This window comes from Mercurialis annua, linkage group LG6, assembly GCF_937616625.2.
Source record: "Mercurialis annua linkage group LG6, ddMerAnnu1.2, whole genome shotgun sequence".
Taxonomy (NCBI): Eukaryota; Viridiplantae; Streptophyta; class Magnoliopsida; order Malpighiales; family Euphorbiaceae; genus Mercurialis; species Mercurialis annua.
Window position 1 is genome coordinate 40,512,120 of NC_065575.1, and position 69,133 is coordinate 40,581,252.

General features: G+C 30.6%; 5 protein-coding genes across 5 annotated transcripts; 3 read left to right on the forward strand and 2 right to left on the reverse strand.

Moving 5' to 3' along the window:
- Positions 1–15,172: 15,172 nt before the first annotated feature.
- Positions 15,173–17,025, forward strand: LOC126685886 (cytochrome P450 71A1-like). The gene is made up of 2 exons (XM_050379871.2): positions 15,173–16,247; positions 16,329–17,025. The coding sequence occupies exons 1-2, from the start codon at positions 15,303–15,305 to the stop codon at positions 16,938–16,940; spliced, it is 1,557 nt and encodes a 518-aa protein (XP_050235828.1). The 5' UTR covers positions 15,173–15,302; the 3' UTR covers positions 16,941–17,025.
- Positions 17,026–29,933: 12,908 nt separating this feature from the next.
- Positions 29,934–33,627, reverse strand: LOC126687880 (uncharacterized). Its single transcript, XM_056106249.1, has 10 exons — positions 33,621–33,627; positions 33,423–33,527; positions 33,099–33,306; positions 32,192–32,520; positions 31,987–32,115; positions 31,749–31,882; positions 31,545–31,642; positions 31,367–31,458; positions 30,529–30,659; positions 29,934–30,265 (listed from the first exon to the last, which is right to left on the reverse strand). The coding sequence occupies exons 3-10, from the start codon at positions 33,190–33,192 to the stop codon at positions 30,199–30,201; spliced, it is 1,074 nt and encodes a 357-aa protein (XP_055962224.1). The 5' UTR covers positions 33,193–33,306; positions 33,423–33,527; positions 33,621–33,627; the 3' UTR covers positions 29,934–30,198.
- Positions 33,628–34,412: 785 nt separating this feature from the next.
- On the forward strand, positions 34,413–38,400 carry LOC126688301 (wee1-like protein kinase). Its single transcript, XM_050382952.2, has 10 exons — positions 34,413–34,862; positions 35,282–35,342; positions 35,429–35,495; positions 35,700–35,966; positions 36,109–36,176; positions 36,269–36,378; positions 36,461–36,501; positions 36,589–36,737; positions 37,483–37,836; positions 38,079–38,400. Exons 1-10 carry the CDS (start codon positions 34,582–34,584, stop codon positions 38,187–38,189), a joined length of 1,509 nt encoding a protein of 502 aa, XP_050238909.1. The 5' UTR covers positions 34,413–34,581; the 3' UTR covers positions 38,190–38,400.
- Positions 38,401–51,099: 12,699 nt separating this feature from the next.
- On the forward strand, positions 51,100–56,422 carry LOC126687414 (potassium transporter 5-like). Its single transcript, XM_050381974.2, has 8 exons — positions 51,100–51,353; positions 51,441–51,666; positions 52,528–52,776; positions 53,382–53,432; positions 54,327–54,587; positions 54,715–54,882; positions 54,970–55,224; positions 55,316–56,422. The coding sequence occupies exons 1-8, from the start codon at positions 51,192–51,194 to the stop codon at positions 56,257–56,259; spliced, it is 2,316 nt and encodes a 771-aa protein (XP_050237931.1). The 5' UTR covers positions 51,100–51,191; the 3' UTR covers positions 56,260–56,422.
- An 858-nt stretch (positions 56,423–57,280) lies between these two features.
- Positions 57,281–58,442, reverse strand: LOC126687415 (nuclear transcription factor Y subunit B-4). The gene has a single exon (XM_050381976.1). It carries the CDS (start codon positions 58,397–58,399, stop codon positions 57,893–57,895), a length of 507 nt encoding a protein of 168 aa, XP_050237933.1. The 5' UTR covers positions 58,400–58,442; the 3' UTR covers positions 57,281–57,892.
- Positions 58,443–69,133: the final 10,691 nt, after the last annotated feature.

The window sequence follows — 69,133 nt, forward strand, 5'->3', positions numbered from 1 at the left end:
TGGTGCTGCCACCACTCCTTGTGGCGCCATGGTGGTGCCCTATTCTTGATCCCAGGACTCTCCTAAATTTTCCAATTTAGATTCAATCGTATTTTTGTGTTTCCGGGTACGTTTGCACTCGGAATTGGACCCTATTTGACCTCAATAGACTTGTAATTAGTTTAATGACATATTTATAATCTATAATGGATCAATACCAATATGTATAAGGCCTTGAAGCCCAAATTTGGGATCTCATTCGGGTCTCGAAGCCCAAGTCGACAGAACCAGACTATTCCATACGCGATTCTGAGTTCGTTTTAACTCAGAATCAACCCGATTTAAATCAGTGGGACTGTATCGAAGAGACGAAGGACTTTCATATTTTGACTGAAGCCATTCCGACCACGTCGACTGCTAAATGACAAACGAGTGTCAGGCAATAGGAGTCTACAAGATTTAAAAGTATTTATAGCCTTATATGTATATCTACTGCGTATGGGCATGTTTAAATTGTTTATCTCTTTCCAAAGTATGATCAAATCCAGTATTAACAGGCTTATGAGCCTAACCATGTTAACTTAGTAAATCCAGCAAGTCCAGCAAATCACTTAGAAATCATAGGATTGCGATGAGAATATAATTAGTGGTTGTATAGGTATTCAAGATGAAAAAATAAGATCAACCTCACCTAATCATCCGCTTTTAGACTTTGTGCATGCAAAATGGTAAAGACCCATCACTGTCTGATACGTGATAAAAATCATCAGGGTTAGATGAATGCTTAGTAGTACATGCTACATGTCTCACATGCCAGTTCACATCGAGTTATATGCGCATCATATGTGTTTACCGCTTTCAAACATGTTTATATTTCCATCTATATATTCAGTGAATTGTGTGATTGTTCAGATGAGATAACAAGATATATGTTCTGCAAATAATAATGCGGTCAGTAAACCAAGTACAAGAGTTTTGGTAAAATTTTCACGAGCCCGACCTTTTGATCCGATGCACGATATTCTCAGCCTTAAGCAAGTGAGGTTATCTAGTCGGTAAAAAAGTCATTTCCTAACCGAGTTAGGTGCCGACTCCGCATTTTTCAAACTTTTCCAAATCGTGAAGTCAGCCAGAAACCTGGACGAGCGAGCTCCAAACAGACGCTTCGCCCACAACGAGAAAGACAAGTTTAAGAGAGATATAGAAAGAGATTGAAGAGGCTGACAAGAGAGAGAGAAGTTACTAATGGTATTTGTTTTTAATTTTAAATTCAAATGTCAATTGACATTTTAATAACGTGGCAATTTTAATCATGTCAAATTAATAACTCGTTGCCACGTCAACTGAGTTAAGAGAGATGAGACTGTATTAGGCATTTTATGGACGGGAGGGATTTACTAGCCACGTGCCCAATATTTAGGGGATTTTCTCACCGAAAATAAAAGTTAGGGGATTTTAATATAAGGGGGTCCAAACATTTGGGGCTATGAGTGATTATCAACCAAAATTAAGTGCCAATTATTACCAGGCCTCCTACATATGTCATAATTCACACTCTGATCCCTATTATATAAAATCAAACGATATTGTCTTCAATTTTTTTTTTCGTTTAGTCTTTTCGTCCATATTTAATGTTAGTCAATTGAGTCAAAAAAATTAAAGTAAAAAATGTAATATTCAAACTTATATTTTTAGTATATCTGAATTATAATCATATTATTATGACTATGAGATGCGGTTCAAGTTTGTTTTAATATTCTTAATGTTTTCAATTTTTTGAAAAATCAGTTTATTGGTTTTCAAATATTTTTAGTTTTGAAAACTAAATTGAGTAAGAATTGTTTTAAAAAACTATTATAAAAACAATTAAAAAAATAAGAGAAATAAAAACTAAATATATTAAATTTATTAAATGTTATACCCCAAAATGTTTAATTATCCAATTGGGCCATGTGTCCAGTTTCGAGTCGCCAGAGTGGCAATATCGGAAAGTCTTCCGATAAAAGTAAGATAAATAAGTTTTAGTAGATCGGTTTTGAAAGAGATTATAGCAAAGAATTTAACGTTATATTTCAGTTCTAAAGTTGGAATTGGAATTAGAAAGGAAGAATGCTAAGAAAGTTGCAAGATAAAGTACAGAGACTAAAGTACTAATTTAGCCATATAAATTCCGAAGGGAAATTATTTCGCCAAGGTCCGCAAAATGTTTTATAGAATATATGGTAAAAGTTTCGGGTCAATCGGAGACCTTTTAAAATTTGGACGCGGATGTGTTTTGGGCTAAATTGCAACTTTTGAAAAGTTCAAGGGCCAAAATGTAAATTAGCCAAGTAAGTCTCGAGAATAGCAATTCAAAGATTATTGACGGAAAATAATAATTTCGGGCCAAGTATTATTTAATTGGATATAAATATACGTATAAAAGAATAATTTAACCGTTAGGTTAAATTAGAAAGTTTAAAAGAGAAATGGTTTAAGTTAAAGAAATGAAGGATCAAAGTGGCTAATTAGCCAACATATATATCAAGTAAAGAAGGAATCAGATGATTCCAGAGACGAAGTGAAGAACAGAAGAAGGAAAAATGGCGATCGGTACGTTCCGCCGCCGCTTCGCCGTTTCTCGCCTAAATCGCGAGTTCTTTATATCGATTCGTTCAGAATTAGATTCTCTATCATCGCTAAGCTTCAAATCCAGGTAAGCTTGACGTTTTTATTATGAGAATTGATAAATAAGGGTTATTTCGTTTTAACGAATTAAACGAATCGTAATCGCGTTTCTATTGGCGTTTTTGATGAAATTTGAAGTGGTTATTAATGGAAATCACGTTAGAATCGACTTTGGACGTTTAAGCACGTCGGAAATGGCCCGGGGAATGAACCCCGGGGCTGCACATCGGCAGCCGTTTGCTGCACGAACGTGCAGTACACGTTCGTGTAGCATACTGCACGAACGTGCAGCACACGTTCGTGTAGCACACTGCACGAACGTGCAACACACGAACGTGCAGCGTACTGCACTGCACGAACGTGCAGTACACTGCTGCACGAACGTGCAGTCCTTCGCCGAGTGAGGATTCCTGATTTTGGCTTTCTAGGCCCTGACGCAACGCAGAAACTCGATTTCAAACAATTTCAAGTCGTGTAATCAATCGTGATTCGATTGAATATCAAAACGTAAACTAGGACGTTTAAAAGAGAAGTGTGATTAAGAGATTATCAAAGTTAAGAATCGTATTTGAAATACGATTATGTTAACCTAAGTTTATAACTTAGGATTTTGATACTAAGTCAACGTTTATGAATTAAACGTACAGATTATTCGGATAAGTAACTGACTTATTGACGAGCTACTAGACGAACAAGCTATAATAACTAATGGATCAAACGATGCATGGGGCTCGTGTTCATGGGATCTTTATAATGTTATTATTTGGATAGCGGTCACGGTGAGTGGCAAATTTACTTTCGCGTATTATTAGTATAAAAGTTACTTTCATATATATATATGAATATTGTTTATACACATCGCATTACATATGATTGATTGAGATGTTATATGTTTTATTAAAATTTATATACGAGAACTAGTATGCGATCCGAAGAAACTAGCTACCTATTGGGTGTCAATAGGCTGTGTGATCACCAGTATTGAGTCAGTCTAGTATGTTTGCAATTGAGAAATGTCATGACACAGCTGGGAGCTGATGATGATTATGAAATTTACGATTGAGTTTTTGATACGAGTGAGTACTCGGCTACGGTGTAGTCTAGAGTCCCCGTATCTAGTGGTTGGGCCACCAGCGAGTTGGACTCGCGATTGATATTTACGATTGGGTTGAATGATATATGATTATCCAAGAGATGTGTCGCATGTTAGGATATTAGTTTCGTACGGATCAAATACCTGTTTATATATTTTATAGTATTGTGTTCTTGAAATGCGATGTTATATTTTTATATTGATACCGTTAGTAACTTGCAAGCTCACTCAGTATTTTCCAAAATACTGACCCCCTCACAGTGTTTCCTTTCAGGTGACCAGAGTCGGATCAGACAGACCATCTCCTTTGTGTCGGCAACCTTTTGGCTTACACAAAGTGCGAGTTTTTATAGAGCTGCAGTAGTCAGTAGGTGTCAGTATAAGATTTATGATTTAATTTCAAACGGTATTTGAAAAGTAAACTCTGATATAATTTTATAAATAAGTTGTTTATAAAGATGACGTTTTATCCGTTTGAATTTTGTACCAATTGTCTTGAGAGGAATTGGTTATGATTATGACTAGAAACAGGGCGGTGCTGGATATGAGATATCGCTCGGTAAGACCCTGGTTTCTAAGAATTGTGCTGCAAATATTTTCAGGAAAGGAATGCGATATTTTGATATTTGAATTATATTACTTACGAAAGATTTCTGAAAACGTATTATATATAATGATATGTTTTATTCGCGAAAAATTTATAGTGGTTTTAGGCTTGCTACGGGTTCCGGAGCTACCACTCCCGTTCCCTAGCGCCGGTCGCGGCTCAATAATTTGGGTCGTGACATTAAAACATTGATTTCATAAATTTATAATTTTTATTTACATTTATGTAAATAAATTTAAGGGTTAAAATAAAATTAAATTTTTTGATTCAGTTGACTAATACTAAAAATAGATGAGAGGACTAAACTAATGATAGAAATTATATTGAAGGATTATATTATTTAAATTTCAAATAAAAATGACAAAGAAAATGTGAATTAAACATATATGATAGGCCTTATAATATACTCCCTCCGTCCCAATAGAGTTGTCCACTTTAAAAAATATTTTTGTCCCAAAATTTTTGTCGACTTTCAAAAAGTAACTAAATTTTACACTCAATTTTTCTATACTAGTCCTATTTAAAATCTATTAATGGGTAAATTGAAAGTAAATTGCAAGTTAACCATATATTAAATAGGGGTATGATAAAAAAGTAAGGGAAATTTTACAAAATTTATAAATAATAATTGTATTTCTTAAACTGTGTGATAAAGGTAAAGTGGACAAATTTGTTGGGACGGAGGGAGTAGTAATTTCATGAGTATGAATAAGCAACCAATAATGAAGAGAAGTGTATACCACGAATTCTAAGCCAGCCTAGCAACTAAAAGTTAAAGAACTAAAACCCTACCACTCTAAATTTGCAATCACCCTTCCAACCTAATTCATGGTTTTTCCGACCAGTCTTCTTAATTCTAAGTAATACTAGCAACTAAAAGACTAAATATCTCATTATTTCTTTCATTACACATCTTAAGTATACCATTTTGGTTTATGTGTTTGAGTTATCTTTGAGTTTTTTCCGACCACTCTTCTTATTTCTTCCTGTGCTTTCTTCCTGAACATTAGATCTGTCATCAGAAAGAAAGCACGGGAACAAATAAGAAGAGTGGTCGGAAAAAACTCGAAGATAACTTAAACAGACATAAACAAAATGGTACATTTGAGGCATGTAATGAAAGAAATAGTCAAATTTCATGCCTCAGCAATGATGCCAAAACAAACATCAGCAACTGTTAAGCTTCAAGGCTAAGACATACCAGCAAAAACAAGAGTTTCGATTAATACGTGGAAAATCCAAAGAGATCCGTTTGTCGCCGCTGATGGATTCTTCAAAAGAGATATTACAAAACAAAGATCTTGTTCGCGGGATGGTGATGGTCCGATGAACTTTTTAATGTATAAGCCTGTCTTTTTATTTTAAAAAGCTTTTAGAATTGTGTGTATGAATAATTTGAATTTATGACTACAAATTATTATGTAAGGTCTCTTATACAGTATTGTTCAGTAGCTACCTTTTAGGATTAGCATAATCTTTTGATTGATTGTTCTTATTCATACAAAAGAGTCCTAATACTATGTTTCATTATTGTCTAATGATGGTTGTCCGAATCCTAAAGTCATTGGGACTCTGTCTGTCGTTAGCCCCACTCAGAGATGCAAATCCTTAGGGATATTGATGTCCGAATTCTAGAATCGGTTTGGTTTTGTTTACCTTGTTTGATTGCTTACTGTTCATGGAATTAATGGAATTCCAACTTTATTGCACTAGCTTCTGTTACAGCTTCCTTTAAGGCCTCATAATACATTGATGGTAAAGTAACCACAGCTTCGGTTACCATCGGTACAACAACAGATGGGAATTCAATGGGATATTTTGCTATAGTTGGAGCAATTCCATGATAATTAAGGAGTTCTATTATTAGCGAAAGAGGTATTTTCCGAGCCGTGCGTTGCATAAGTTCCTTCTCGGATTCCAAACAGATGGTAAAAAATTCAAGGCTTAATTACTTAAAAATCCCCTACCTTTAATTTTTTTTGTTTATACCATTATTTAGAAGAAAAAAAATCATTTATACCCTGAACTATGTGTTTATATTTCACCTACCTTCGAGGTATTAAATTGATCCCTTTTTATGGGAAAAGGGTCATTTACGCCCTTAACGTTTGACTCGAAGATCAAGTAAGCCCTCAACGTTCGGAAAGGTTCATATATGCCCCTAACGTTTTAAAAATTGAACAACCAGCCCCTCCGATTTTGACAACCATGCCCCCAACGTTTCACTTATAAGTTAAAATCAGGGCCTGGTTGTTCATTTTTTAAGAAGTTAGGGGCATATTTGAACCTTTCCGGACGTTAGGGGCTCATTTGATCCTGTAGACAAACCTTAAGGGCATAAATGACCCTTTTCCCCTTTTTTATTTGTAACAAAATTTTAAAATAATTCTTCTTTTTTAGCATATATTCTAATTAGACGTTGATGTTATTAATTATATAAAAACATCTTCTTCTTTAAAAAAATCAACTATAATAATTATTTAATTTATATTATTATCAAAATATTTTTTATAAATCAAAAACCGTAAAAAAATAAAATTTTCATAAAACAGATATAATATTTCCGTCGGACCAATTATTTCCGACCTACCACCATACTTCGATTTAAAAATCCTTTATCAAATTTATAAACCGTAAAAAGAACACTCTTTAAACAAAAGAAAATTATTATTATTTTTTTAAAAAAGACCCACCGCCGCCGTCCTCCTTCCGTGAAAGGAGGAGTCGTCGTTCTCCTTCCATGGAGGAACACAACGGAGGAGGAGGAGCTCCTCCATGGACGGCGGAGCTGCCGTTCCTCCTTTCCCGGAGCGGCGGCTCCGGCGAGTTCGGTTGTGGGAAGCGTTTTTTTTATTATTTTATTTTATTAAAATTAAAAAAATTAATCAATTTTAGAATTTATTTGAACGTTTTCAAAATTGAAGTACTTGTTTGTAATTTTTTAATAGAAAAAAATATGAAATAATCCTTATATTTAGTTATTTTATAACAAATCATCTTTTTTTTGAAATTTGGAGTAGAGGTGAAACATAAACACTTACGTCAAGGTATAAATGACTTTTTTCCTAGGTCAGGATATAAACGAAAAAAAAAGTTAAAGGTGGAATTTTTTAACTAATTAAGCCAAAATTCAAATCCAAAACCGACATGTTTATTTAACGAATTAAAAGGACACTAATTGTTTAACCAATTTCTAATATGTTTCATGTCTGATTATCGAGTTTAGTTTTTGATTTTTTTTAATTTTTTAAAAATATAATTGTATCCGATTTAATTTAATAAATTTGATGAATTTTTTAAAAAGTTAATCATTTTATAACTGGATCATTTGTAAACTCAATATAGATCTGCTTAACTTGGTATCGTGTCAAAAATGATCCCCTAAAAGGCTAAAACGGATACCCACTATTGAATAGACCTAGAAAAAAATGGCTTAAAAAAAGTCGTCTCTATTATTTAACTTAGATGGTTATATAGCTCCTTTTTATGCACAAGTTGGCCAACATAGAGAATCATTTTTATTTAATGAAACCTTAAATAATAATTTTCGCAAAATCTTACTAATAATTATATTTGGATCTAATACAGTCGACCCTCTAATAGTTAATATTCTATAAATTAATAATTCTAATAATTAATAGAAAATTGAGAGAACCAACTTCGTTCCACGTCGGATAATTAATAATTCTATTATTTAATAATTAATAAATTTAAAATATATTCTACATGAATATTAATTATTAGAGATTTTTTTTAAAGAAATATATAACAATTGATGATTTATTTGAGGCAATACTAACCTTAATTCATAAAGTGAAAGTTAAAATACCATCAAATTATGACTTTCTTATTCTTTTGAGAAATTTTAAAAAAAGTTATTAGATAAACAAATTAAAATAAGTAAGGTATCTCTAGTATAAAAAATATTAAAAATTATTTTACTTTATGAATACAATTTCTTAATAATTATTTTTTAGTTTGATATCAATTGATATTTCTTAAATTGAATATACAAATATTTCTTTTAAATTGAGTGATTGTAAAGTGTATTTAGTTAGTTTTTTTATAATATAATATTAATATTAAGTCTATTAATGTAGATGCTTTAAAATACCTTTTATATTTTTTTTATATAAATTCAATAAATTAATAATTTTAATAATTAATAAATTTTTGATCCACCATGTGTATTAATTATCAGAGGGTCGACTGAACATTTTCTCACCGTTCAACTTGTACGGTGTACCTATTCAATAATCTAACATCTTATCTTTCGGTTAAATTCCCAAAATAAGGATTTTGTCTACTTAATCTTTAAATTATCATTTTATAATTATTTTATTTTATTTTTATCTTTTATCTGATCGAAATAAGTGTTTGGTTACCAATTAAAAATAGCGCGTTAATGTTTTATTTAAGCTAACGTGTAATATTCTTGATCTCTAAATTTGTACACTTTCACTCATCCGACATCTCATTTTTCAGTTTAATCTATTTAATCCCAATTATTTAATTTTTATATAATTTATTTTATAAAAAATAATCAACTCTCTACTTTATATCAAATTAGTGAATTTTAATTTTATTTTATTTTTAAAATTTCAAAAAAATAATTCTATTTAACTTTTATATAAAAAGAGAAAGCAATATATTAAAATAAAAAAGAATGAAAATTAAATGATATGTTTAAACATTAAAATAGAAATTAAAAATTTAAAATCAAAAAATTTACACACTTAAATTTCATTTTTTAGTTTTTATATATGAAAAATAAAATAAAACACTTAATTTTTAATCTTTTGTGCCCTTTCACTCATATGACCCTCTATTTTCCAATTTAACCAATTTGACTATGTATTTTTCAATTTTAACTCATTTACAAAATTAATTAACTTAGTAAGCGCGTTTTTACAGATTAGAACCGTTTTAACGTGTTTTTTCTGGATTCTAAACAAACCAATTTCCTCTAAATACCAACTGTATAAGTAGGTCCGAAGCAAACTTTGAGCAGCTTCCTCTCTGTTGTCTCTATAAAAAAATTCTAACCGTCAATAATTAATTTTAATTATTCTTCAATTGTCGTTAATAGTTTATTTTTTTACTAATGATAACCATCTCTTTTTCAGTTTTTTTAATTTCATAAAATATAATAAATAGCCAACTTTTTTTTATTGGATTAAAATTTATTGACAAAGCATATATTGAATTCACTTTATTGTAAACTAAAAATTAGATATAGATTGAAGACCTTTTAACAATAAAGATGAATTTGTTTATGAATTATATTAGTTTATTTTTTATAATATTTTATTTTATTATTGTCTTTTTTTTAAAGATTATTTTGTCTATTTTTTTATAAAAAAATTGTTGTTCCTTTTTTATAAAATCTTTGTCACGTGACATTGAATCATACGTAATGATTGTACTTTCTGATATATTAAAAATCAGTTTCCTGGTTATGGATGAGTTTGATCGAGGTTTGCATTTTTGTTAGCCAAATAATTTGATAATTAATTTTTAGTTTTGTAAATAGATTTGTGATCAGACAACACATGGTCGCATAGAATGTCTACTCCATGTCTGGTTATCGAGTTTATCTAAATATTTTACAAATATAATTGTATCCGATTCGATTTAATGAAATTTGATGGATTTTTTAAAAATGTTAATCAGTTTATAATTACATCTTCTATAAACTTAATCCAAACCCACTTAATTTGGTATTATGTCGAAAATTATCCTCTGGACACAGATACTCACTATTGAATAGATCTAGAAAAAAATAGCTTAATAATATATTTTGTAATTTTAAGTGCTGATCTAAGTATAATACATTCATTGTAATATTAAAAAAAATAAAAAAAATATATGTGAGATAAAATATTTTTATTTGTGAGTGATAATCGGAAATAATAAGAATATAAAGTTTATTCAATGATAATATTAATATTTAATTTTTTCAGTAAAAAAATAAGTCAAAATTTTTGATTCATTATTTGAAGTGGTTTTTAACTTAACTGAATAACTTAAATTGAATTTTTTAAATTATCAAACTAACTTAAAAGTCAAAATAATAATATATTAATTTAAATAATAAATTGAGATATTTAAACACCCCTTACATGTATATGTATCTCTTTATTATGCACAAGTTGGCCAACAAAGAGAATCATTTTTATTTAATGAAACCTTAAATAATGACTTTCATTTAGATGCACGCAAAATCTTAATAATTATATTTGGATTTAATACATTTTCTCACCGTTTAACTTGTACCTATTCACTAATCAAGCATCTTATCTTCCAGTTAAATTTATTTAATATCCAAACACACAAATTTTGTCTACTTAATTTTTAAATAATCATTTTATAATTATTTGATCCCTTCTTTCTTTTTTATCCAGCCGGTAGTGTTTGGTTACAAATTAAAAATGGTACAGTCGACCCTCTAATAGTTAATATTCTATAAATTAATAATTCTAATAATTAATAAAAAATTGAAAGAACCAACTTCGTTCCACGTCGGATAATTAATAATTCTATTATTTAATAATTAATAAAATTTAAAATATATTCTACATGAATATTAATTATTAGAGAGATTTTTTTAAAAAAATATATAACAATTGATGATTTATTTGAAGCAATACTAACCTTAATTCATAAAGTGGAAGTTAAAATACCATCAAATTATGATTTTTTTATTCTTTTGAATTTTTTTAAAAGAAGTTATTAGATAAACAAATTAAAGTAAGTAAAATATCTTTAGTATAAAAAATATTAAAATTATTTTATTTTATGAATACAACTTCTTAATAATTATTTTTTGGTTTGATATCAATTGATTTTTTTAAATTGAATATAAAATTATTTCTTTTAAATTGAGAGATTGTAATGTGTATTTAGTTAGTTTTTTTATAGGCTTAATCACCAAAAAATGCCAAACCTATACGTTTTGTGTCAATTATAGCCAAACCTTAAAAAATCACCAGATTTAGCCAAACCTTATATGTTCTGTTTCTTTTTTAGCCATTTTTGAATCGAACCGGTTTTTCTGACACCGTGTCGTCCACATCACCACCAACTAAGCAATTGGCTGGCATGGCAGCTGAAATATTTAAATAAGGTTTGGCTATAAATGACAAAAAAATAAAATAGGTTTGGTATTTTTTGGGTGAATAAACCTAATTTTAAATTCAACAATTTTTAAATTTAATAATTAGTAAATTAATTATATTATTTATGAAATTTATATATATTTAAAAATAATTAATATTTCCTATTTAATACTAATTAAAATTAATTTTAATTTTTTTATTAAACCTATTTAAATCTAATAAATTTATATTTTAATATATTTTAATGAATATGTAATTAAAAAAATGAATTGATGTATTACTTAGTAATTAATATTGAATTAAATTTGGTGAAAGGGTTTAGTGTTCATGATGATTTTGAACTTGATTTATTATTTTTAATGTTTTTGAGATCTTGCTATGACTGGGTTTAGGTAATAAATAAAATAGTTATGTGTAAATTAAGGTAAGTTTTTGGCTATGCCGAGTAAAATGACATATGCGTTTATGCTTATAAACATCATGATATATATTGATTACACCACAATGAGCTTCACTTTTTGAAGAAACAAAATGAAAAAATAATTACACTCGTCATTTAAATAAGCAGTCTATTCAGTGATTATTTTTATGTTTATGTGTGTATAGTTGAATTATGAACACTGTCGTATGTTTGTTGTGTATATTACCCTCAGATTGTTCGTCGGAAGACGAACAATTGGATCTCAAATAGCGGCGGTGTCAAAGAACCGACGACTGGAATTTAAAAAAAAAATTATGATAAACATGACATTTTTTGTTTTTAATAGAATTTAAATTAATAATATATCCATCAAATATGTAAAAACAATTATTTAAATTATTTAAATTTAGTAAAACAATAAATTAATTTTAATTAGCGTTAAATAAAAATATTATTTTTTAAATATATATAAATTTTTATTATAATATAATTAATCATTTAATTATTTAATTTTAAAAATAGTTTTATTCACCAAAAAATACCAAACCTATGCATTTTGTGTCAGTTATAGACAAACCTTATTTAAATGTTTCAGTTGCCATGTCAGCCAATTGCTTAGTTGGCGGTGACATGGACGACACGGTGTCAGAAAAACCGGCTTGACTCAAAAATGGCTAAAAAAGAAACAGAACATATAAGATTTGGCTTAATCTGGTGATTTTTTAAAAGTTTGGCTATAATTGACACAAGACGTATAGGTTTGACATTTTTTGGTGATTAAGCCTTTTTTATAATATAATATTAATATTAGGTCTATTAATATAGATGTTTTAAAATATTTTTTATAATTTTTTTATATAAATTCAATAAATTAATAATGCTAATAATTAATAAATTTTTAATCCATCATGTGTATTAATTATCAGAAGGTAGACTGTAGGTTCATATATTTTCAAACTGACGTGTAATATGATTAAAGCATATCCTGAGTTTGTATAGTTTCACTTATTCAACCTCTCATCTTTCATTTTTAACATCCCAATTATTAAACTTTTATGTAATTTATTTTTTGTTATAAAAATAATTAACTCTCTATTTTATATCTAATTAGTGAATTTTTTATTTTATTTTATTTTTTATATTTCAAGGAAATAATTCCTTTTAACTTATTCATAAAAAGAGAAAGAAAAAAATCAAAATAAAAAAAATGAAAATTAATTGATATATTTAAACATTAAAATAGAAAATATAAATCAAAAATCAAAACATATAATTATTTTTAATCTTTTGTGCCCTTTCACTCATATGACCCTATAATATGCAATTTACAAATTTGACCCTCCATTTTTGATTTTGATGAAGCATCGAGTTAGGTGGAAGTTCAATTAATATTTTTTCACCACATTAGCGTTATAAGCACTGCAATTTTGATGTAGATTTTTACGGATGCGGTGATACCAAATGATGATAGATAGAGAGAAATTTTCCAATTTAGAATGAATAATAATTCGATTTGAACTTAATTGAATGTTTTAAAAGTTTATAAATTAATTTTACAAGTTGATTTTAGTCTTTTAGAAAGTTTAGGGGTTAAATTGCAATTTTATGCATAAAATGCAATCTTTCTCTAATTGGAGTCAAATTGTAATTTATGGACAAAATTGCAAAAATAAAACATTTGTGGGTCAATTTTAAATTATCAAAAATATCAAAAGACATTTTTATTTATTTATTCATTCATTTATTTTTAAATTAATTAATTAATTAATATTTTAAAAAATATTTTTAAAATTAACAACGGATTAAAGGATTTTCTTTATCCTATCTATTTTTAATTGGTTATCTTTTTAAAGATAAAATAGATTGAAGATTTGAATAATATATTTTTTGATAACAAAAATATCTTAAATCATTCAAACATTTGTCTGATATGTCTCCTCTGCAAATGGAAATAGATAGCTCAAACTTGTAAGCATATTCAATTTTCAAGTTGACATATATCAGAATCGATGTTTGCTTACACCTCTAAGTGCGATGTTGTTATATTATTTAAAAAAAAATTATTGGTATAGAATATTTATTTTAATAATTTAACTAAAAAATATTTAAATTAGTTTTATTTTTCTTAGTTAATGTTTATTTTTTAAAATAAAAATTAAATTCACTTTTATTTTTTAGCATAATAAAAAAATTAATAAATTATATATTTTTATTAAAGAAAAATAATAATAATCTAAACATTTAGTAAGAACAATTTTAATATTCAATAAAAGATTAAAAAATATTAATTTTAATATGTTATTATATAATATGCTAAATTCATACTCTTTAAAATATAAGTTTTAATATTTTATACTTAATTTTAATATGATTAAACAAAAATTAATACGTATTTATACACAATCATTACATTTAAAAGTGCAGGATCTAAAATTAAAAAATTAAAAATGCAGGAATCTCAATTAAAAAAATGCATTAACAACGTCAACACTCGCCTTAATAGAGGGATCTCGGAATGATGGAAGTGAAAATTCAGAGATTTAATGATAGGGTTTTTTAGTACAGAAATTTTATGTGAAAAATTAGTAAAGTGCGTAAACAAGCAGATGGATTAAGCGGTTCAGCCAAATTAACAAAAAAGGCCAAACTTTTCTCTAAATTTTTTAATTTTAACTAAGCCATTATTATATGAACAAATTACTATGATACCCCTTACATATAACATAATTCATAGTTTATTCTCTCATGTTTGAAAATTGAACTATATAGCTACTTACTTTTATTTTATTTTTTGGTAAGCCATCCGGTTTTCAAGGTTTCGCCCTGACTAATCCGGATCCGACCCGCGTCACGCACCTGGCATGGTGGGTGAGTCTGCAGTGAGAATTTTCTACATTCACAAGCGATACCAAACCGCTTACCATTTGAACCAACCCCATTTGGTACCATTTACTTTTATTTTTGTCAACGTTTTAGTCCTTTCGTCCATTTTGGTGTTAGTCAACGAAGTCAACAAAACTATATGGTCCTCTATTTTTAGTTTCTCAACGATTTAACCCCACTTTTGTTTTTGTCAACAATTTCGTCCCTCAGATGTGATAATTAATCTACCCATAAGTCCTTTGACTTCGTTAACTAATACTAAAAAAATGGATGGAGGGACTAAAATGTAGACGGAAGCAAAAGTAAGGGGCTATATAATTTAATTTTCAAACAAAAAGGACTAAAGTATAAATTATAGCAAATGTGAGAGGCTTTCATAGTCATTTGCTCTAATTATATTTGCATCGGTGGAATGTATAATGTAGATTCCTCTTTACATTCAGCACCTTTTCTCATCGGTACCGACAAAAATAAAACAGCAGATGCAGTTGTATAAACACCCGGTGACCTAAACTCAGTTTGTCATAAGGCAAAATGAATCTCCAAACTTCACTCCAAGAATTCAGGCAAGAGCTAACAAAAATAGCTCTGGTCAATCCCTTCCTCGTATCTTCTTTAATCCTATTCTCGCTCCTGCTTCTCTTCTATAAATCGAAAAGAAGCAGCAGCGAACTCAATCTACCTCCATCCCCACCAAAACTACCCGTAATCGGAAACCTTCACCAGCTAGGTAAACTGCCTCACCGGCGTTTAAAAACTCTTTCAGAGAAGTATGGCCCCGTAATGCTTTTGCACATGGGTCACGCGCAAACTCTTGTGCTTTCAACCATAGAAATGGTTAAAGAAATCACAAAAAACCATGATCTCGCTTTTGCAGACCGGCCTTCTTCTACCGCTGTTGATTTAATATTTAACGGGCGGCTTGACATGGCATTAGGCCGGCAATCTGACCAGCAGAAAGAAGCAAAAAAGCAGTGTGTTGTTCAACTGTTGAGTCATAAGAAGGTGCAGGAATTTCACTTCATAAGGGAAGAAGAAGTTGCAAAGATTCTTGATAAGCTACGCCTTTCAAGCGTGAACAGAGAGCCGATCAAGGTCAATGATTTGTACATAAGTATTGCGCACAACATAATTTCAAGGTCAGCTTTCGGTTGTTTATATGAAAACGACGACGGTTTGCATCAGAGCTTTGGGCAACTAGGAAGGAGAATTACTAAACTTCTATCAGCTTTCTGCTTCAATGATCTATTTCCATTCTTGGGATGGATGGATCACCTGACTGGCTTGATTGGAGAGCTGAAAATGACTTCTAAAGAATTGAGTCAGTTTTTTGATCGAGTGATCAAAGAACGTCAAGCTTTGATGAAAGATGATGATAAAGTTGACGATATGAAGTGTTTGGTCGATGTTCTTCTATATCTACGGAAGAAAGGGCTTCAATCTGATCTTTCTCTCGATAATATCAAAGGGATTTTGATGGTATATTGCTTCTCTTTTTCAACAAATCTCCTTGATCGTATATTTACTTGTTTCAAAACTAACTTTGTTGCTTATTTACAGGACATGTTCATCGGCGGAACAGATAGTTTAGCAGTAACAATGGAATGGATGATGGCAGAGCTGATGAAGAATCCAAGAATAATGAGGAAAGCTCAAGAAGAGATAAGAAGAGTGGTCGGTAATAAACCGAAAATAACTCAGGCAGATCTGGATCAAATGGAATACTTTAAATGCGTCGTAAAAGAAAACATAAGGTACCATGGTGCAGCACTGATGCCTCGACAAACATCAGGGGGTGTGAACTTTCAAGGCTATGACATTCCAGCAAACACCAGGGTACTGATCAATGCATGGGCAATTCAAAGGGACCCCAATTTGTGGGATAGGCCACAGGAATTTCTTCCAGAAAGATTTCTCAACTGTTCAGATGATTCTGAAAATGCAGAACACAGACATTTAATGTTTTCTTTCGGTTTCGGAAGGAGGGCTTGCCCCGGAATGTCATTTGCATATGCAGAAATTGAATATGTAATGGCTAACCTGCTCTACTGGTTTGACTGGGAGTTGCCTGATGGACAAAAAGGAGAGGACCTGGACATGAGCGAGAAATGGATCTTTGTCATTTATAAAAAACTACCTCTTCAAGTTGTGCCACAGCCTTACTCTCCTTGATTGTATGGAATGTATAGAAGTATGTATTGAAATAAATCATGTCCACCAATTCAATAAATTCTAGAAAATCGTGTCACCTTTAAAACATTGTCATAAAGCATGCAGAAGAGTGATAACTACATTTAGATTAGATGGAAATGATTTGATGCTAAAAATGGATGCAAAGATATAAATTTGTATAATGGTTGAAGAATTTTGAGCACAACCTCTACATTCTCACCAAAGGAGCAACGGCAAACTATCAGCTTCGCATACAAGTATCTTGAAAGGATCTTTACAGCAATAGAACGTTATTAATTGTAAAAATTTAGGCGACTCGGAAAAACGAGGAGCTCATTATCCTCTTTTCTGCCTGAAAACCGGGAATTTTTTTTTTGTTGCAAAAACTCCATCATGTCGGTAGCAGGTTCGTAAATCGGAGGAGTGCGGTGGTGAGTCGGAAGTGTGTTTTAATTTATTTAATTTGTAATAAAAAATTTAAAGATAATTAATTATTAGGACTTATTTGAATATATTTAAAACTAAAGGACTTGTTTGTATTTCTTCAAATAGAGAAAAAAAAAGATCAATCCCTTCTATTTAGTTGTTTTTAATGTTTTTATCCTTAAATTAATTAAATTGTCAATTGTACCTTTATTCGTCGTAGAAGTAAAATCTAACATCCAAAAAAGGGTACAAGCGGTTTTTTTCCTACATCGGAATGTAAACGAAAACAAATTCAACGTGGGTGGTTTTTAAATAATTAGACCTTTTAAAAATGAGTAGGCTCTTATTAAATAATCAAATTTTGTATTAATTTCAACAAACTTTTCTAATTCAATTTTCAAAAGTTTGTAAGCTAAATTGCAATTAAAATATTTATGATCGAAGCATAGGTGTTTTTTTTAGGTTAAACTCATTTTGAGATCTCTAAACTATACAATTTGGTTTATCAGGTCCCTCAATTTCTATTTGACTTACTCAGGTTCCTAAACTTTCATTTTTTAGTTCATCGGGTCCCTCAACTTTTATTTGGCTTCCTCAGATCCCTAAACTTTTGTTTTTTGGTTCATTAGATCCTTTAAATGAGATCCATTTAAGGACTTAATGAAGTAAAAAAAACAAAAATTTAAGGATCTAAGGAATCAAAAAACGAAAGTTTAGAGATCTAAGGAAGCTAAATAAAAGTTGAGGGACCTGATGAACCAAAAAATAAAAGTTTAGAGACTTGAAGAAGCCAAATAAAAGTTGAGGGATCTAATGAACAAAAAACGTATAGTTCAGTAATCTTAAAATAGGTTTAGCCTTTTCTGTTATTAGATCAATAGATTTAGGCTCAATTTTACTGTAGTTGCTTTTATTTTTCAGTTAACGCAAAAGTCACCGTGTTAATTTCAAAAAAGAAAACACGCATCACATATTTTAGGCTAGCCATGACAACTCACATTAGGGCCTTTTATCACAAAACCTCCTAATTCATAAAATGATCACTAAATCCCCTAACTTTTCATAACTTGGCCAGTAAACTCTTTTGCCCCAAAATGACTAAAATATCCATAAAATTTATTAATTATTTAAAAAATATAAATCATATCCAACCAAACCTAAAATCACATCAAACCACCAATCAAATCAAATTTAAACCGCCAATCAAATTAAATATAAACCATTCACCCAATCAAATTAAATATAAACCACCAATCCACCTACCAATCAATCGGAAACCACCACCTACCGCCGCCGCCTTTTTATGCCCACCGCAATCCATGCATCGCCGCTCCATTACTGAAATATATTTTTCCGACTAAAAATTAAAAAGTAATTAAAATAAATAATTTTGTAATTTTTTTTCAACTGAGGTTCGTTTTCAGGTAAACCCATACGGGTTCGCTTAAAAACTGATGAACAAACCCGAAGGGGTCTATTCATCATCGATGAACATATGATATGTTCATCGACGAACAGACCTATGGTCTGTTCATCCATGATGAGACCACGGGGATGTGTTCATAGTTGATGAATAGTGACCTTACTTGATAAGACGAACCAAATGATTTCGTTCCTCTTCTCAAAACAAAAGAATAATAATTTAATTTTTTTGTCAAATTGTTTTGCAATAGAGGCGGCGATGGATGGGTGGCGGTGACCAGAAAAAGATGACGGCGGTGGGTGGTGATAGGACTAGAATTACTCCTATATTACGGTTATTTTTCGAGTTATTTACGTGTGTTCAGTTATATTATTTTTATGCATATTGGGTCTTATTTCGTGTTTGAGTGTTTCAGGTACTGCCACGTAGATTTCACAGAATTTTACACCAAATCATAATAAATCAGTGAAGTTTGGGAAAGACCGGAGTTCGAAGAGGCATTTCGAGCTACTTTTGGAGCTGTTTTTGAGTGTAAGGCGTGATGGAAGGCTCCAACGCGCCTCGCATCGAGCTTCAAATAAAGATTGCACATTAAATTTCAAAAGCAAGGCGCGACGGGATCACCGCGCCTTACAACGCACCCATGAGTATCTCTCCCTTAGAAGCGATGGAATGGTAGAGGCACGATTGAGGCTCACAACACGTCTCGCGTCACGCCTCAATGAAGATTGCACATTAAATTTCAAAATCAATGCGCGATGGGATCAACGCGCCTAGCTACTAGACAGGCAAAGTTAACTTTTTGACCCTGTAATTGCTTTCCGATGCAAAATTTATGAAGGGGCAACTTTGGGACTTCACTAAAGACGAAGTTTAGATTGGTAACGGGTATATATATATATATATATATATATATATATAGCAATTTTTACAACCAAATTAGGGTTTGCTGAACTTTGTATTAGATAAAACATTAAATTGTCATAGTTTGAGTTCTTATTCATCGTTTTACTATTATTTTTTGGATTATTCAACGAGATTGTATTGGGAAACGAGAGACAAAGGTACTGTGATTTTACAGAGATCATTGATTATTGTAACCTTCAGAACTATGAATTCTTTATTATTGATTGTTAAATTTTCTATGAGTATACGTAGCTAAATCCGTTTTTGGGGATTATTAATTTGATTTATGCATAGTTAATTGATTGGAAGTTTGGGTTGTTGTTCGAATCATGTATTGATTATTGCTCTTCAATGTTGGAATTAATTTGGCCAATTTATCCATTGCTTATGTTTTAGTTTCGACTTGAGAGAGTTAAATTGAAATAAATCGATATAATCAATAATGTAGGAGTTAATAACACGAGAATGAGTTAACGAATATGTGGTCTTTGGGTTTGCTTATAAACAACGATTAATTAGGTTAATTATATACGAAAGTGAGTGGTTGCATGTTAATTGATTTTTAGTTGCTTTTGCCTATACCAGCTTGAGAGAGAGCTATAGATGCACTCAATTAGCCTGGATCATAATTTGACAACGAAATCCATAAACCATGAGATTAACGCCATAATGATACTAAATAATCTCTAATCCTTTTTATTATTGTTTAAATCCATTTTAATTAGAATTTTAGTTGTTTAATCATACTTGATTTACGCAGTTTATTTAGCTTAGTCACAACATTAAAATCCTCTTCTGGCTCTTCAAATCAAGTATCTTAATTGGTTGCATTTAGTATCTTTTCCTGTGAGTATAATATCCGGACTTCATAATCTGTATTACGAATTGACATCCATACACTTGCAGATTTTACCAACAAATGGCGGTTTCCGGTTGAGTGGTTTGATTTAGTTGGGTGGACTGGTGGTTTAGGTTTAATTGGTTAGATGGATGGATGGATGTTTGATTTGGTGGGTGAGTGATTTAAAATTTGGTAAATGGATGGATGAGTTATGTTTGATTTGGTTGGGTGAGTAACTTTAAATTTGATTAGATTGGATTGATTTGATATATATAGAAAAAAAAAGGTTTACTAGCTGAGTTACGAAAAAGTCAGGGGGTTAGTAATCATTTTTATAACCTAAAGGGTTTTGTAATAGAAGGCTCTAAAGGGATGTTAAGCCCATACTTTATGAAATGCAAAAGAATATCTAAACTTCGTCTATAAATTACAAAATAATTAAATAACACGCTAAAGTAGAGAAAATACAGTTTCAAATAAATTATAAAATTTTCAAAACAGTCTATAAATCATGTAATATCAATTTCATAGAGTTACTATTTTATGAATGGAATAGCATGAAATAGAATAACTATTCCATCTTTATTTTTTGAGATAAGTAGTTATTTTAAAAAATCATGTAATATCAATTTCATAGAGTTACTATTTTATGAATCAAAATGAAAAATAACTATTCAATATCGAATAGCTATTTTATGCCGAACCTATTTTATGAATTAAACATGATCTAAGTGATCAGATTAAGTAATCGAAGCATTTTGTACCAATTATGTTTCATCAATTTGGGATTCCAGGAGGCACAACACACAATTACAGCTCAGTTTATTGTCCTAGGTGAAACTTATCAAGCATAATTTAATATGATCTATAATTTATTCCATTAGTTAACTTAATATAACATGCTCTCTATTTCCGCCCCTGTTGAAACAAAAAATAAATGAGAAAACTAAAGTTTTACAAAGGACAAAATAATAATAGAGGAATCTTTGTATGGGATAAGCCTAAGCCTAACCGGACAACATGAATTAGAGACAAAATAAATAGTAATTTATTTGCAAAGAACAATAAGGTTTTGAAAAATATTCCCCCAAAACAATATAAACAAATACAAGATGGAGCAAGGACAACCTGTCTTCAATCAATATGCATTTAAAAGAAATATCATTTTGTAAGAACAGATTTGTCAACATTTTTAGTAAATAATCATATGCCAATAACCCCTTGGCATAGAGGCAAGGGTCACGTCCCAAAATAAAGACGTACTGAATTTCATTTTTGATAATGTAGCTAGTAATTTAAAGGCAATAAAATAGCCTTGACAAGGTAAAATCCAATTAAGTCAGACATAAAACTAAGATGTAAAACTCAAAATTGAATTATATATTTAATGTATATATGTTATTGGAATTGTATACTTCACGTCATCATTGTAAATTGAAATCAGTTGTATATACACTGCCAAATATAATGCTACTTAAGAATTAAATAGAGATGGATGTATTACAATATATTATGATAAAAAATCGTCTATAAGACTTAAACATACACAATTACACAACTCCTAGCCTTCTTATTATGCACAAGTTAGCCAACATTAAGAATCTTTTCTAATGCGTTAATAAGACTGAAAATTAAGTGCTGAAAATTAAGTTTTAAATTTTAAGTGCTGAAAGTAATAATTGCTAATTTTTTTAAGTACTAAATTTAATAAATCTGTTTGATAACTGCAAGTCTGCAGTTACTGAATACTATTAAAATTATTATATTTACATATGATACCTTTAAAGATTAACTACTTTAAAATAAATTACAAAATATAAATAATTTTTAAAATATAAATAAAAAATATTTAAAAAATATTATGAATATTACACATATTATAAATAAAAATCATAAATTTTGGTTCCATGTGATAATAATTAGTCCATAAAGATATAATGATGCACCCCTTTAACTTACAAATTAGTTCGTAAATAAGAATTCTAGTTTTTAAAACCTCTGGAAAACCGTTTAAATCTGATAAGCAATGTTATGTGTTACAAACGGAAGTCCAAAAAATATTCAAGAGCATATATATTAAATAAATTACATATAAACTATAAAAATAAGGCTAATAGGCTGAAAAAAAACCCTGACTTTTGTTTTAGTTTTCAATTCCATCCCGACATAGCAAATTTTCAATTATACCCTATTTTGCATTTTTAGTTTACAATTGCACCCTAAATTAAAAACATTAAATGAATTTATTATTATAATGACTAAAATATATAAAACAAATACATTTAAGGATTATTTCATACTTTTTTCATTTGGCTAAATTCAAATAAATCCTTAAATTTAAATAAAATTTAAATACTTCGTAAAAATAAAAATAAATTAATTTTTTTTAGTTGCCGGAGGAAGAGTAGACGCAGATCTGCTCAAACGGAGGAGCAACTCTGCTTTTCCGTTGAGGGGCAGATGCTTCTCGCCTGAGGAGCAGCTCCTCAAGCGAGGAGCTGCTGCTCCTCGTTGAGGAGCAGCTCCTCAAGCGAGGAGCTGCTGCTCCTCGTTGAGGAGTATCTGCTCCGTTGCTTGCTCCTCAATGGAGGAGCAGAAGGTCCTCAACGGAAGAGCAGATTTGCTCCTCTGTTGAGGAGCAGAAGGTCCTCAACGGAAGAGCAGATTTGCTCCTCCGTTGAGGAGCAGAAGGTCCTCAACGGAGGAGCAGTTCTGCTCCTCCGTTGAGGGCTGGCGGAGGAAAAGCAGCCTCCTCCGGAAATTTGATTTTTTTTTTATTTTATAGAGAAGATAGTTTTTTGGTATAATTTATAACATTAATAAACTTTTATATTTTTTAATAAAAATGAAGGACCTATTTTTAATATTAATCAAATGATAAGAGTTCAATTTGATGCACCAGGGTGCAATTGAACACCAAAAATTTGAAATAGGATATAATTGAAAAAATTGCTACGTCGGGGTGAAATTGAAAACTACAACAAAGGCCGAGGTTTTTTCAGCCCATTAGCCTAAAAACAAAGGTAGAGATAGAAAATAAAATATTCATAATAAAAAATATAGTAATTTGTAATTTTAAGTGCTGATTTAAGTATAATACGCTCATTGTGATATGAAAAGTGAAAAATAAAATAAAATATATGAGATAAAATATTTTTACACGTGAATAATAATTGAAAATAATAAGGATATATAGTTTATTGAATGATGAAATTAATATTTAATAATTTAATATTTTTAGTAAAAAAATAAATCAAAATTTTTGACTTATTATTTTAAGTGGTTTTTGACTTAATTGAATAAGTTAAGTTGAACTTTTTTGAGTTATCAAACCAACTTAATACAATTAAATGCTTAATAAATTAATTTAAGTAATAAGTTGGGCTATCAAACACCCCTTTAAATACAAAATTTATTTTATACAATAGTTATGCCACATCATTTTTCCAATAAATCAATGAGTATTTATAATATCGAAATATTTAACTACTATTTATTTTTTATTATTAAATATTCTAACATTGCAAACGTCTCAAAAGTTTTTTTGCACGAATGATGTGTCACAATTATTGTATGTTATAGTTATTCCTTTTATACAGATATTCTTCATGTCTTAATAATTAAATTTACATCACTTAATACGGGCTAATAATCACCCATGATCCCTGACTTTACAACAAACCCCCTAATAAAAAAAACGATCAGCAAACCCCCTGATTTTTGTGGCGGCGCCACCTAAACTCCCTAAATCCCAAATATGACAAAAATACCCCTGCCATAGTCTTTTTCAGTCAACTGTCATTTAAAAAATAAAAATTCTGACGGCGCCACGTCCGCTGCCACGTCAACAAAAATATCTTAAAAATTTCAAACACCCAAAATACCCCTAATTTAATTTAAAAAAGACAAAATAAAAAACAAATCAACCCAATAACTATTTGATTAACCAAAATAATTAACCCAACCACCAACACCACCCAACAACCGCCGCCATCCCAACCACTGCTGAAAAATTTTCCGGTCATCTTCTTCGAGATGATCGGAAAATTTTTCGGCCATCCTCAAAAACAGATTCATTGGATCTGTTCTTTTACACAACTTTTACACACACTCTTTAAAGCACACGTCACACACTTCCACTAATTGATTTCTTTCACTCTTTCTCTCATACATGTAAAATGATATGGGCACTTCCTATTTATATAATGCATATGTCGGTTAGAGTATTTTCTAGAATTTCAATTCACAGAGATAGCAAACTCTAGAAATAGAAACTACTAGAAACTTAGAGAAAATGGAGAGAAGTCGGTGATATTTAACACTCCCACTCAACGACTACTATCTCGAGGTGTTTCATTACTTACCATACCAAGGCACTTTTTAAGGTCTTCGAACTTTGCACATTTTAATCCCTTAGTGAATATGTCGCCAATTTGATTTTGTAATTTTTCACTGGAGACCGCCTCTTTAAATATTGCAGACTCCTTCTCATTATCATTTTCAACAAGGGCCACATTAGCATATTTAGGACCCGACTTCCTTTGCCTTTCACTTTTTCTAAATTATATCTCACGTTCTACTGGAATCTCTTCTTCAAAGTCATCTTCAAGCCAACTTGATCTTTTTTCTTCAGGTGTCCGTCAATATACTCCTGTGCGCCACAGAGACTTAATCCTTTTAAAAGATTGACTTCTCGCATTTTCTTTACTTGACTACGCCTCTCGAGTACTCTACTCGATCACTTTATCTTCTTGAAACTTTTCTTGTAACCTCTTTTCTATCTCTTTGGAGTCAGGAAGGACGACTCCTTGAGGAGACCACGATGAGGAAGTTTCATCGAATACTACATTTCTCGAAGTATAACATTTTCCGGTCGTTGGATCACAACACCTCCACCCTTTTCTTTCATTATCGTAACCCACAAATATGCACTTCAACGTCTTCTTATCAAATTTTCTCCGCAAAATGATCGGGCACGAAAACGTAACATACGCATCCAAAAACTCAAAAGTGACTTACAATGGGCTTTATATTCTTCAACTTCTCATAGGGTGAAACAGATTCAATCGATACATGTGGTAGTCTGTTGATCACGTGAGCAACTATCTTCATACACTCTGCCCAAAATCATTGTGGAACATTCTTTGCGTGTAACATTGATAGAAGTAAAATAATCTTATGTATTCTAGGTGTTTTCCGTATGCTTTTACTTATTTCACCATGCTTTTTGGTTACTTTGTATACCTTATTACGTGTGTGTGTTGTAGGGATAACTAAGCAAAACGGAGTTCTTTTGGGCCAAAAAAGCAAGAATCAGCGAATCAGATTGAAAGCGAAGTCTCGGAGAGTTTTCAACGAAGTTTTCCCCTTCTCAGGTGGAGGGCTCGATTGAGCTTCTCCTTTAATGAAGGGCTCGATCGAGCCCTTGCTTGAGAGCTCACTTGTGGAGCTATCGGAAAGTGGGCCCGATCGAGGCCCGTTGGTTTTGGCTTATTGTTGCTCTAATTGATATTCCTGATACCTAAAGCATGATTCTGGGTTGGTTAACACTTTAAGAGAAGTTTAATTAATTAGATATATTAATTAGGATCTTAATTGATGACACCATGATAGTGGGTAAGAGATTAGGAAACCTTAGAGTTGATTATTAATCAGTAATTGGATTGTTAATCTCGCTTAGTGCCACGAGAGTTGATTAGGCTTGGTTAGTTGGTTTGTTGTGGATTTGTAACTCTTTGAGGCTCGATAGTGCGAGAGTTATGCTTTAGGAACGCTCGGTTCACGTTTTATAGCCTTAGACCCGAATCCCAAGATTGCATGACCTAGGTGGATTCTTGACCTCGAAATCCCTTTATCATTTGAATTCCCGTTAATAATTAATCGCTTAGTCTTTTGTAGTTGTTAATTAGTTGTTAATTGCAAGTTAGTGTTTAGTTGAATTGTTAGTCGTTTAATTAATACTTGAAACAAATCTCTTTTTCGTTGCTTTCCGAATTAAATTTCACAATCGATTTTACTCACTTTACTTTAAACCTCTAATCCTTGTGGGTGCGGCCTCGACTTGTCGAGCACTACTAGTTGGCATTAGCGCGTTAGCGTTTTTACCAAAAAACATGCTTCTACATGTTTCCGCCAGATGTCTATTCTTTCTTTCCAAAACTCCATTTTGTTGTGGAGTGTTTGAACAGGCCAGCTGACGTTTTATCTTACAATCTTGCAAATATTTTGATAACTCATGTGAGGTATATTCCCCCTATTATCGGTACGTAGACACCGAATTTTTCTTCCAATTTCTTTTTCTATCATCTCCTTAAACTCAATAAAGTTACGTAGTGCTTCCGATTTCTCTTTCATAAAATAGACTCCAACGTACCTCGATAAATCATCAATGCAAGTAATCATGAACCGAAAAACCACTAATTGATGGATGATTCACCGGTCCAAATACATCTGAATGGACTAGCTCAAGCGGCTCCTTCGCTCTATCCTCAAAATCCTCATATGGTAACTGGTGCGCTTTCCCAAACTGGCAGCCAGCACATATAGTGTCTTCTCGAACATTTAGTTGAGGAAGCCCCCTTAGTATAGACTTTTGCATCATCACCTTTAACTTGTGATAATTCATGTGTCCTAGACGTGCATGCCACAAGTCGGCCGTCTCATTTTTCCTCGTCTTGTCTGCGCATGACGTTTGAACAGACATCACGTGGACAGAATTTAGCCTTCGTCCCTCCATCAATGGCTTATTTGGTAATCTCAAATTTCAATACACTTTCACATCTTTGGGTACGAACACCACATAGTTTCCCGAAGATGTGAGTTGCGACACTGATATTAGATTCTTCTTCATCCCGGATACATGAAGTACATTTTCCATTGAGACTTCTTTGGAGTTGTATTGTGGCGTTACCATTGACTTGCCTACGTGAATGATAGGCAACTTCGAGTCATTTGCAGTAACTACGACTCGTTCTCCTTTATACTCCGACATGTTTAGAAATTTTTCTTTGTCTCCACTCATATGATTGGAGCATCTGGAGTCTAAAGTCCAATCATTATCATAATTAATAATATTATCACTCACCGTGGCAGATGCTTGAAAATTCAACTCCTCAGTTTCCACCTGTGGGTCTGTGGGTGCCACATTTCCTTCGACTTTCTTATACTTATAATCACAAGCATAATGACCTCGTTTGCCACAAATGAAGCATTGATAATTTGCACGTGGTCTCGTCTCCTCACGTTGATCATTGTTGGTTTGCCGGGGGTGTCGTTTCACTTCCTATGACGATCTCCCAAATATCTTGACCGAGCAAATAAAATTGTATACGAGTACTCCAAGTGCTATAATTACTAGCATTAAGTTTTTCAAGGATACTCATCGAGGTTGAAAAATCCACGGCTTAATACATCATTTGACCCCTAAACTATACCATTTTATTCTCTATGACCTCAAAACTAATTTCGTATTCTTTTGGACCTTTTAACTATTTTTTTTGTTCTATTTAACCCCTCATTCGGAATGTGCACACCACGCGCGATGACTTGGATAAAATTGCTGACATGGAGTTAAATAGAATAAAAAAAATAGTTAAGAGGTCCAATGGAACACTAAAATAGTTTAGAGGTCATAGGGAATAAAAAAGTATGGTTTAGGGGTCAAAAAATATATTAAGCCTAATTTTTTTTAATTTAAAATAAAAAGTGATGTACTTTACATATTATTTGAAAAAATCATTTAAGACTTTAAAAATCATGAAATTTAGCGTGTTTTTCAATTTTAACACAAATTTAAAAAATTCAGAATTTATTTGAAAAGTTTGAAATTGCAAAAAATTAAAAGTTGGTGTATTAAAATTGGAAATTCGTGAAACACACTAAAATGTATAATTTTTTAAAAAAATTTAATCTTTTTTTAATATAATCACAGTATAGTAAATTTATATATTTTATAATATCGTTAAAAACAGACAAACTTCATTTATCATTATTGAAATTTAAACAAATATTTACATGTACAAAAAGTTATATTATGTAATTATTTGACTAAATTTCAATATTTTTTTATTTTTTAGAAGATTAAATGAATAAAAATTAAATAATTGTATTTTCGAGAAGGTTAAATGGGTAAAAATTAAAAGTTTGAAGGTGCAATAGGAAAATAAAATAAGTTCAGGGGTCAAATAGAACAAAATAGTATAGTTCGGGGGTTCAATAGAACAATTTATGCATTTTAATTATCCTTCACGCACTTCAAAGCGTTTGAAAACACGCGCTTTTGCCACGTTGGGGGAAAGAGGTCAGATCGGCAAAAAAGCTGCCGTTGACGGGTTAAATAGAACAAAAAATAAAGTTAAGAGGTCCAATAGAATATCAAATTAGTTTAAGAGTCTCAGAGAATAAAAGTGTATAATTTAAGGGTCAAATAATATATTAAGCCAAAAATCCACCATTTATTTAGTTATTTTCTCTAATTAACCAAATCACTTGGTCCCAGACCAATACTCCGAACAGCAACGTAACACAATTCCGGATCGTTTGCTCGACCTTTACTTGAACTCTCGCTCTAATACCACTTGTTAGAAATTTGAAGGACTTAACTGAACAAAATATTTTTATTATACTAAAGAGTAATTTGTACAACACACTTCCTACACAACTTTTACACACTCTTTAAAGCACACGTCACACACCTCCACTAATTGATTTCTTTCACTCTTTCTCTCATACATGTAAAATGATACGGGCACTTCCTATTTATACAATGCATAGTTCGGTTAGAGTATTTTCTAGAATTTCAATTCACAAAGATAGCAAACTCTAGATATAGAAACTACTAGAAACTTAGAGAAAATGGAGAGAAGTCGATGATATTTAACAGGACAAAAGGAAGAGGACCTGGACATGAGCGAGAAATGGATCTTTCTTATTTATAAAAAGTTGTGGCACGACCTTACTCTGGGTAATTGATCCTGACCATCATTGAACTTTCGAGTTTTTTCATTTCAGTTACTAAACTATTTTTCTTTTCATTTTGGTCACTGAACTTTCATTTTTTTTCATTTTGGTATTTCAAACCAAAAATGTTTAGGTGGCAGCCGGAAATTGACATGTGACAACCGGATTTTATAAGTTTTACTTTGAAAATTTATCATACATACATAATTTTACTTTGAAAATAAATTTTTTGATCAAATAATGCATATATGGCAAGTTTTCAGGTTAAAAAAAATTAATTACGGCTGCCACTTAAGCTTTTTTGGCCTGAAAATACCAAAATGAAAAAAAATGAAAGTTCAGTGATCAAAATGAAAAAAAAAATAGTTTAGTGACTGAAATGAAAAAACTCGAAAGTTCAGTGATCTTCAGGATCAATTACCCACCTTACTCTACTTGATTTCATTGGAGTATCAAGATTGTATATACTGTAATCAATATACAGATATGTAATGAAATAAATCATGTCGAGTAATTCGCGAATTCTCGCAAACTCATGTCATCTTGGCAATATTGTTACAAAGCATGCAGAAGTGTAATAACATATAGTCATGTCATGTATGCCATCATCAATTAGATGAAAGAAGAAAGAAATTTGAAGCTAAATATGAACGCAAGGATATATATATATATCTCTCTTGGAAAATCAACCTGAGCTGGCCACATCAAATATGGGAGAAATATGTGGATAAGATAATGGTCTCATCATTACCCAGCACTTGAATCTCTTTCCTGTTGACAGAAAAAAAAAACATCAAACTCCAACCGCTAATTGAGCCATAAAAAAAAAGATTGATCAGTTAAAAAAAATTAACTTCTACACTGAAAAATTCAGCACTGCAACTTAGCAAAAGAAATTTTAGAACATTTACCCATAATTCGAAATCATACACCATTTTCAGGAAAGAAAAGGCAGAAAAACTCCATAAGTAATAGTTATGTTCTAATTTAAGTTGGCAGAACAGTATGATGACATTTACATATATTGTACATACCATGTAGGGTGTATACAAATGAAGTTCCCGACTTCAAGATCCACATTGCTGCAAACTTTTGGACTAAATATGACCGTTCCTTCCTTTCCTCGATCGGATAATGTTTGCGCGTTATCTGGCAAGTGGAATCCCTGTAGACACAAACCTCAGTAACTCGCAGAACATACAAAGAAAACCACATATTTTGCTCAATCAAGGTTCTTTAGCAACAAGCAAAATATTTGTTAGATTCTATCTTAAAACCAATTGGTGTTAAGTGAAGATGTCCAACTAATATTTAAACACATGTTCACACACACAGCCAATATGGGATTTCCCACTTCAACACTCCCCCTCACGTGTAGCGTGTTCGGGCCGAGCAACAAATCCCCCCACGCTTCGCGTGGACTGGATCAATTTCAAATTGTGTGAATGGATAAGGCATGTTAGATTCCATCTTAAAACCAATTGGTTTTAAGATGGAATCTAACAATATTAAAAATCATCCAGGATGGTCAACAATGACCAGCAGTAGTCTTTAATGATAAGCAGAAAGAGAGCCCCAACAACTCTCAGTTAAATTGCTAGGCTCCAATTTTACAAATTCACTTAATATCATACTTATGTGAACAAAATCTCGCATGAAATGATACTAACCAAAATCTAACTTTCCCATTAACTGCCCGAGAGAGACTGAGATCTTCATTTAACCATCATTTAACCAACTCGTTCAAATAAAATGATTTAATAACTTAAGTAGTAAGAACCTAGTTTGGTCTATTAGATTTGGGGATACAATTAGGAAAGTGGCTGAAGTATAAGGTTTTACAAAAAAACTAGTTTGAATTTTAAGCACAACCTCTACATTCTCGCCAAAGGAGCAGTGACAAACTATCAAATTCGCATCCAAGTATCTTGAAAGGATCTTTACAACAATAGAACATGATTCATCTGTACGCATATACCAAACATGATTAGCAAAACAGTTTGAAGAAATGTTGGATGGCCAGAAGCAATGAATAACCTAAAAGCTATACCATCAGGTCTACGTCCCATCTGTATCCTACTTAAAAAATCAGCATCCTTTTCCTTTTCACTTTGCATGACCTGCTGCAACTTCCCAAACAATCCGATACTGCAGAATTGGATAGCAATACAAATATTTCACCATAAAGTAATTTCACTTAAAATATTATCCCATGCATGCTTAAAAATGGGAAAAGTACACTTCTATTACTTACCCTGACAATTTAGCAGTAGTAACATGGACCTCTTCATTGCTGAAAGAAGTTGCAGCTAAAGCTTCTTGAAATTGGTCGGCCATAGTCTGCTTCTTCATCACCAGGTTTGCAAGACTTAGGCCGTGATGATCAGCCTGATGAATAAACACACATTAAAGCATTAAACAATTCTTAACAGAATAAACAGTTATAAAGCAATTGCAGCCAACTTTTAACAATCTATAAAGCCAAGAAGTACCTCGTCATCACCAGATGATCCAGAATATACTGGTTCTGGCTGTTCTTCATTGTCGATGATTCTCTCCCCTAATGATGATATACTTTTCTTAACAATGAGCTGTGCCTTCTTACCTCTGGTTCTTCTAGGCTGCATCAATTACTGTATCAAACAAGTTTTGTAGAGCCTTTTAGAAAAGAGGTATTGCTAATGGATGAAAGCAGACCATTTTAGAATTTTCTTTTAGCACAACATTTCCATCTTGAAGGCCAAATAAGAGCTCAGCCATTGAATGTTTAATGAGTCCATTCCCAAAAGCTTCCACTTCAGCAGGCAAAATTGCCAACTTTTCATTATTTTCTTCATCAACACCTTCAAGGAACTCAAAATTCATATCTTCTAAAGTTCCATCCTCATTTGGTTCCAATTGTTCAGGCATGTCACAAGGACTAGGCAACATGACATTTTCATCCATATAAGTATAAGGTTGAACCAGTCCATTTTTATGCGACTTAAAATGCAGAGAAAATTTGGGCTTCAATTTGCCTCTGATTCCTGTGAACCGTAAATGGTACTTATAGTAAGAGAAAACAAGCACTTTGACCCGACAGATTAAACTTCTACCCTGTTTACACTATCACAGAAAGTCTGCAAACAAGCAAGGTCATGACAACCAACCTCAGGGACCAAATATCACAGAACCTAGAATAGTTGGAAGTAGGGAAAAAAAAAAGGTTGGAACTAGGGTTTATTTCCCATAAAAATCATTCATTAAGTTTCCAAGTATGAGAAAACAGACAAGGTTTATAAAGATGTTTGTGCTACTTAGATTTTGAATTTCCCGTGGAACTATCACTCCTGCTTTGGTCTTGTCTTGCCTTATTAACCCCGTTATAGTATTTTTCCAATCTATGTCTACCAAGGATCATTATTTATCTCATATCACAAGTCAAAAATGGGAAAAACTTAATGAACAAGAAAAGCGTCCCGACTTCCCTTTTTTCAACAAGAAAAACTATCAAGGTCAAACTATTAAAGCAATCTCAGACTAGATGTACCTCAGAAAGATACTTGACAGGAGCATATAAATGTAGCTAAATAAGCTTCTGTTAAGTTATCAAATCAGAAACTACCTTTACAAGTATTCTCGGCGTTTGAGAAAGCAGAAGCTGCAGGAATCACATCTTCATTCAAATGTATCAATGCCTCAGCTTCTTTACTTATCATGGACCATGTCCGTGCTCCATCTAGCTTTTGATTTCTAAAACAACCAACATCATTATCTTTTAGTAGCTTTTTAGCACTAGGGTTAATGGTATGTGTTGAGAGTGCATAGACATCCTGTTAAGACATACATCATAAAGCACATCCATGGAATGACGTTAAATATCTTTGATAAAGAAATTAAATCAGTATGCAGTACTAGTTAACAAATATAATGTCCGTAAGACATATACCTCAGCATCCAAACTAACTTCGTCATTGTGATGATGAGTAGATTCCTTGCCTTGGGAAAAATCAGGAATTTCAACCTCATCCTCAGCAAAGAAACTCGACTTGTCCTGATCAGAGCAACATATATACGAAGAGAAATCAGAAAATAGCCACTTGAATTGAACTGCAAATCTCTAGCTTTCCTCTAATATAGAAATTACATCATCTGAGCCTGAAACAAAAAAAAGAACATATGTTACAAATCTTACCGATAACTACAGAATCACATACGAAATAATAGATTAAAATTAGATACCTCTAAGCAACTCCAACCGCGATTGAAGCAACAATCCTTTCTACAATTATACAGAAACAATAGTAAGAACAAGGATCGCATACAAATTAACGTAAAAAAGCAGTGGCACTAAGTACTGACCTCTTTCTCTGTATTTATATTCAAAGATAAGCAATTCTCTCTCAAATCTCCGGTCAATTCTTCCTCGTCTATCAATAAATAACCAAAATAAAACTCAATAAAACCCTAAGCAGAAGAAAATCACCCGATAAACTAAAGAGAATTACCAGAGATACTCTGATCAGAATCGCAATTTCCCTTAAGAAAATCACACAATCCAAAAAAAACAAAACAATGAGCATGCATTAAGCTTAAAGATCAAAAAAATGAGACGTTAGTTTCAAGAAATTTCACCGGGAAAGGATTTTGCCGCCACATTTTGGTCTCCTTGTCCTTGCACCAGCTGTACACACCCGATCCGCTTTTATGACAAAGCGGATTCCTATATTGGGCCTAAAACCTTAAAGATCTGGCCCAATGTTGGGCATTTTTGTAATTAAAAAATACGTAAACACCAAATCGAAAAGGCGCTTCTAAAAAGTCGCGCCTTTTCTGTCCGATGAGTAAAGCTTACATAGTACGCAGCATACATGAACCTATAGAACTAGCCTATCAAGCCGTTGATATAGCCAAGTACGATCAGTATTAGATCCCAATATAAGGTGTACTGTAGGCCTTTCTTCAGCTGATTGTTGTCCCATAATATAGGCACAACGCGCGTAAGTTTAAATTGTTAAAAATAGACTATTTGAAAACAAATGGTTAATTTTTGTAATTATTCAGCGGAGAGAAGACAGAGAGTGACTCACTGAGTGAGTGTAAATCTGATGAAGAAAAAAACCCTAAAAAGAAGCTATAGAAAAAGAAAAGAGAGTAAAATGAAGGGTACTTTAGCAAGGCATTTACAGGTTCAATTAGGTCAAGTTTCTGCTATCCCATTTCATCAGTATCAGCAGAAGCAGTCTTCATTTTTCACTTCAGCTTCGAGTAAATCCACTGTTTTCCAGGAATCTGAAGCTACAGATGATGATCCGCAGCTCCGCTTCGAGAACCCCAGCGTTGGCGACGGTGATGAGAAAGATTTCATTCTCAGTCAGGATTTTTTCTGGTTTGTAATTTTGGAGCTTTGTAATTTCTTTTGCAAGATTTAATCGTATTTTGGTATTAAATATTTGTGCATTATGGTGATTTTGGTAATGGGTATTGCCGTATTGGTTTTCTATTGGAGGTTTAGTTGCTAATTGTGGATTTGCAATGATATTTCATATTCCTTAAAATCCAAATTTAGAAATAAATTGGGAAATGTGGATTAGGTTCGAGTTAAGTAATTGGTATTATAACTAAATGGCATATCGAAAAATGTGGATTAGGTTTCTTCGATGTGCTATTATGCTCGAGAATGAAAAACTTACCATGCTACTCTTTTCCTGTGAGTGATTCACGTATTATTTAAATCGAATGCTAGATCAATGCGGTGAAATTGAGGATGTGGAAGTCTGATTTTCCGCTCTCTGTTTTTTTATGTAGCACTCCGGATTATATTACACCTGTAGATCAAAATTTACTAAACAGCTTTGATTGCAGCAAGGTAATGCTAATCAAGAATTGAACTTTGTGCACATTTTGTTAAGGGCTAGCTATCTAATTTCGATGTCTTCTGTTTGAATGTTGCAGGAAAACATATCATGCCCTCAATCACCAGAAAAATTAACCACTATTAAATCCAAAAAACTTTGGCGAGGTAAGGATAGTTGCTGCCTTGAGCTTGAGCTTTTTCCTGGTTAGATAGGAGGTCAATGCTTTTAGGTTAGAAAATTTGAAGCACGTTATTTTCATCTGTCTGTCATCATAAACCTTTTTTATTCCTTGCCGTGTTTGTGATCAGGCAGAGAGGCACTAATTATCTCTCCCCTTGTTTCGTATTCTTTATTTATATTTCTCTCAGATGGTACCCCGATGAATCCTCTAAACCCAACCCTGGGTGACCAGCAACAAAATATGGAGATTGTGAATGATGCTTTTTATATGGATGAAATGAAAATTGAGAAAACAACAGCACCTGCAAATCATAAAGGTCCAAGTTATGTATCACAATCTGCTGTTGCTTTGCGTTGTCGGGTTATGCCCCCTCCTTGCATGAAGAATCCATATTTAGTGGATGCTTCGGAAATGGAAGTAGATCCTTTTGGAAATCAAAGATCAAAATGTGCTGGTATGATATTGTTAAATTGTCAAAGCAAAGTATTGTTTGATAGTATTGGAATATCTTTTTACTTTGTTCTGAGCAGTAATTTTGTGGAGATGATGAAAGATTCCATAGATCTCTTTAAAATAAATTGTTCTCCAATCTGCAGGTCTTTTCTCTACAATTGTTGGTGGAGATGGCCTTTCACGCTATCACACAGATTTTCATGAGATCCAGGTAAGTATCCAGAGATTTAAACATGTTAAACTCTTAGAATCATCAGATTGTTGGTAGTTGTCTAAATTGCTGTGTTTTGCTTTCTTCTTTAGCAAATTGGCACTGGAAACTTCAGCCGTGTCTTTAAAGTTTTGAAGAGAATTGATGGTTGCCTGTATGCTTTAAAACTTAGCACAAGAAAGTTACATCAAGATGCAGAGAGGTAGTTTCTTTATGCGTTGTATTTGCAAGATACTTTGTTTGTTCAATAAACTACCTCAGCCAATATTGTTTGCACTTTTCAGGAGGAAAGCATTGATGGAGGTTCAAGCTTTGGCAGCATTAGGTTTGTAACTTTTATATAACTTTTTCAAATTCATGCATTTGGTTCTGAAGGCGTAATTTTTAAATTTCTTTGCAACCTTTTCTGTAGGATGTCATGAAAACGTTGTTGGATATTATTCTTCATGGTTTGAAAATGAGCAGCTCTACATTCAGATGGAGCTCTGTGATTCCAGCTTATCCATCAGTAGAGCTTCCCAGCCATTCACTGAGGGAAAAGTATTGAAAGTTTTATATCAGGTTAGCTTCTCTAGAGCGTTATTTCATGTAATTCAAATGTTTGTTTATGAGTTGTTTAGGTTTCATTTATAAACAAAGGAAGGAGTAGAAATGGATCCTTATGAAAATATGTTTAAAGTTAAGGGAGCTTATCAATATATGATTGGTAATATTTTCTATACGTCAGTATCTTCTTCTCTTTCTGATGCAAAGATATGAATAGATGACCCCAAAAATTCGGTATCCTTCAAAACGGCCATGTGTGTGGAATTCACGTGCCATCTCCAAAGGTTTAGTCCTATTTGAAATCATTGAGCTTCATTAGTGTGAGAAATCAGATTTTTTATCTCAATTTTAAAGTGCGTTATCATCAGTATATAACTTTTGTATCTCTAAAGAGAAGGTTTGTACTGGTCACGAACATGATGCGTTGTAGAACTTTACCAAGAACAAGGAGAAACAGGAGCACAGAAATGCATGATGCTATTTTTGTTCTTATATTATTGTCTATACTATTAATCTTCTGCTTGCTTGATTCCGTTTCAACTTGCTGAATTATGAAGTATGCCAAATTCTAAACATTGTCGATGTGGATTATATGTAATTATGTCTCCCTGCTGAAATGCATAATGTTTCTATACACAGGATATGAAAATCAACTTTGTTTCTGCCAACTTCTATACTAAGCAAAATAATTTAGTAGTAGTTTTTACAAAGTTCACGTGTACTGATATAGGAATAACTTTTGAAATTGGACTATTTGCAGATTGCAAAGGCATTGCAGTTTATCCATGAACGAGGAATTGCTCACTTAGATGTAAAACCTGATAATATTTATGTCAAGAATGGAGTTTATAAGCTTGGTGACTTTGGATGTGCAACTCTTCTTAATCAGAGCTTGCCAGTTGAAGAGGGTGATGCGCGTTATATGCCACAAGAGATCTTAAATGAAAATTTTAATTATTTGGACAAAGTTGATATCTTTTCCTTAGGAGCTGCTATTTATGAGCTTGTAAGAGGCTCACCTTTGCCCCAATCAGGATCTCAATTCTTTAACCTGAGGGAGGGAAAGTTGCCACTTCTGCCTGGCCATTCGTTGCAATTTCAGAACTTACTCAAGGTACCATTGCTGTTTATCTTTTCGCTATGTAATTTATCAAGAAAATTTTACTCAAATTTTTTTAATTTCTGCTCTTGTTCATTATATTTTCGTGTTCTGTTTGCACATATCAATATAGGAAGACCATTAAACTCGAAGCTATAAATTTCCTGTATTTGCTTAAACAGGCTGCAGTATTATTTTGATTATTATTTTGAGATCTTTGTGGTTTCTATAACCTGATGTTTTGGCAATTAATTCAGATCATGGTAGATCAAGATCCGGTCCTTCGTCCTTCCGCTAAACAACTCGTGGAAAATCCAATATTTGACAAGATGGTTGGAAGAAATCTGAGAGTCTTGGCAAAATCGTAGTTAGATATTTATGACCATAATTTTTTGTATATGCGGCCGCTAATGGTGATGATCTGCCGTTGATATGTGGTAAAAGAGCACCGGCTAGATGTGATTGGCCAATTTTGTAACAATATTTATATCAGTACACTTTCTGCAGCAGTGTGCAGGTTTTGTAAAGTTTAAGAGGAAATCTATATTTAAAGCATGACGGCAAGTAATTGCAATGAAATTTCCTGCTTTACAATCAATTAATGCAGGTGCACAATTTTAATTAATTAAGACTTGAGCTAATATACTATCCACAAATATTAATGTAATAGCTAATTAGTTAAGACTTGAGCTCATTGTAAACTAAAATTATGCATGTTTGATAATTTTTAAAAGGCTTAGTTAGTTAAAAAAATCTCACCTTGAACTTTTTTTTCGTTTATACCATGACTTTGTAAAAAAAGTCATTTGTACCTAATTTTGAGTTTTTAGGTTTCATCTCTACCCAGTACATAAATATAATTGACAATTTAATGAATTCAAGGATGAAAAAAATAAAAACAATTAAATAAAAGGTTATATTATACGTCTAATTAGTATATAAACATAAATTAAAGGATTATTTTAAACTTTTTTTCAAGTGAAAAGAGGCAATTTTAGTACTTTTGGGAAGAGATGAAACATAAAAACCCAAAATTGGGTACAAATGACTTTTTTACAAGGTGAGGGTATAAACAAAAAAAATGTTTAAGGTGGGGTTTTTTAAGTAATTAAGTCTTTTTAAGATAAAATTAGCAAAATCTAGCTGCAATATGTAAAATTTTGGCGGTCACATAGGCATTTTTAGTCGGAAAAACCAAAATAAAAAAAATTAGTAACAAAAATGAAAAAAAATTAGTGACTAAAATGAGAAAAAATGAAAGTTCAGTAACTGTTAGAATCAATTATCCCACAAAAATACAAATGAAAGTTTTTGTTTTTTTTTTCCTATCGCTTAAAGAATTAAAAAAAAAATCACACTTTATTTATTAGACTATTTATGTTCCAATAGAATTGTCCATTTTTTTTATTTCAAATTTTTCATTTATTTTTTATAAATAGCAATTCTTAAAATTAATTTTTTATATCATTTTTATATAAATTTCACTAATAAGCCAATATTTAGAATTATCTACTTAAAATATGTGATATAATAAAAATTAGTGATTAAATTAAACAAAAATATAGTAGAAAAAATAAAAAAAATTATAAAATTTGTAATACTGATTACTATGCTTTTGTTAACTGTATACCAACAAGAAAATCAACAACCATGTTGATATGGACAGACTATTGTTTTGAATAGTGCGATTTAATCCATCTTTTTTAACCTAATTTATTGTATATATGACGTGTCAACAAACGAGTGAATATATTATCTTTTTTTTAGCTATACACTTTTGAAAATGATTTGAGATAATGAAAATATAACACGATAAGAAGAAAAACAAAAGATGGCACAAATTGGTGAGTTATATACTAGGGAGAACCACCCTATGGCTAGGGTGAGATCCAGCCCCGGCTGGAACCGTTTATCTTTTTTCCAAATATACGTAAAAGTGTAAAAAGATATAGATAAATTTATTTAAAATTTGAGTTCATCTGGAGATTAAACTCGAGTTGGCGAAAAAATAAAAATGAATTAAATATTTAAGTATGGACTAAAACTCTAAAAGTAAGTTCTTATTTTGCCACCAGTCATATATGAGGCAGTTTCCTAGTACTTTAACCTCTTGTTTTGGTTTTTGTTGTGGTAGCATGGTTTGGAAGTAATGTGATGTAAGCATTGTAGCAAAATCATGCGTGCTAATTAATTTTTAACATCAAAATCAAAGTAGTTTTCATCATACCAGATTTTGATGACTTTAATGCTGCGTGGTTTGATTTAGATCCACGCCTTCTTTTAACTCTTACTATATGGAATTTTGATCATTTTATAACTAAATCCAAAATATTCATTGATCTGCTGTCGTATTGATCTTCAACTGCCAAAGTTAACAATTTTCCTTGTAACGTATGAAATGAGAGAAAATAGTTAATATACAATTTGTATTATGTTTTTGTGGGTTTAACTGCAGAATATTCTCTCCTTAATCTTGAATATCCACTTTTATATTGTTTTTACATGCATCATTGATATGAGACTGTTTTTTGTTTAAGTTGCACTTGATTTGTATTCGGCAGAAGGTATAAATTTTGTTTTAAGTTAACATTAGTTTTCTAAAAAAAATTACCAAATAATTTTAAACGGTGTAAATCAACTTTCAACTTTGAAAAAAAAACACAAAAATAATTGAAATATGAAGAGTTAATGTCAACAAAACTAAAAGAGATGAATACTTTTAAGAAAAATTATAAAACGCTTTTGTATTATTAAAAAATATTAAAAGCTCAAACGGCCAAGAAAAAACTAAAAACATTTATATTATAATTTGATTTTTTTTTGGCATATAAAAGTTTAATATGCCCCATGAACTTGAGACAAGATCACCACGCTGTTTTGAAAGAAAAAAACATCCCGAATTTGGTATTTTTATTCATTTTACCCTTTATATAAGTTGTCAAAAACAAATGATTGGTGCATTATATACAAATTGGAGCTAATGTGTTACAATATTTTTAGACAATTTGAAGTCAAAGGGGTAAAACCAAGCAAAATATTGAATTATGGGTGTTTTTTTTTTTTTCTGAAACCACAAATTTGACCTTAATCGGTTTTGTGTGTCAAGTTTGGAAGTCAAAACGAACTTCTATTGTTTCTTTAATGCCTTAAATCTTTGTATACTCTTATTTGATTTTAGGTATGTCATAAAACTTCATCAATTTTACACGTTTTTTCAATTTAATCACGTTTTTTAAAATTTATCATAATTTTTAATTTTTTTTCTAATCTATATACAGTGTTGACGTGACACTCATTCATTGGTGCAATTTGTTAAATTGTAAATCATTATTAACCAATGAATGAATGACATGTCAGCACCGTGTATGAATTTGGAAAAAATGAAAGTTGGTATATTTTTATGACAAATTAAAAAAAACGTGATTAAATTGAGACAACGTGTAAAGTTGGTGAGTTTTTATGATATTAACCCTTTAATTTTTCTATCATATATTTGTGCAACATTTTTATTTTATTCTGCAATTTTTTTGTACCTATGTGTTTTTCTCCCAATTGATCTCATGCATGGTTTTTTATTTGAAAAATTTATAAAAAAAAGGCTCTCTTTTAAATTTTATTTATAAAATATATCTTTAAAAAAAATCATACTTTTTTTTACTTGAAAAATTTATAAAAAAACATTTTAACTTTATTTGTAAACATATTCTCATTTAGAACTTTAATTTATACTCTAATTTTTTATACTTCCATCCGTTCTCTTTTTATGTTTAAAATTTTAGGTTTACTTGCTTTTAATATCATGAACTTTAGCGTATTTTGTAATTTTAATAGAACTTTTTATTTTTGATATATGAACTATTATTTTCTTTTTGCAATTTTAGACACTAAATGATGATGTGGACACTGGGATCTGTTTCGGTGTTCTCATCAGCATTTTTCACATAAATTCGCTCAGTGTTTTTAATTATAAATTCAAAAGTTAGTGTTCATTATTGTCCAAATTAAAAGTCCGCGTTAAAGTTGCAAAGGTTTAATGTCATACGAAATTTACGAATTCATCAATTTTACAAGTTTTATTTTTAATTTAATCGCACCTTTTAAAAAGTATCATATTTTGATATCTATTTTTTTTTTCTAAATCCATACATGGTGCTGAGTTGGTACTTATTTTTTGGTGTAATTTATTGAGGTGGAAAGTCAGTTTTGGCTGACACCTTAGCAAATCACACAAAAGCTCGTAAAAAAATCAATAAAAATTATTTTGGTTCTTCAACTTGAAATAAAATATCAAATCTCGTGATTTTGAATAAAAACATCTAAAATTAGACGTTTTAACTCGTTTAACCCCTTTAACTCCAAATGAATAAATAGTTTGTTGCTATATCAGTCTTAATACCCCAAATTATTTTTGCACCTCAACAAAGGGGGTATGAGTCAAATTAACCGATTTGTGGATAGTTTTGTCGAAAATCATGAGATTGCCCTTAAATGATATTTTTGTCAAATTGAAGGGGTAAACTAAAAAGAATCCACTGCCGGTCAGGCAGTCACATCATTTTTCCTTTCTTAGCGTGTCAATGGCAAAAGAGTTGATTAAAATTAAACCCTACCCCAATAATAATTCACATTTTTTTTATTAAACTCTACGAGTCATGAGTTGTCTTCTCCTTTGTTTAACCGAGAAAATAAAATCTTTAAAAGAAAATGATAATATGTGTTTAATCGAGAATTTTATCATATACGTTTAGTATTAGTGGTGCTTACTGATTACTTTATTTTTTCTTAGACAGAATTGTTTATCTAGCCTATTTTTTTTTATATTTTCTATCATTTGCCACTAATGTTTTTGATTTTTATAATTATATTTTCATTTTAAAAGTTTATTAAAGCTATGTCAAAAACTTTATATTATATTTTTTAAATCACAAACTTGATTTAATATTTGTAAATATATATTAAACTATAAAATCTGTTAAAGGCATATTGCATTTTAATACAATTGACGAAATTAAAAATTTAAATCTGTAAAAAGTAAAGGTCTAAATACAATTGTAATAATTTTTTTTGAATTTTAGACTTAATAATAGAAATTTTAAAAATTTAGTTGTAGTTGATAAACGTCGTAAAAAAATAATTTTATTTTTACAAATAAATATTATATTAATAATTTATCATTGTTGGATGAGCCATTATTACATAGGGAGTGACTCTTCTTAAATTTAAAATTTTCTTCAGTCTATTTAGATGAATGACATTTCAATAAAATAATAAAAATCTATTTCATTTATGTAAAAGTTATTTAGGTGTCATTTATAAATGCACTTGAAAAAAAAGAAATTTTTGAATTTAAGGAGCCATGTCATTTCAGAAACTATAATTCTTCTCCATATTGTCGGGGATTTGTGATTAGGTAAGCTTGAAGAGAAATGTTGCAGCTGATTAGACAATTACCTGGCTTAACTAGATTAATTAAAAATTAGTTAAAGTAATCTCAAGTGGTGTTTGGTTTTTCCTAAGCAACATTAGAACATAAAATATACTTTCGCAGATTCAAACCTACGGTTATGAAGAATATTCGATCCATGAAATGAGGTGACAATTATAAATTAAAAAAATAGATGTATGACTATATGCTCAATCATTCACTTTATTTTATTATTAACATTTGTCTCTTTCTATTTCTTTTAATTCGCTAGCAAACTATTCATCCCAAGATTTGGTAAAATTTAAAATTATAGTATTATATATAATAGTGACGTCTTCTTTATATCTTCAGTCTTACATTGAAAATATAGATTATAGATAGTAATTATATATAACAGTATATAGAACTTTTTAAATTCATAATTTTTTGTTGTAATAACCGCGATTTAAATTTGGATAAACAAAAAGTAAAATAAGATAATAATTTAAAAATATAATAATGTTAATTCAACACATGTTTTAGGTAAAGATGATATTTCAGAAAATTCAAATTCTACTAATGTTATGATCACTTGTGTATAAATTTATCGGCACTTTATGTAACCTTTTCAATTTTCCACTCTGCCGTAGCCATCGATGATAAACTTGAATTAACTTGGTCATCCTACAGTGATTTCTTAACGCAAGTAAAAAATAACAATTTTCCGAGAACTTAATAGAAATTAATTTATAATTTGCAATTCAATTACGATTCATGACTCAAATAAACTTCTGGAAAATCATTAATTCAAGAAAAATTTCTATAAAATAATAATTAATATTATTTTTCTAAACTTTGAGAGATGTTGGAAATTGACTTTATTCATCGATAATTTTACTAATTTTTACATTAGAATATCAAATGTTATATATGCTATATTTTGCATTGTGAACATATATAATAGTTAGGCATAAGGTTCCAATTTGCAGGATGCAAAAAAGTCCAAAAAAAAAAAAAAGAGTTTGCAAGAAAGTGAAGCAGTAGGAAGTTGAAAATCCTAGTTGCAATTTTAAGTTGAACAAAGGTCCAAGAGCCGTCTAATTTGATTATTTTAAAGATATCTCACTCCCAATTCTTGGGAGAACATCAAAAACAAAAACAAATCTATTACTTCTGTTACTTGGTTTCATAGAAAGCTGTAAAGAGGTCCCAATGTGAACTACGAAATTCAATAATTTAGTGTATACAAAATCTAAAATATTCAAACCATTTTAGTATACAAAGATGTAAATTGAATTCAACTATAGGATAATGTTCATCTCCCTCTTGCCCATTTGTCGATTGTCATTGCCAAAAAATGTCATAAAACTGCAAATGAATCAAAAATTCTACATCTTGTCAATAACATCAAGCATATTGGACTTTCCGGCAATAAGCAACGTCATTTTGGTCAAACTTTCAATAATATTTCAATTTTACTCTCAAATCAGCACGTCTAATTTCAAAACTTTTATAATATAATCCATCCAGTAACGTACCTAGAAATAATTAGTAGAAAATAATTACAAAAGGAAAAACTTTGATTGATGATTTTTTTCATATGATTAAGATGAAATTTAAACTAATTTTTTTAAAAGTTAATTTATATTTTCAGCTAATTCCGACCAAAACGGGCTTACTCAAGCTCGTCTGTGAAGGGCTCCGCCACTGCGCATATTATTGCTGATACGCACGCAATTATTGTTAATTTTATAATTATATGGTATGGAATTGATCTTATTTAACTGATCCAATTATTAAATAAAATTTGGTAGAATGTTGAAGTCCAGAAAAAACCTGCCTACATAAACACTCAAGAGTCCAGCGCCTCTTTTTCGTCCTTTGCAAAAAATAGTAAAGATGATTCATGGAATCACAGGGAATAATAGCTGCGTGGCATCTGCTGATTGGATAATAAGTGGATTCTGTTGTTTATGCTGACAATTCGTTGTAGGAAAGTTCAATAATAGTAATTTGGGTGACACCGCCTTCCTTCCCGTGAAGCCTAGCCAAGTAGAAAAAGTCACGCCCCACGTAACACGTGACGATTCTCGTACCCGCACGTGATACTTTTTCCTTTTAAATCTACTTTGTGGACTTCTCCTAGGGTGTGTTTGGTTAGAAAAATATGCTCTATCACAATTCTAGCAGCACACCTATTTATATAATGTAGGCAAAACCCATACTAAAACCCCTGTACTATATCAATTTTATTCGAGAGACCCCTACTCCAAAGTTGTTCACGTCCGAGTCCCTGTACTTACCAAATCCTGATTATAGCACCCTTACGTGGATGGAAAATGGGGAGTGTATTTCACTCTCCGTTAATTAACAGAAAAAAATGATGTGGCGTTCCTTTTCAACAATTGAGGTCCACATGGCATCAATATTTAGGACTGATATCACATAAAATCACAATTTACTTACAAACTGTAAAACAAAATAAATTTGGTGGCAAAATAATAATTTAGCCATCATCTTCTACCTTTGACATGTTTCTTCATCGTAATACCTGATTTCCTTGAACCCATCTTCAAACTAAAACATAGAACACTAAATATTTAAAAGTCCTCTTTACTTTTCCAATTCAAAATCTTAAGACTTCAAGAACTTCAATCCATGCCTTTTCAAATTCAAGTCTCTAAATTTTCAGATTATAATCAAAACCTAAATCAGAAAAATCAAAATATATCAAAAATGGAAGCTCTTCAGTTACAGCGGCACCACCAATCATATGGGGGTTTTGTAAAACGGAAACTGAGATCAAACCCAAATTCTCAAACAAAGTTAGCTTCACATAGAATCACCTCCTCTATAGAAAATGAAGAATTTTTACACTTATTTTTAGATCTTATTCCAACTCCAGCAACAAAAAAAGCTACTCCATCAACACCCTCGATTTATCTCTCAAATCCTGCACTAACTCACTTCCTCTCCGTGAACTTCTCCTTCTTTCACCCTCTCCTTCAAGAAAATTAAGAACCCATCTCCCCGATCGCCTTGACATAGCCGACGAGGCTACTATGCATCCATCCGGGTCTCGTAGCAGATGCAAAATATTAGCAGCTCAATTGTGTTTGCCACGAAATAGTAGAAGGTCGAGAAGATAGGAAATTGAGATTAGAGAAGAGAAATAAAAATTTGGTATCTCCGCTTGCTATTATCCCCACCGCCCACCTGCTACGAACCGACCTCAGTTCTTGATCTCCGGCGAAGAATCAGACTTTGGTGAAGATGAAGTGAAGAGAAAAAATACACCTAGAGTCCTTAAATTTTATATATATTTATGGGGATTAAATGTAAAAATATCAAAGAATATTTTTCTTTTCACACTCTCAATAACGGAGAGTGAGATACACTCCCCATTTTCCATCCATGTAAGGATGTTATAATCGGGATTTGACAAGTACAGGGAGTCGAACGTGAATAACTTTGGAGTAGGGGTTTCTCGAACAAAACTGATATAGTACAGGGACTTTAGTATGGGTTTTGCCTATAATGTATAGAAATACGGATGGTGAAGTACGGACAAATTTATTAAATAATATTTTTAAATTTATTACCAATTAATTATTTAATAAAAAAATTCATGATTATTTAAAGTAATAGTATAGTTTAATTTAATAAATAATTAATATAGTTAATTTGATTAGAATTAGAAATTGATAAATTTAATTCAAACAAAGAAGTAAAGGATCTACTAAACTTTAGGTAAACATCCAATTCTACAAACGAAACAAAAAGACTGACTATATATATATATATAAATTACTAATCAATATTTTATGCTTAATTATCTTTTTTTCAAATTTTGCCGCAACATTCAAAGTTAATTATTGATATTTAGTATTTGAGTACAAATAGAAGATTTATGCATAAATATGATTTTTTCTGTTTTTCCTTTTTTACTCTCCATATTTTCTATTTGTACAAATAAAAGTCTCATGCATATATATAATTTTTTTATATTTTTATTTTATGGCTAATTAAAGAATTAGATAAAAATTAGAATTTAATTTTATATTTTCTTATTTTATACACTTCTCTTGAAAATTCAATATCAATTAATTAATTTAATTATGAATTCGATTTCAATAGAAAAATTATTGATTTAATTTTTCTTCATACTTAATACAACAACTTAATTTAAACACGAAAGAGTAAGGATTTATCAGTTGATAATTAACTTAAATTTTTTTATCATTTAAGTATTGTGGTAATCTTCTAGAATATATGTTTCGATAACTTATTTACACTTTTACATGTCAGTTTTTGATTTTTCTTTTTTGATTTTTTTTATTTACAAAAAATGTCTTTTTTTAATTTCACAAATACCTTTTTTCGATTTTGGGTTTTCATCCAATTTTAGTTTTCAGTTTTTTCGGTTCGGTCGACCGATCCAACCGATTGCACAACTCTTCAGTTTTTAATAATTTATTATTTTTTATAGTCTTTTCCTGAAATTTTTTATTATTTTTTTATCGTATTTTTATAGTGCAACAATAGTGCATATGTCAGTGTTTAAAAAACCAAACCGTTGGCCAAAACGGTAGGCCACCGATTTCCGGTTCAACCCCTTGAACCGGTTCAACCGGTTTAATAAATTTAAAAAAAATGAAAAAAATTCTAGTTCACCGGCTTTTTACCAGTTCAATCCGGTTCAATGCTCAATTTTTTACCGGTTCAATCTGGTCCAATCCGGTTCAACCCGGTCCAAACAAAAGATCCAGTTTTTGCAGTTTCAGACCAGACCACTAACCGGTTCACGGTTCAACCAGTCCGACCAGATGGTCCGGTTTTTAAAACACGGGTATATATAGTGCTTTTATGGTGTTTTATAGTGTCTATATAGTGTATATATAGTGTATTTATGACATTTTTATAGTGTTTTATGGTCTATATCATAAAAACACTGCAAATGATACATCTTAAACACGGCCAATACACCATAAACACTGTAAATGCACCATATATATACTAAAAAAACGGCAGAAATACACCAAAAACATAGATTTCCCGAAAAACATTATAAATACACCAAAAATACACTATAACGTAAATATATTATAAAATCACCACATATACACCATAACTAATTTGTTCTTTATAAAATTAGTAGCAATAAACAAATCTATGTATAAGAGAAAACAATAATTATATGAATAATAGAACAATTTTATAAATAAAAAAATTATATAGATCTACAATAATTTATTTACAAAATGTTTAAATCATCATAAAAAACATAAAAAATTACACAAATATAAAAGCGATGTCGAGAAACCAATAGCGCGAACGGAAGAGACGAACAGACTAGCGCGAACGGAAAAACGACCGAAAACGACGAGAAATCCATCAGAAATGGATGAACGGAAACGCGAACGGAAAAGCGAACGAAAAAGACGAACGAAAAAGCAACCGGAAGAGACAAACTGAAAATCAAAAGAAAAAAAAGAAGATAAGAAGAGAGAACTTTGAGAGAGAAAAGAGAAAAAAAACAGAAAAAATGGCTACTTAAAAGTTTAACCTAAAATGAGATAAGGTTACTATTTATAGTGGGTACTTTTGTAAATAAGTTATAAAAATAGATAGCGTAGAGAATAAGGGAAAAATGGCCAAAAATGGTATAAATATTTTGAAAAAGACGGATATTTCGCAAATACCCCTTAACTATTATCTGTAAAATTAAAATAAATACGTAAAAAAGCGTGATAAACTCATTTCATGACTCTAAATGTAGCTTAGTAATTTTATTTCATTACTACTTAAGTGTTTGAATTTACGGCAATTTACAAGTATGTTAATATTCACATATCATATAAAACCATCAATGCTACTGTTACTTTGTTTAAAGGATTAATGTCATAAAAAATTTGCTAACTTTACACGTTTTCTCATTTTAATCACTCAGTTTAAATTTTCTCATTTTCATGCACGAACTACCACTTTTTCTCAAAATCATGCACAGTGCTGAGGTGTCACGGCTCCATTAGTGTAATTTGCTGAGGTGGAGGTCATTTTACACCAATGAATGAGTGTCATCTCAGCACCACGCATGAATTTGAGAAAATGTAGTAGTTCGTGCGTGAAAATGAGAAATTTAAACTGCGTGCTTAAAATGAGAAAGCGTGTAAAGTTCATGATTTTTTAAATTATAACGATTTAATTTCGTATTTATTATTCAAAATATTATAAAACAATTCATAACTTTTTTTGTTTTTTCATTTATAATCCAAATTTATTTTCCGGCAATTTTATCTTATTATTTTAGGTTATATAGTGTAAATCGCAAAATTATAATATTTTATTATAAATTTATTAAACATTGGAATTTAGTATGATGTATCTAATATGGCTGCTATAAATGAACAAAATTGCAGAAAAACGGTTTGGGATATAAGTTGTTAAAAAATAAAAAGTTAGAATTTGTTTTGTAATGTTTTGAACAATAGAATCAAATTGCTACAAAATTAAAACGATAGTATTTATTTTACCGATATCTTTTATTAAAATTAGGGGTAAACCAAAATTTGTCTAAACCAAATTAATTAAGTTAATATTTGAACAATAAATTAGTGTATATTAATATATGTTAATATTTTTATATTATTTTAGGACGAAGGAGTATTATGGTTTTTCTCTTTCCAACTTATAATGTTACATCCTCCGAGAAAAAAGAATGTAATTTTTTTTGTTTTTTTTTTCTCAAAGATAGCCTACTCTAATTATTAGCGGGTTAGCGGGAGTTAATGTTAGACATTTTTTAAATAGGCACACTGCTTGTGAGTGTTGAGGGTCAAACCCTCAACTTCATACACATATCATTAGAGTTTAGCTAACTGGGTCAAGCTTTCAAGTGTAAAAGAGTGTAATTTGATCATGGCATACTTTCAAGGTGATGGAAGTAAGATAAAATAAAAAAAATATACTTGTTCCATTTCAAATTAAGAATTATTTTATAATGATATAAATCAATCATGTGATGCTATTTTCGGAGTAAAAACTGATAAGAATAGAGCAAATATTTTTTATTTTAATAAAATTATATTTTAGCTCGTCAAGTTTCCTTTTTTATTTTTAACAAAAGAAATATGATATTATCAAAATAATTTGTTTTTGTTTAGTCTATACTCTATATCAATTTTTACTCAGTAAATAGAGCCAATTCAACCAAATAATTTTTGAAAAGAGATGGAGTAGTAATATTCTTATATTTATAATTTTAACTAAATGTAAAAAATATTTATAATATTAATCAGAAATCAATGTAGAATATAAATAACTTAATTTGTTTTTATAAAAGTAATCAAATGCTAGTACTTCAAAACATATAAAAATAAAATGGTAGTACATGAATATAAAATCCAATAATAAATAAAAGAAATAATGTTATAAAAATTCACTAACTTTACATGTTTTTTCAATTTAATTATATTTTTTAAAATTTTTTATAAAAATAGACTAATTTTTTGTTTTTCAAATTCATACACGGTGCTAATGTGTCACTCATTCATTGGTTAAAAATGACTTACGTCTCAGCAAACTGTACCAATGAATGAGTATAATGTCAGCGTCGTGTATGAATTTAGGAAAAAAATAAAAATTTATGTACTTTTATGAAAAAATTTAAAAAATATGACTAAATTGAAAAAAATGCGTAAAGTTGGTGAATTTTTATGAGAATGACTTCAAATAAAACGCATGAAATGAAGGAAAAGACTAGGAAATACACATCAAAGAGATTATGAAGAGAGGGGCCACACCACACCACAATCATCATCTTTCGGGCTATGTGGACTCGTTGTTGTGAGTAATATTCATTCACATTCAATTTTAGTCCCTTTGTTTCATTTTCTCTATAAATAATAAAATCTCATTCTCTCTTCCTCAGTTCTTCTAGCACTCACAAATATTTTAGGTGACAAAAATGGCAGAAAATATCACACAGAACACTTACAATGAAGAAAATATAGATGATCATTTCTCTAAGCCTCTCGCCGGAAAAATACTTTCAAAACAAAAGTTAGGTAGAAATGATTCGTTAGAAATCGAATCCCGCAGCTTTCATAATCAAGCTCATGGCTCTAAGGTTTAGATTTTTTTCTTCTTCATTTTCATTTTTAGCGGTTCTTTTATAAAATATATTACTAAAAATGAACTATTTTGTCTTTGAAAGGGTGTAAGTTGGTCAGTGATCTTGCAACTAGCGTTTCAAAGCATTGGAATTGTGTACGGTGATATCGGAACGTCGCCGTTGTATGTGTTTTCGAGTACTTTTACCGACGGAATCAAACACAACGATGATATATTAGGCGTGCTTTCTTTGATTTTTTACACTATCACTCTCATCCCTCTCATCAAATATGTTCTGATCGTCTTGCGTGCCACCGATAATGGTGACGGTGAGTCGGTTATTCTTTTTATTAGTAAATATTAGTACTATTTGTTAAGAAAGTTGCTCCAGTTGATTTCTCTAGTTTTATGTGCGTACAGCTAAGTTCTTTCTTATTTCACAGATTTCAAGTGAATCGTATACTAAATGATCAGTGTTTCAAGAACTTAACTGGACCGGTTGGTTTGACTATATACCAAAAGTTGGTGCAGTTCAGTTTTTTTTTTAAATCATATTTCTGGATGAACCGAAAAAAAAAATCAAAATTATTGAGCTTGTTAACCTGTAAAAAGATTATATTTTTTTATTTACCAGTTTATTTGTGGATCGTGATCCAGTTTTTAAAAATAAAAAATCATTGAATCAGACCAGTCAATTCAATTGGTTTGGTGCATGGGCGGAACCAGCCTTATGGCTGAGGTAGCGACTGCCCCTACAAATTTGTTTTTTATTACTCCTTCAAGTTTTTTTTTTAAATATAGTTAGTGTTTAATTTTAAATTTTATACAATTAGCCTCTTTAAATTTTAGCCAACCCATAGTAGAATTCCTAATTCCGCCTCTGGTTTGGTGTGAATCGGAGTTGGTCAGTCCCATCCTGTTCTCTAAAAATTGAAGTTCTGGTCCAATCTTCTTGAACCAATAAAACCATAATCATGAAAAGAATCATTGAGCCGGTTTAACTGTAAAAATCTTTCGAATCATTATTTACTAGTTAAAACGTGATATATATGAATATATATTGATTCAGTTGATTTTTATACTAGTGTTTATTATGATTTGATTTGTATCTCTATACATAGATTCTATAATGTAAAATATAATCCAAGAATTGAGTATGATTTACTAACAATAAATTTTTTATTTGAAAGGTGGGACATTTGCTTTGTATTCACTTGTGTGCCGATATGCCAAAGTGGGTTTAATTCCAAGTCAACAAAATGAGGATCGAAACGTTTCAAATTTTGAGCTTGAATTGCCTAGCAAGCGTTTGAGAAGAGCAACAAAGCTCAAAATTAAGTTGGAAAATAGCAATTTTGCCAAATTCTTTATGTTGTTTGCCACCATGCTTGGTACTTCCATGGTCATCGGAGATGGTGTTCTTACTCCTTGCATTTCAGGTCCATTCTCCAACTTCTTGATTTAATCTTAGTATTAAATTACGAAAAAATGTCGTAAATATTCGTTACTCTTATTTAAAACGACATTCTATATATGCTAATGTATCCCATAAATTTACATGCATGTTATCAATTTGCAAACTAATTAATACACGTCCGAGATTGGTTTATATGCTAATGTATCCCATAAATTTATATGCATGTTATCAATTTGCAAACTAATCAATACACGTCCGAGATTGGTGGCGTTCGTGCAGAATTACGATTTTTTTTAACAATAGATGAATTTCTTTAATTTTATATTAATCGATCAATATACGTAATTTGATCAAAAATATGAGAATTGAAATTTTTTTCTACCCTTTTGATATAGATAGATGCTGATGTAAAAAGATTCATATATGGCTGCCTGGCTCTATTAGTAGCTACTAATTATGTGTCTCTCTTAATTCGTCGTCTATTGTTGAATTTGAATATATAAACCTATTTATAGAAATTCACAGCACTCACTGAAAACGAACCGTTTTAAAGTTTTGTTCTATTACGCACCAACAGAACATGTGCCACTGTTGACTAACACATGTTTATCTCTTCTTCATTCGCAGTTTTATCAGCTGTGGGAGGAGTCAAGCAAGCCACAACAAAAATGACAGACGGTAAGTGAAAATAACCCAACAATTGGTCCCGTAAATTTAATGCTTAAATTGGTTAAAAATGATGTAATTCATATTACTTTTCGTTAGTAAAAAACAAAAAAGATTCCAACATTTTAAGTTCAAGTATAACATTTCCTTGGTCAAGTTATTAAAATTAGATCCCTCCATTTTTATTTGTTATTATTAAATTTTTATATTTTTAATTTTATGAATATTAGTTTCTTCTGTTACAAAAATAAAGTTGGTGTACTCTATGCGGCATTAGTGCGATTGAGATAAAATAATTATTAATTTTTGAATTTATCTTTTAATTAGGTCTTTATTTTGTTTTTGTTAAAATTAAGTCACTCATTCGGTTTTTCTTTCAATATGACTTGACACTGTTGATATTTTTTATGACAGAGGGATCTAATGTCTATAGAATCAAAAGTGTAAGGACTCAACATTATATAAATTATAAAGGAAAGATACAATTCAGAAAAGTGTGATAATATAAGGATCTAAATATGTATTTTGCAAAAAAAACTAATTATAAATGTTTTATTTTCTTTTAGTGCAGTTCTGTAATATTTGTCCAACTTTTTGGTCATGACCGTGTGTCAATGGAAGGTTCAACATAAATAACTATATGTTAATATATAAATTAATTGATTATTCCCAATAATTGATAAAGATTTCGTATCATTTTTCTTTTGATGAATGATTTCATATCATTTTATGTCAACTTTGGAATTGAACTTGAATTTACTATTCTTGAATTTTTCTGAATCTTTATTAAATTTTATGTCTTCCAATAAATACATTGAAAAGAATGAAGTTGAGAATAAAGTTATAATTTGAATTTGGTTATTAAAATTAAAGATCATCGATTGTTAAATGTTTTTTTTGATACAGATATGATAGTGTGGATATCAGTAGCAATCTTGATTTTGCTATTCATGGTTCAAAGATTTGGAACTGATAAAGTAGGCTACAGTTTTGCTCCAATAATCTGTGTCTGGTTCGCAATGATCGGCGGCATCGGCCTATTCAATTTATTTAAGTATGATCCTGCTGTAATCAAAGCCGTAAATCCAAAGTACATCGTTGATTATTTCCGACGGAACAAAGATAAAGCTTGGATTTCCCTCGGAGGCGTTGTTCTTGCCATAACAGGTTTGCTCATACATTTTTCTCTTTTCATTGATATTGATTAATGTATATTTTATTAAATACTAATACAAGAGATAAATAAATAAATTATATGATAAAGTTCTGAATTAGGACTTGTAAACTTCTGCAGGAACTGAAGCACTATTTGCAGATGTTGGGCATTTTGCAGTTCGATCCATACAAATAAGCATGTGTGCAGTTACCTATCCGGCTCTGATCTGCGCATACAGCGGACAGGCGGCTTATCTTCGAAAGCATAATGATGTTGTTTCCGAAACATTTTACGAATCCATTCCAAGTTTGTATCCTGTCATTTCTTTTTCTAGTTTCATCAATTATTAATCAAGTAATTCAACTAAGTCGCCTATGTTTTTACCTCTTGCAGAACCTTTGTATTGGCCAATGTTTGTAGTTGCGGTGATGGCATCAATCATTGCGAGTCAAGCCATGATATCGGGAACATTTTCAATTATCCAGCAATCTCTTTCTCTCGGATGCTTCCCTCGAGTCAAAATCGTGCATACTTCAAGTAAATTCGAAGGACAAGTTTACATTCCTGAAGTCAATTACCTTCTTATGCTAGCTTGCATTGGAGTAACTCTTGGTTTTAGAAGTACAACGAATATTGGCAATGCTTACGGTAATTCAATCAATTCTTTCAACTCGAATTTATAACTGCATATTTTTACATAAGCTAATGAGAAACTAATGAATTAATTTTATGATTTCAGGTATCGCAGTGGTGTTTGTAATGACACTAACATCAGCATTTTTAGTGTTGATAATGCTAATGATATGGAAGACCAACATTTTCTACGTAATTGCCTATGTGCTAACCATCGGAGTCGTGGAGCTTGTCTACTTAAGTTCCGTGCTTTACAAATTCGATCAAGGAGGCTATCTTCCATTGGCATTCGCTGCAGTTCTGATGACTATAATGTACGTTTGGAATGATGTGTACAGAAGAAAGTATTATTATGAGCTTGACAACAAGATTTCTCCTGATAAGCTCAAGGAAGTTGCTTCCGAGACTAGCCTTAGTAGACTTCCGGGACTTGCCATGTTCTACTCGGAACTAGTTCATGGTATTCCTCCGATCTTCAAGCACTATGTGGAAAATGTCCCTGCGCTTCACTCTGTTCTTGTTTTCGTCTCCATTAAGTCACTCCCGATTGGAAAGGTTCCGGTGGAAGAAAGATTCCTTTTCCGCAGAGTAGAACCCAAGGAACTCAACGTGTTTCGCTGCGTAGCAAGATATGGATACACGGATGTTCGGAATGAGGAGGAGCCTTTCGAGAGGATATTGATCGAGAAGCTGAAGCAGTTTATCGTAGATGATTTCTGGTTGAATCAAGCAATTGAGAAGGATCAAGAATCGGAAGAAGGCGAAAACATTAGCCATGAAAATGGAGATGGAAATCAAGAAAACCATGAGAGGCTATCGAGTGATGACATGGATCGTCAGATTGAGATCATAGATAAAGCGTGGCGTGCCGGTGTAGTTCATTTGATGGGAGAGACTGAGGTAATTGCAGGAAAAGGAGCAAATATAGTGAAGAGGATATTAATAGATTATGCATATACTTTCTTGAGGAGGAATTTAAGGCAAAGTGAGAAAGTGTTTGATATTCCTCAGAAGCGTATGCTTAAAGTGGGTATGACTTATGAACTCTAGTTTTTATCAAGTACTAGTTGCTACAAGCAAGCCTATCGAACTCTAGTAACAAAAGGTTCCTGCTTCAGATGTGTAGAAATTTAAAATTTTACCTTGTCAAATATAATTAGAATGGTAATTATATCAATATATATATAATCATGCTTATAATCTGTTATTAGTATATCAAGTGTTCTAAAGTATTCTTTTATTTGTCCCTGCTCATTGATCATGTGCTAGTAGTTTTGATGATGAATGATTAGATTTTAAGCTAACAAAGGTTCATTTTGACCCCTCAATTTAACACAAAATATCAATTAAACCTTTAGACAATTGGTTAAAATGGCCTATTTTACCCCCATAACTAATGTGACACGAATTGGTTGGAGTAATTGGAATTGAGATGGCATAAAATTATCGGATCATTTGGAGTTGAAGGGATAAAACGAGTCAAAACGCTTACTAAGACTATTTTATTCTAAACGTCTATTTTAAATTATTTTTATTTGCAGCCATGAGTTAAGACGTATTTGATCTTTTGTCTCAAATTTAAGGGGCGAGATGATATGCGTTGGATTTAAAGCTAATAACATCAATCATACTTGTGTTAAGAACATAATTAAACTATTAATTATGCACAATTCATCTTCTTACAAATCTAACTAAAAAAATTAATTTCACCAGTTTTAGCTTAATTTAGGAAGCTAACAGTGATTAATTTTAAAATTATGTCACATACTAATAAATTAATTTTTATATAGGTTACAAATTTTGATTAAATTTACAAAAAATAAATAAATCTAATTATAGTATTCATTAGGTCTTATGCAAATGGTTTGAAAAGATGTTCATTATAGCTAAACAAATTAACACAATTTATACTTGTTCACATTACACACAAAAAAGATCATGCCATGATAACTAATTATATTCCAAAATTGATGTTTCAAGTAAATATTTATTATGTTGGAAAAATATCAATAAGAGGCATTTTATTTCAGGTTAGCTAATTCAAAAAATTAGCTGAATGAAGAAATAAAAATAAATAATCAATCAAAAGGTCTATTTTAATCAGAAAAACAAAACGATTTTGAGATGAACATCTACATATGCATATAATTCGGGAAATTAACAGCACATCACACAACTACGTACTCTACTAGCTATCAGTCAAAACAAGAAGCCACAACCAAATTGAAAGGCTAGATATATCATATCAATACATCATTTTTCATAAGGTTATTAATTACAAAATAAATTATGAATTTTAATATTTTAAATAAATTTAATTCGAATTTTTAATTTGAGCAATTTAAAACACGAATAATAATTCTTATAATTTTAAATACCGGACTTTTTTTGATAAATAAATACTAATGTATACACCAAAATTTATATTTTCATGCATATACATCACCATTTTTTGTCAAAAAAATTGTTTGATATTTGAATTATATATAAAAAAAATCAATTCACATTTTAAATTGCTAAAAATAAAAATTCAAATTAAAATTATAAAACACGCTAAAATTCATAATTTATTTTTCAGTTACCCAATTTCATAAATTAAGAAAGTTGATATATCATTTGGATACAAGGCTTGGAGATTTCATTACCGTGAATATATATACTCGGTGGTGATGGCCGGAGATCATCAATATCGCCGGTAAACTTCACTGTCATCTTTATCAAACACAGCAAACTTCAAAAATGGAGTCGAACCACTAGATTGAGAGTTCATCTGCAAATCATCTTTTTCTTCGCCACTATTACTCGCCTTATGACAAGCTCTCTCTCCTTCTTGATCTCTATACTTACTCAAATACTTTTTCAGCGGCTCTGCATACTCATCAAACCCTAAATTACCAAGAGCCCAGCAAATATCATCTCCATTAACAGTTTTTCTCTTCTCTTTATGACATTTATCCGATGCTTCGCCCGTAACGAAGCTGATGAACTCGGATACGCATTCTTGCATTGTTTCTTTGGATTCTTTTGAGATTTTTGCATTTGGAGGAAGGATTTGCTTCATGATTCTGCCTACGTTTGCTATTGGAACCAATCTATCTTGCTCCTTCATTATGCCATCTTCGCTTCTGGATTCTGTAAAGCTGTGATTTTTGTATGATTTTTCTGAATTATTGTGGGTGTTATCAACCATTTCTTGATGTAAGAAAAATTTGATGTGTTGTTTCTTTGGGAGCTAATTCACTTTTTATATAGAGAATTTATGTAGTCGCATAATTGGATATTAAATTTTGAAGTCCCTAATTTTTTGTGTTATTTTATTTTGATTATGATACTTTAATTTATTTTAATTTAGACAATAAATCAAACAAAAATACAAGCAATGGGATTTATTTTTAGTAATTTTATCTCAAATTGAGTTTATGTGATAATCGGATATTGTCACGTCATGCAACAATTTTCTTATCACTCTAAAATAGTATAAAAAAAGGGTTAATGTCATAAAAATTCACCAACTTTACACGTTTTTTCAATTTAATCACGTTCTTTAAAACTTCTCATAAACATACACCAACTTTCATTTTTTCCCAAATTCATACATGGTGTTGACGTGTCACTCATTCATTGGTAAAAAATAACTTACACCTCAGCAAATTGTACCAATGAATGAGTGCCACATCAGCACCGTGTATGAATTTGGGAAAAAATGAAAGTTGGTGTATGTTTTTGAGAAATTTTAAAGAACGTGATTAAATTGAGAAAACATGTAAAGTTGGTGAATTTTTATGATATTATCCCTAAAAAGAAAGTTCAACGACTGGTTTTCACTATTGATGTCAGAGATATGTAGTTACAAAAAAAATTATTATGTAGATTCAATTTGAATTAAAATTATTAAGAAAAATTTCATTATTTGTAATTTTAAAATTTAAATAAATTATAGTTTCACGACCGAAATAATAATAAAAACACATAAGTTTAATTAACATGAGTACAATCTCGGACTATCTATTCTACGATTAATATAAGGTAAAATGAAGTTATATATTTGTAATTGTAGCTCGTTTGTTAAATATATTATAATTTTAATTATCAGTTTGGTTCATTATTTTTTATATCTTAGTTAAATATACGTGTGATGTTATATGTCAAGTAGCATAGATTTTGTATATATATACATACAATATTACATCACGTCAGCTCCAAATGAGTCGTGGATATATTTGACAAATATCGAAAAATAATGATTAAATTGACACGTTTTAAATATCATTGTATATCTTGCAAACAGAATAAAATTATGGGTTGATAAATTTATTTTGTCTTGGTATAATCTATTTCTTGCTAAAAATATATTCTAAGATTAATAATTAAAACAATATCCAAAGAAAAGAAATTAAGAATTGAAAATATATGTACACACAAACAAATCGGCCGAATACATAGTTTGACCCCTGAACTTGTACCCTTTTACCCATCTAACCTCCAAACTTAACGTCTCACCTATCGAACCCCTGAACTTGTTAAATAACCCGATTTGACCTCCGAACTTGATAAATGCGTAAACATTTAACCCCTCCGTACAGAATTTTTTCTAGAACGTTTCAAGTGACAGGTGGACACAAAGGGTTCAATACTTACATATTTATCAAGTTCAGGGGTTAAATCGGATTATTTAACAACTTCAGAGGTTCGATAGGTGAGACGTTAAATTTAGAGGTTAGATGGGTAAAAGGGTACAAGTTTAGGGGTCAAACTATGTATTAAGCCCAAACAAATCTATCTCATATGTTCATCATGGTCATGGTTAAGGAGACAGTCGCATGACGTGGCATATCGAGACATGGAGCTGGTCAATGGCGGATAGGGGACAGAATGGTGGGCAAGTTTGTAAAGTTGGCATAAGTTAGGTCCCTTTTTTTTATTTTAAATTATTACAAATGTATTCCCATAAAGGATCAACATCTAAACCCTAACCAAGAAAAAGAATTAAAAACAAATCAAACTCTTACAAAATGGTCCCTCATCTTCCCTAAATTTAGTAATGCTTGCAATAAGTTTGGAATAAGAATGTTTAAATAATACTTGTAATTTGAATTTGTGGCTATATCAGTGTACACGTGTTTCTTAATGTGTGCATCATACAAGATTAAGACCTTAAAAGAATCAATTAGTACTAAAGTAGTAAGTTAATTAACCTTAGTGTTGGATTACCTAATTAGGGTTTTTGATATTTGAGTTGAATGTGTCGTTCTAGAGGAATCTGGTTTAATTACTGATATAGTTCGATCAAGAAATATTTGAGCCAGACTTTAATTATTTTGTTAAATTATTTCACAAGTCATAATCTTAATCTTTATTCTTGTTAAGCCATCCCCATATGATCATATCCCACATGTACGATGGAGAAAAAACTTGGATTACAATTTAGGTTAGATTTATCATATGATGGTATAAACTTTTAATTTATTCTCAAATATTTGAAATGCTTATGAACTTAATAATAATTTAAAAAGTAGATTATCTTGATATCATATAGCATAATTTGCACTTGATTGCTCTTGTTTAAAATCAAATGGTGTTATTCTTAAATTTTATTTCATTAATATTTTAATTTTTTATTCATTTATTGGATCAGTCTATTAAATCACATTATTAAAAATTAATAAAAAAAAGGCACGTCATTAAATTAGTAAAATCAAATATTATTTTAGTCTTAAATTTATTTTTGACTTAAATAAAAATAAAAAATATTTTTTTTGGTTTAATAAATTCAATTTAAGTTTTTCTTTATTAAAAAAATATTTATTATTTATTTATTTTTCTCTTCTTTTCACTTTTTTATTTTTAAGAGTAGAAAAGACTAAACTATGACAAAAAAAACTAAATTATAAATGCAAATAAGGCTCGAAAATGACATCAATTCATGAATTTAAAAAGAACGCAAATGTAAATTACTACTATATATCGATGTCATAATAATTTGCTCAAGTATACAAACTTATATGTTTTAAGTAAAATATTACAATCGTACAGTTCAGTAGATTCCAAAAATAAAAGTAATAAAAAAAATTATGTAATTCAAATTAAATATAATAATCGTACAGTCCAGTGAATTCCAAGAATAAAAATAACATATCACAAAAATTATTCGAAATCACAGTTGTCATAAGATTCCACTCATTTCTTTTAAGATTCATTATGAAAAGTTATTCATAAGTTTATGGTGGCAATTTTTTAGTTTAAAGATACAAAACTTAATTAATAATTAATTAGCAAATAGGCGAACCCTAATCATAATTAACTTGCAGCATTAAGCATGGCATAAATTAAGATTAGTAGACCTATGAATGAGAAAACATGTGAAGTAAACGACAAGAATAAACTTAGAAATTGAGAAATATTACTGAGGAGTATGAAGGTTAAAAGTTTAGGAAACAGTGAAATTGTACTATTCAGTAAAAAAATTAAAGACTAATTAACCTGTAATTATGTTAGGGCTGTTAAATCTTAGTCTATAGTGAAGAAGAAAGAGGACTAGAAGAGGTGTAATAGATAAATTTAGCTCCTATGGCCATTTTTAGATATGATTTTTTTTGGCTGGGGACATTTTTATGATTAATTAATTAGCTCTGTCACGAAAATAATAATAGAAAATATAATAAAAAATGACTATATAAAATCTAACACGATAAATACTCAAATAAAATGCTAGTTTAATTACTTAACCAAAATTTGTGCCTTCTTGAATTCACAGTTCAAGTACATGATTTGGGGTCCATCATGGTTTACGAATGAAAGTTTTTGTATTTTTTTTTTGATAAATAATATATATATTAAAAGTTAAAAGAAGTGGCAAAAACCTTAATTCAGAGTTTTCGTACAAAAAGTGACACGCTTAAGGCAACACATAAGAGATTACGACTCCAAGAGAAAGCCAAAACATCACAATCCGGAGAAAAGATATAAGCAGAATTTTTAAATAAATCCAATCCTAAATAAGCAAAATTCCAATTACAAATCTTAAACAGAAAAATAGAATGAGAAAAACTCTTGAAGATAACGAACTCAAAATTCTTCTCCACATTCTGAAAAATCCTTTCATTTCTAAACTTTTATATTTCCTAAACTATTATAAACTAAAGAAGTCTCCATAATCTCGAATACGGACCGGTATGAATAAAATTCAAATCAAATTATGTATATTCACTAAAAAACAATCAATATTTTGTTATTTACTAAATAATATTTAAATTATAATAAACTCATAAACAAATCAGCTTAATAGTTATGTGCTTAATGTTTTATTGAAATGAATTTAAAACTTAATCATATTAAAATTTCATAACGATTGACTTGCGAAATTAATTAACCCTATTATTATAGTTGGAGAAAAGGTTTAGAAAAAGACAATTACTACTCTAAGATCCAATTTTCAAGTTGCTTATGATGTTAACATGGCCAGCTTTTTCTCCCACTATATAGTTATTACTTGTTAACATTTCATGATGAAATGATAAAATATATATACAAGGAAATAAAATTATTTTTATTTAATTTAGGGTAATTAATCGAGAAAATGAGTAAACTATTTGGATGACTGGGCTAATAAAATGTGAAGTTTAGACAAATTTTATCGGTACTAATCACTAGAAAAGAGATCAATTAACAAGTGGGTGAAGGAACTTAATCCCCTAGATAAAAAAAAGAGTTGAACAAATAAACCCTAATATACCTTTTTACTACTTGTTTTTAATTAATAAACCTTTCTTTAAAGATGTCACATTACTACTTTTGTTGAGATTCCTCTCCTTCATGATGGTGTAGTGGGCATCTTAATTAGCTGATCTAATATTAGATTTTGTGGATCTAAACCTTTGTTTGAGTGGGTTTTGGACCAATCCTAGGAAGTATGCTCATACATAATTGTGTCTTCTGTTTTTCATTTTTACAGGTTCAATTAGCCATGTATTGTAGTTTTTATACTCCCTCCATCCCACTTTAGAAGTCACATTTGACTTTACACACAGATTAAGAAAACATTAATTATTCTTGTCTTTTCATGTTTTTTCATATTTTGTCCCTATTAATGATAGTGAAATTTTTCATAAAACTCTTTTAAGATAACTAAAATAAGGGTAAAATGGGATATTTAATGGAAAAGTATTCTAAAAATAGTAATGGGACTTTTTAAATGGGACATCTCAAAATAGAATATGGGACTTCTTAAACGGGACGGAGGGAGTATAAAATAGATAAAAATGTAAAGTCATCTTTATTTATCATAACTTTATACAAATATGCAAAATTAAAATATTAAAATAGATAAGTTATATTATCAAATCATATATTATATTAATGGTGTTGTCATATGATAGATAGATATATCTTGTTCCACACACGAAACTTCCTTCAAAGATAGATTTAACGTATTTTAAGATAGTTTGCATGCTATAAACAACGTGCCAAACTTTTACAATATCTAGATCATTTGACTTTTTTCTATGTTTGAGGACTCGTTGTCTGACTCAAATTCCAGATAATTGTGTTTATATAAAGGATCACTTTAAAAGACACTGATTTAATGCCTTTATAAATTAATCAAACATGTGTCTAGTTATAAAAAGTTGCTCAAAAAATGTTCAATTGCTACAAGCCTTTAGGGTTACTTATTATCACAATCAACTTGACGTTGCAGCGGCACAAGAAGAGAGCAGAGATGGATATTTAAATGAGCAGATGGATATGACCTAATTTTAGGAAAAATGATCGCATGAATGTTCGGCCCTAAACAGATCTGGTTTTATTAAGAAAAGGTTAAAGTTTGGGTTGCCCAAAGGCAATATGTGTTCGATCTCAAAAGTGAAAGAGATATCTGATTTACTTCTCAAGGACGGATAGAATGTCCTACAAAAACGCTATGCAATATCCTATACCGATTAGTAGGCTAATAAATATTATTGCAAATACCAAAATTCTTGGAATCAAAAACTGATAATTATATGAAATTTAGCAATATAATTCAAAATGCGATTAGTGAGAAAAATATTTTGCTCCTTAGTAGGATAGAGGATAAAACAAAGTATGTGACTATAAACACAGTTCAACATAACTTTAATTGGGTCCCATGACGAGGAAAGTTTGTAGAAAAATGGAATTCAAGGAAGCCACAATATAGGGTAGAGATGAAATCCATTAGAGGAAATCTCAGGTAAAATGTAAGAAAAAAAGGCCGAGAAATTAAGGAATAAGTCATAAACCAAAGTTCATTTTTCCTTCTTGCAAGACTTGTTTCATGGCCGGTCCCTGGAAGTTTGAGCCTAGTGTGTACGCTAATTGAACATGCTAAATCAAACCACTTGGACATTTGTAGACATTTAGATTGGTATTAGGAAGCATCTCATACATGCCACTATAAATGCCTTCCACTAAAAACTCCATAAAGTTTAGCCTTGTTCTGTCAACTAAAGCATTTGTGATCTTGATATATTTCTTTATGATCTTGAATGAAGTATGACAAATAATAAATTTTAATATGAAATGTATGAGGAATGAAATATGTTTGATTTGTCAGAAGCCTTATATGATGCCATAATTTAAGTCGGTCTTTTATTTGTTGATCCCTAACAACGGCAACGAATTCATGGTGATTTTTCTCTTGAGATTGACATATTGAGTATGCATATCGACATTTGGCAAAACTTAAAGCAAAATTGATGCATTTTTAGACCATATATAAGGAAATGATCTTACTAAGAGATATTTGTGGCAAAGTATTTGGATTTCTGACAAAAGCTTATCAAGTCATCTTGGTGGAGTATGATTGTGGAATGACACCCTTGTGTTATACAAACTCGGCTGGTTTGTTATAATTGGACCGACTAAAAAAAGTAAATCTACTTCGCTAATGCACATGATTATCTTGTGTTTGAATTTGTCATATCTGATCAAGCTTAATCGATCTTTTCTTGAGTAACCTTGAAAATATCTTTGATGGTATTCAATATGGTAGTAAGAATATATGAAAAATATTAGAAAAAAATAACAAAGTGGTAATACCCCATACTTTTCCGGCATGTTCTCGTTGTGTTTTCAATTGGATTCTAAAATATGATATGTTAGGGATAACACATGTGGTACCCTGTTTGTGTCCTTATGTGTATCTCATGAGTTTTTTTATGAGTATTCGATATTGGTTTGATTCAAATAGCTTGTTTGCGTTTCGTGTTAGGTCGTCCACACATACCAATCATAGGTGATTAATTCGATTGTTTGTATGATCATAGGATGTGCTATGTGTGGTTTTGAGTGGGGTGAATGTACATTGATGTTTGGCATCGTTCTGGGTGTTTAACCTTAAGTTTCAGCCAAGAAAAATTGAGTTTCGTGAGCCCATGAGATGTGGAGGAACGTTCACCTTATGAACAATCGTTCATTTTAATTTAATTTTTTATGTGAAATCCCAAACGGGGTGTAGAAATCCCGAATAGAAAGCTTTAGAGATTGTGAATGAAAGATTAAAATATTTTAAAAACAGAATAAAGAATTTAAAAGGAGTTAGAAATTAGAAAGATTGATACAAGAGATTTAGAGTGATTCAGATCAAATCGAACCTATATCCACTACTCAATCAAAAATTGAAATTCAGAATCCACTAATCAAAATTTACAAGAAGTTTTCTGAGATAACTTCATATTTAGTGCTTTATAGATAAACACCAACTAATAACCTTTCTTAAAGCTAAAACCCTAACTTACAAGGGGTTATTTTTTAGGGCTAATGAAAAACCTACAAAGATAGAGTTTTCAAGTTTACTTCAAACTACAACAACAATATTAATTTAAGAAATGAAGATTTCAGTGAATGTTGTTGATTTAGAGTTGTAAAATCTAACCTTGAAATAATAAAAATGAACATCTATTTATGCTCATTCCATCACCTCTTACAAAATCAGGCAAAAAAGAAACAAACAAAATAGTTTTTACTGGCAGACAGAGGGTCACCCCCGTGACCCTCTGTGTAGCGCCCACAACAAGCTTCTTTGTCGGAATTCTTCAAAGGCTAGTGCTACATGTCATCCATCAATCAGGGCATCCAAAATATATTTGATGTGTTTTCAACGGTCACTAGTGTCACTCATGTGACATTCGTTAGAAAGATAAGGTTTACATGAACAAGAATGTCGCGCCCGTGAAGGTGTCTGTCGCGCACGCGACTCAAGTGTAGCGTCCATGACATGATTCTGTCACACCCGCAAAAACCTACTATAAAATCGGAAATATAGATTTTTGGATTTTTTTTTTCTAGAAGACTCTAAATTAATCCTTAAGTGTTTTGGGATGTTCTTACACAAGAAAGATGATTAGAACGCTAATATTGGATTGTCAAAGTCTAATGAAATGAGTATAAAGGGATAAAAGTCCACCATTCCACATGGTGAACGACTTATTGAATGATCGTTAACTAGGCTTTGGACGATATTTCATGTTTCTGAATTATCTTACTATGCAAATCATATAAAAACGCGGTTTTTGTTCCTTTGTGCGAAAACACAAATCCTGAAACGATTGATTAGTCCCCCAACTTTCCCCCTTCATAGATCCATGGTATTTTTAAAAGCCTAAACCCTAAATTACTTCTAAACACCTGATTAAACACTTATAAATCAATAATTAGGTTGATTTTGAAGATTTAGTGTTAATTCAAACCTTAAATTTCAAGTTTTAAAGCTTTTGTTTTTTTTTTTCAACTCCTTCTTCAAACCCACTTGTTTTAATTTGAAGATCTTTGAGAGGTAACTAATTTTATTTCTTGTTGATGGTTTATGTGTTTATTGAATTTGGGTGTTATGAAATATGTTGAGATTGGAATTTATATGTTGAGTTGTTAAATTGATATGCTTGATTAAGCTTGTTGCTATGAACACATAGTATTTATATGCTTTGGGTATGGTTGTTTTGTTGATTATGTTGATACCTTTATGTAGGGTTTGTAAGGAATTGACTTGATATTGGTTAAGTGTTGGCATGATTAGTGGTTTATAACATGTGTTGGTTGTTTAAGTTTGAGAGTTAAGCTCTAACTAGTGATTAGCTATATATGTAGCAATTGTGAAATTGATATTGTGAGGACTAATTTCTATTGATATATTTATGGCATATTTATATGGTGTGAGTATATACATGTTGGCTTTGAATCTTGAGAATCGTTGAGGTGGGTATGATTATGAATTGATGATATATGAACAATAATTATTATGTGTTTAACTTGATATAATAATATCAAACCTTGACATGATGGTTGGATCATGGTAGTATGTTGTTGGAGAAAACATTGTGATTTGGGCTTTGGGTTAAGGTTGTGCTCCTTGGTTATTTTTGGGTCAATATTTTAAATGTATTTCTCAGAGAAACAAATTATCGTATCTATTGTTTTACTCATGGTTATTTGGGATTGAGTGGATCGCCTAAGTGTTATTTTCGGCTTTGAGTTATGAGAACTCGACTAATATGATTATTATACGGGTGTGGATTTTAAACGATGTTTATAATCATTTGATATTTAAAAGAAAATTTCCGGAAATTGATTTTAAAACCCCAGAGCACAATTAGAACCCAAAGCCTATTGTGGGATCAACGTGTAATACTTATCATGAAGCGATTATCTTATGTGATTACTTTGGGTCCCGTCTAGAATCATCTAAAATTAGGCTCGACGTTATTTTCAATTGTGTATTGATTTATATTTATTTTTTAGACTTGTGTGCTACTCGAGCGACGGAGTTGGATTATGGCTTATGGAGCATGGTGGTATTGAGATTTGTAATCTCGTGTTGTGAGTTTATGTTATTATTAACTTTTACTAAATAATTTATATATTTTATTATATATACTATATTCTATACTATACTTATCAAATGTTTTGAATGTTTTAACTCTTTATATGAATGAATGTTTTAACTTATTAATTGTTTATAATAATATGAACTCACTCAGTTGAAATTGACACCTCCCCCCTCCGGGTTTTCCCTACTTTCAGGTTTTATTGTTTTGAGCGCTATGTCACTTTCAAACTCTTCTTCTCAGAAGTTATATTATATCCATGTATGTTAAACAAATGTTTTAAACTCTAAATCACAATAGTCATATTAAAGTTACGTATGTTTACTCGGGTTATCCAATGTATGTCATTTGTATATGGATGTTTATGCATGTATTGGAGACTCGGTCTGATGCTGAGCGATCATATTATTATTATAATTATGAATGCATGATATTGGAGTCTCGGTTGCCCCCGGAATTTGGATATATGTTGTTGAATATTTGTATTATTTTATGATCTTTTTAGGCTTGTTATGGATTGTGAAGCCAGCATTCTCATTCCCTAACACTAGCCACAGCCCATGATTTTGGATCGTGACAAAAGCGATAAAAGCAAAGAGAAGAGCTAGGTGGAATATTAACCTCCAAACTTTTTATCATTTGATTTCTCGTTTAGTTGTTATTTCGCTTAAATCGTAGCAATTGTTAATGGATTGTTAAATTACAAGTTTGGTTACTTTAGTTGATTGGTTAGTTGTTAGTTGATTAAACAAAAATTTCTCTTTTCGTTGCTAAGTGAATTAGAATTTGAGGAAAAAAATCATTCTCACTTAACCTCTATCTTCGTGTGATCGGTCTCGACTTATCGAGTACTACGAGTTGGCATTAGCGCGTGAACGTTTTTACCAACAGTATTTATAATCGACAAACTATATATATACATATATATACATATATATATATACACATACATATATACACATACATAAATATATATATATATATATATATATATGTACACACATATACATATATACACATATATATATATATACATACATATATATGTATGTATGTATGTATGTATATATATATATATACACACA

Coding starts and splice junctions, on each gene's coding strand:
- LOC126685886 (XM_050379871.2), top strand. CDS start 15,303: ATGAATCTCCAAACTTCACTCCAAGAATTCAGGCAAGAGCTAACAAAA. Junction 16,248..16,328: donor ATATCAAAGGGATTTTGATG/GTATATTGCTTC, acceptor GCTTATTTACAG/GACATGTTCATCGGCGGAAC.
- LOC126687880 (XM_056106249.1), bottom strand. CDS start 33,192: ATGATAAGTAAAGAAGCTGAGGCATTGATACATTTGAATGAAGATGTG. Junction 32,521..33,098: donor CGCCGAGAATACTTGTAAAG/GTAGTTTCTGAT, acceptor TACGGTTCACAG/GAATCAGAGGCAAATTGAAG. Junction 32,116..32,191: donor TAAAAGAAAATTCTAAAATG/GTCTGCTTTCAT, acceptor TAATTGATGCAG/CCTAGAAGAACCAGAGGTAA.
- LOC126688301 (XM_050382952.2), top strand. CDS start 34,582: ATGAAGAAAAAAACCCTAAAAAGAAGCTATAGAAAAAGAAAAGAGAGT. Junction 36,177..36,268: donor CAGATTTTCATGAGATCCAG/GTAAGTATCCAG, acceptor TTTCTTCTTTAG/CAAATTGGCACTGGAAACTT. Junction 36,379..36,460: donor TTACATCAAGATGCAGAGAG/GTAGTTTCTTTA, acceptor TGCACTTTTCAG/GAGGAAAGCATTGATGGAGG.
- LOC126687414 (XM_050381974.2), top strand. CDS start 51,192: ATGGCAGAAAATATCACACAGAACACTTACAATGAAGAAAATATAGAT. Junction 51,667..52,527: donor TGCCACCGATAATGGTGACG/GTGAGTCGGTTA, acceptor TTTATTTGAAAG/GTGGGACATTTGCTTTGTAT. Junction 54,883..54,969: donor ATTTTACGAATCCATTCCAA/GTTTGTATCCTG, acceptor TACCTCTTGCAG/AACCTTTGTATTGGCCAATG.
- LOC126687415 (XM_050381976.1), bottom strand. CDS start 58,399: ATGGTTGATAACACCCACAATAATTCAGAAAAATCATACAAAAATCAC.